Raw genomic sequence first — 69,521 nt, 5'->3', positions numbered from 1 at the left:
GGAATAGGCATTCCCGGCAGAAGCAAAGGACACAGCACAGACACAAGAGGAACTGACAGGGGCAGGTGGGGGTGCAGAGCCAGGAAGAGGGAAGAAGCCAGGATATAAATGAGGCAATGGGGAGTAGGGCTGGATCCGCAGGGCTTCCCTAGGTATACTCAAGAGGTTCTCCTTTTACACTAGTGCTCTGACAGTGACCCCAGTCCTGGAGAATGGTTTACATTTTTTTACCTGGGGCAGGGAGAGGCTGAGGAATGTGTTATGTGCCACATTATGCTTACGGAAGTCAGAGAACAACTTTTTGTTTCCTTGTTTGTTTGTTTGATTGGTTGGTTCGTTTGGTTTGGTATTTGTTTTTTGTTCAAGACAGGGTTTCTCTGTGTAACAGTTTTGGTTGTCTGGGAACTTGCTTTGTAGACCAGGCTGCCCTCAAATTTGAGAGCTGGGATGACAGGCATGCACCACCATCTCCCAGTTTAGAGGACAACTTTCGGGAGTTGACTCTCTCCATCCACTGTGCTGGCTGCAGGGGTTGAATTCCAGTGTCAGTCTTGGCAACAGTTGTTCTTATTGTCTAAGCCACTTTACCCATCCATGGGTAACAGGATTAAAAGAAAGCTGTGATACCACTTTTAATTCAAACATCTCATTGGTTTATATGGAAAACCAAAGTGTATGAGGAAAAACTCATTAAGAGGAGCTTGGAGTAACTGGATATCAATGTGGAAGATTGAAAATAGATCCATGCACAAAATTCAAGTCCAAATGGATCAAAGACCTCAGCATAAAACCAACCACCTCATAGAAGAGAAAAAGGGATGTAGGCTTGAATGCATTGGCACAGGAGACCACTTCCTAAATTCAACTCCAGTAGCACAGACACTGAGAGCAACAATCAATAAATGGGACCTCCTGAAACTAAAAAGCCTTTGTAAGGCAAAGGACACAGTCAACAAGACAAAACGACAGCCTACAAAATGGGAAAAGATCTTCACCAACTTCACATCTGACAGAGGGCTGACCTCCAAAATATAAAAAGAACTCAAGAAACTAGACATCACAATACCAAATAATTCAATTTAAAAAATGGGATTCAGATCTAAACAGAGGATTCTCAACGGAAGAATCTCAAGTGGCCAACAGCCTTTTAAGGAATTGCTCAACATCTAATTATCAGGGAAATGTAAATCAAAACGCCTTTGAGATACTATCTTACACCTGTCAGAATGGCTATGATCAAAAATACTGAGGGTGGCTTATGTTGGAGAGAACATGGAGTAAGGGGAACACTCCCCCACTGCTGGTGAAAGTGCAAACTTTTACAGCCACTCTGGAAATCAATATGGTGACTTCATAGAAAATTGGGAATCAATCTACCTCAAGACCCAGTGATACCACTCTTGGGCATATACCCAAAGGATGCTCAATCGTACCTTAAGGACACTTGCTCAACAATGTTCATGGAGGCATTATTCGTAATATCCAGAACCTGGAAACAACCTAGATGCCCCTCAACCGAAGAATGGATAAAGAAAATGTGGTACATTTATACAATGGAGTATTACCCAGCTGTAGGAAACAATGACATCATGAAATTTGCAGACAAATGGTTGGAACTAGAAAAAATCATCCTGAGTGAAGTAACCTGGACTCAGAAAGACAAACATGTATGTACTCACTCATAAGTGGATACTAGATGTAAAGCAAAGGATAACCAGCCTACAATCCATACATCAGACAAGTTAGGTAACAAGGAGGACCCTAAGAGGGACACATGGATTGCCCTGGGAAGGGGAATTAAATGAGATCTCCTGGGTAAACTGAGGGAGGGGATCAGTAATGAGAACATGAGGGAACAGGATGGTTGAGTTGGGGGAGGGTCAGAGTGGGAGAGCAATGAAAGAGATATGTTGATAGAGGAGGCCATTATGGCGTTTGGGAGAAACCTGGTGCTAGGGAAATTCCCAGGAACCCACAAGGATGATCTCAGCTAAGACTCCCAGCAATAGTGGAGAGGGAGCCTGAAGTGGCCTTACCCTGTAATCAGATTGGTGATTACCCTAACTGTCATCATAGAACCTTCATCCAGTAACTGATGGAAGCAGATGCAGAGATCCACAGCCAAGCACCAGGCCAAGCTCCAGGAATCCAATCGAAGAGAGGGAGAAGGGATTAAATGAGCAAGGGGAGGACAAGACCATGATGGAGAACTCTATGGAGACAGCTGAACCAAACTCGTGGGAACTCATAAACTATAGATCAACAGCTGTGGAGCCTGCATGGCACCTAGCTAGGCCCTCTGCATGGAGACAGCTGTGTATCTTAGCCTATTTGAGGGGCCCCAGCAGTGGGACCAGGATCTGAGAATCTGTGCTAGCTTATTGGAGCCCATTCCCTGAGGTGCGAGGCCATGCTCAGCTTTGATGCAGGGGAGGGGGTCTTGGTCTGGTCTCAACTTAATGTGCCAGGCTTTGTTGACTACCTATGGGAGGCCTTACCCTTTTTGAGGAGTGGATGTGGGTTGGGCTTGAGGGGAGGCAAGGGGGGCAGGAGGAGGGGAGGGAGAACTGTGGTTGGAATGTAAAATGAATATAAATAAATAGGAGCTTGGAGAACCCCATGCAAGCAGTGATGGATGCTAGTGACCTTGGGAAGAGACAGCCAGAGACAGAAACAAGAAACGTGCAGGACATGGCTCAACAGGATGGCCATGTAGGTTCAGAAAAGTTTGTACCTTTACCTCCCAGTTGTATGACTGTCCTGGATCCTGCATGGGTACCTAGAAGTGACAGGGCTGGACCACTCATGGCAGCTCAAGAAAGCGCCTCATAAGGGAGGTTGCTGGTCATTAAGACGCGACAGGCAAGTGGCTCTAGGACTCTAAGACACCACTTTTCCGGATGCTAGAGTACCTGGCCCAGAAACCAGAGGATGGAATTAGGATCTTTTTCCTCTCCTTGCATTTTCAGGTGCCTACCTACAGAACTTCAGCTCCTCATCCCCAGATTCAAGGCTCTGCTCATTGAGATGAAATTTATGATCAACCTGCGACCTGATTTTCTAAAAAAAAAAAAAAAAAAAAAATAGTAAATGAACAATCAATATGTCTAATGGATTCAGATGCCCAGCTGACATGTGGTCTCGTGTGTTTGGCTGCACACTTCCTCCTGCTGGTTCAAAGGAATCTGACTAACATCAACATTTGCTTTTGGGACTCTTTGAAAATTTATCTCTGTCGTTATTTGCTCTTAAGCCCTTGCCCTGTGTGAGAACCACAGCACGCAGGGCCTGGACTCTAATGGCTTCTGCATCTGTGGGATCTCACGCACCTGTGTTCCCTCACGCCCGTCTTATCTCATGTGGACTAGCACGCCTTCGAGTTCCAGGTGAAGAAGCCAATGATATTATTGTTTAAGTGGTTGCTGGTCACCTCACCTGCTCCCCTGGGAAGGTGGTCTCCTTCCCTATAGGTGGAAGGCTCTCATTGGAGGGCAAGGGCCTTGGACAGTTCCCATTTCCTGCTCTCCTTATCGACTCCAGGGCTCAATATATTCTGTCTTTGATCGGTGGGCTTTATCAGCCTGTTGTTGACACAAATACTCAATTGGAAGTTCTGCCTCACGTCATGCCCCCTCAGCCCCCAGGACTCAAGTGAAAACACTTCCACCGAGGGGTAACTGTGTGGTGAAATGTGTATGTTCTCAGAAATTCAAAATCTGAGCAAATCTTCCTGGGCATGGATTGTCTACACCAGAGAAGGCATGCCTGTTGTCCTTCCCCTGAGCTCAGTGTTTGTCGTCTCTGCTCCCTGACCTGCCTCTGGCCAGAAAAAGCAAGAGGGAACGATTGGGTCTGAAACTCGGGTCTCCTACATCCACACTCATGCTTTCGACTCCCGTCCAGAGTCAAGGTTGTCCCCGCTGACTTTCGAGCTTCCTCACAGAAAAGGAAACAATCGGCCAAGTGAAGAGGTAGGCTGCAGCAAGGGAAGTGATCTGTCAGCTGACAGCAGACAGGACACAAATACCCAGCTGCAGAAAGAGCTGCAAGAATCGATCATCAGAAAACCAAACCAACCAACAAATGGATTAGTGAGTTAATAGGCATCCCTCAAAATGTTGTCTATTCAAAAGAAATACACTGGCCAAAAAAATATTCAGAAAAAAATGTTTAATATCCTTATCCATTAGAAAATTCAAACAACCCTGAGATTCCATCCCACGCTTGTCAGAATGGTTGTCACCAAGAAAACCAACGCTGGAGAGGATGTAGGAAAAGAGGAACTCTTCTTTGTATGTTGTTTGCTTTTTGAGACAGGGTCTCTCAATGTGGTCCTGAGAGTCTTGGAACTCAGATCACCTGACTCTGCTTTTGTAGTGGTGCAGTGACTATAGGGGTTCATTTTTTAAAATCCTGAAAAACAAAACTACTATATGACCCGTTTATAGCACTCCTTAGGTATAGAGCTGAAGGGCTTTGAGTCAATAGACACCAGTCACTTGCGCATTGTGTCTTTAACTGCATATTCATAACGACCAGGGAATGGACCTAGCCTAGTTGTCCATCATTTGGTAAACAGATAATGTGGTAAATATACACAGTGGAATCTATATTGTATAAAGAAAATGAAACTGAACATTTACAGGAACATGGGTAGAAACCAAAACCCTGCTAAGAGAAATAAGGTAGACCCAGAGGGACAAAACCCACGTGTTTTCTATCATATGTGGAACTTATATTTAAAATTGTGTGTGTGTTAGTTTGGTTTCTATTCCTGTGGTGAAGCACCATGACCAAAAGCAGCTTGTGGAGGAAAGGGTTTATGTGGCTAATTCACCCATATGGTAGCCATCACTGGGAGAAGGCACAAACCTGGAGGCAGGAACTGGAACAGACACCATGGAGGAATGCTGCTTACTGATGGCTGCTTTCTTATAGCAGCCAGGACCAGGGGTGGTACCACCCCCAGGGGGCTGGGCTACTCCACGCCCATCTATCAAGAAAATACCTCAGGCCAGCAGTGGTGGTGCGCACCTTTAATTCCAGCACTCGGGAGGCAGAGGCAGGTGGATCTCTGGGAGTTCGAGACCAGCCTGGTCTACAGAGTGAGTTCCAGAACAGTCAGAGCTATACAGAGAAACCCTGTCTCAAAAACCAAACTTCCCCTGCCCTGGGGAATCTGATAAAGACATTTTCTCAACTGAGACTACTCTTCCTGGATAACTTTGTCAGCCTGTGTCAAGCTGACAAAGCACTAAGCAGAACAGTATGTAAATACACACGTGTTCTTAACGGTGTATGGATAGGTCATGAAAGTAGAAAGACGATCGTGTGAAGGATGGGAAGAGAGCCTGCAGAGGTGGGAAACAGAGAGGCAATAGCGTATCTGTGATAAGAGAGCAGAAAGGGAGGGAAAAGAACCAGGCTGGGGATTCAGGTGCAGGCAATGGGGCGGGGTGGGGGAATAAATGAGAACAAGGTATAACAACACACATATGTGAGGATGTGACGACATACTTTCCATAGCAACAAGGCTGGCCTTGGAAAGAAAAGAAGCATTTCAATGTCTTGCCCTTTACACTGCTCCACATACTGTAGGTGGTTCTGTATTTCTTGGGAGAGGGGAGTCACAAAGTGTACCAAGTCAACTGAGAGAGATTTTCAAGAAGACTGACATGGGCCAGCACCCTGAGACGTGGGGCTTCTTGGGTCAGCATCAGCACCACCTGGAACATCTCTAAAATGTCACTTCTTGGATCCAACATCCTTCCTGCATCACTGTGCAAGCAAATCCTAGAAACCTGTTGTCTAACTTCACACGACTCTTCAAGTCAGGTCTGGTAACTGCCAGTCTAGGATAAGTGGGGGCAAACATCTGGTCTCTGTGTCCAAGCTCTCCATCCACACTCAGTGTGGCGTCATTGATGGCTTGTGACTGCCCTGACTGCCCTGAGTCCTGCTCAGCCCAGCACAGGGACAATCATCCCCACTACAGTCCACAGGGAGGCAGCAGAGAGTCAGGTGAAAGCCCACAGGGAGCGAGACTAACCTGCCTGGATTCAATCACCCTGTTCACAACTTGTGCTATTTCTGAAATGGTGCTCAAAACCCGAACCCTGTACAGGGATTTGATGATTCTCCATGGGATCCAGGGGCCCATCCCAAGATAGCAAAATTATGGAATGAGCAAACCTAGAGGGCAACTTGGATTGACAGCAAAACTTGGGAATGGTCAGGGGACTTGGTGAGGCTCCGACCTCATGAAGCTGTTGTCCTATCCATTACAACAAAACGTTCCGGTAGGGACTGGGGAGCTGGCTCAGTAAATAAAATGTTGACCACACAGCCATGAGGACCTGACTCAATCCCCACCCTCACATAAGAAGAAAACTGAATGAATGAATGGCCATGGGCACATGTCTACGATCTCAGCACTGGGGAGACAGAGTAAAGAGGAATCCCTGGGACTAGCTGGCCGGACAGTGTGGAGGAGCAGGCAAGCTCCAGGTTCAATGAGAGATCCTGTCTCAAAAACATTAGGTGGAGTGTTAACAAGGAAGACAGGCAGTATCGACCTCTGGCCTCCGCACACACGTACACAGGCATACAAATTAGCACGTCGGGATAAGGAAGCAACGGATTTCGGACCTGTACCAGCCTAGGTCTGCATTGCATCTACGCTGCGTTATGGTCCCACTGCATCTATGCCGCAGCGTCTGCCAGGAAGTACTCAAGGCAGCACTTTTCCCTGTGCAGAGAAGTACCAGCTCCTGCTTCTGGTGCTGCTCGGGAGGCTGACAAGGGCAGCATCAGAGCTCTCACCAGTGCCTGATGCTCAGGACATGGGCGACACACTGTCACTCCAGGTGAGTCCTGTGCTCGTCACTCAAACCAGGATCAGGGAAAACCAAAGATTTGACTAAGGTGGATAAATTTTAATGGAGTGTAATGTTTTAACTTAACAAACATATACATTATTAAGTTCTTGATCTTTTTATACTGGGCCAAGGCCTTTCCTTTGAGACTGTGTCCACTAATTAAAGTTTTCTGTCATTTTTCTTGCAAAAATGTCACCCCAAATCTCTGACTTTGGGCTTTGCTTAAAATGTACTTTTCCCAGTCACTTGTGAAACTAAAGGGTCAAAGAGACATGGAGAGGTGAGGGATGAGGCACACACAGAGCTGCCAACAAAGGTCAAAGGTTAAATGAGGGCGACAAAGGCTCTATTTGAGCCAACCCTTACCCAAGCCCTCAGCTGTCTTCTCCTCCAGACCTCCCATTGGCCTACACAGAGCTGAGCAAACAGTAGCAGTTCCTGGCCACTCAAAGCCACAGCCTTGGGATGACCTTCCTCCCATGGAGTGCCTGCTTGAGCAAACTCAAGGCCAGGGAAAGAATCTGCTGTTTGTTCCGACACCTGAGACGGGGGTCCCCATCTCCCCCACCCATCTTCCCGTGACATTTCTGAGTCTCAGGCCAACTTGACTTCCCAAGTTTGCTCCAGCTTAGTCACTTAAGGGTCTCATCTGCCAGTTTCAGCATGTGCCTTTAGAGCTGGGCCTCCTTTCCACAAGCTGCCTGGTCTATTGGTGCACAGGAACTCCAGCACAAAGCAGTCTCTTAGCTTAGCAACCTCAGCATCTTCCCACCCACAACTGGAAACCCTAGTCTCCCACAGAAACTAGTCAGCCCCTGGAGGCTCATTCAGCCCATTTCTCTCACCTGCCCTGGTGAACCCCAAGGTGACTGAAGGATAGAGGAATGAGTGACCCTCTATCCTTTACAAGATGATTTCAAGTGACCAGGGCTTTAAAAAAAATACAGTATCACATGCAAAAACCAACATTATCATTCTTTTTGAGGGAAAAAGCAACAGACATCTGCCCTGCACTCTAGAGTCACACTAGCCTAGAAGACCTAGGTCAAACAGAATCTTAAACCTAGCAGCCAGAGCACAGGCCGGAACAGAGCAGTCTCCATTGCCATCCACCTCCATGAGACAAATTCTAGGAGAGAGACTCATCTAAACTTCATATGCTAGATGAATGGTAGAAAATCCATAATGGTAGATTGGTAGGGTTTTGTTTTCATTTTCCTAAGGCCACCTCCAGTTAATACCCGTTTTCTGATGACGACCTGCTATTTTCACCAGAGAACAGAGATGTGCTGAGATGTTGGGGACCACTCCATGTGTGTGCCATATGTATTTATGTGTAAGACCTGAAGAGAGGCCAGAGCATCAAACGCGAGCAGCACTGCTAAAAGGCAGTTTTGAATCTGCCACAACAGGAGCACACTTCAGCTTCTTTAGGCCAGTGTTCTTCACAGTGAGTGCGAAGGCTCAAACTCAACAGTCCATCTCCATAAAGACACCACAACTCTCCACACCACCATCTGGAGTCACCCCCGGGTCCCTGGCTCTGACAATTACGGTGGAAAAAATCTAGTGTGATGCTTTGGAGGGTATCTCTGGAAGATCTTCATGCAATTGTGACACCCAGCTAACTTAAATCTGACCTTGAGAAAACTAACAGTTCCCAGCTGGTCTCCTCTCTAAAACAGGCATTCTGGCTCAAGTTGGTTAGGAAAGTAACTTCCCAGTTTATAAGTGGCAATGAATGTGACTTGCCCTGCCACTTTCCCCATTGTCCTGGAGCATGCCAGGCATCAAGCACACTAGGGAAGCATTCTACTACTCAACAGTATCTCCACTCTTCTCCATAAAGCCTGCCTCTCTCCTTGTCCCTTTGGCCCACGTTTATACACTATCTTAACTCAACTAGGGTTTAAAGAGGCAGACAGATAACTTATCATCTAAATAGCTAAATAAAAGTGTGTATCTGGAGGCAAGAGTCTTCAGGGAGAAACTATGGTTAACAAGGCCCTATGGATGGAGCTTATGACTGTTCTCTCTCTTGGTGTAAGAACACAGTGAAACTGGCTATCTGAAAGCTTGAGAGAGACCCTCACCAGAATCCAACTGTGCTGGCTCCTTGATCTTGGACTTCCAGTTTCTAAAGCTGTAAGAACTATTCTCCAACACTGATACTTAGTCTATGGGAATCTGTCAACAGCAGCAGTACTTGGTAGAGTCATCTCCAGAAGATGACTGCACCATAGTTGAGTGGGCCTGGAATGTTATAGAACCAAGCCCTGGTTACTAAAAGATAAGTCTTAATACTAGGAGGCCAGGCATGATAGCACAAGCCAGTAATCTTAAAACATGGAACAAGCACCAGGAGTTTAAGGCCATCCTCAACATGAGACCAGTCTAGGCTATATGAGACCCCCAAACAAAAGCAAAATAAGTAAATAAGTAAATAAATAAAGATGAATACCCCTTCTGATAAGTGACTACACATTTTTTCCCTTACCCTTTCTCTGAAGCTCTTTCCAAGGATTGATGAGGGATGTCCTTCTGTATGCTGTGAATATGTGTTTCTTTTATTGGTTGATGAATAAAGCTGTTTTGGCCAATAGTTTATCAGAGTAAAGCTAGGTGGGAAATTCAAACAAATATACAGAGAGAATGTAGGTGGAAGTCAAGAACACGCCATGTAGTCACCCAAGGAGAAAGATGCCAGAACATTAATTACTGGGAAGCCACAACCTCATGGCCATACATAGATTAATACAAATGGGTTAATTTAAGATGCAAGAGCTAGCTAGAAATACACCTGAGCCATTGGCCAGAGTGTTATAACTAATATAGCTTCTGTTTTATTTGGGTCTGGGCAGCCAGGAAACAAAAGCTCAGTCTCCATTTACAAAGGATTACACTGTTTGTGCCTTTGGAACCTCTAAGCCACCAGCACACTCACAATTCATGAATTGGCACTGCTCTCTCAGGAAAATAAATACCAAGAGTGGAGCATCTATCTCTCAATGCCAATTGTCCAACTGTCCCCAAACCTCCAATTATTTCCCAAAACATTATTATGCCATTGAGAATTTGTGACAGAGGAAATCAGTTTAAAAGGCCACTGTAACAATAATCTGGTCACAGCCTTCGTGTGTGTAGGGGGTAAGCTAGACGGTATGGAACTTAAGCAAATCCTTGGAGCCCAAATCTGTCCAGCACTGGCAGGAAGCATGTCTGGATAAAGAACAATGAGCAGTGTGTGCCTGTACTAAGCAGTGGCATAGGGTATGGTAAACACTAGGCACATTCATTGAGCCAGAAAGACCTCAATGCTGCACCTACTTCCCACTCACATCTGCTTACAGAGCATCAGATTTTAACTGTCACTTCCCCAAAGTCAACACTAATTCCAACAGCTGTAAGATAACCTATTTGCATTTAGTATACATGCCACTCACACACCTTTTCTTATATTATAGCTTATCTGCAATTATTGGGTTAAGAAACCAAAACTCACCATGTTTCCTGCATCTACAGACATAGCAGCACCTTAGTCCTGATGAATACTCCTACTTCAGGAGTGTCAGTGATCCTACCCCTAACTAAGAGTCTGTACACAGGGACTCAATCAGAAAGGGTTTTGGGTTCCTTTCTCACGGTTTTCTCTTGGCCCTGTGCTCTAAGTGTTAACCCCAGGTTGGAGTGAGTCAGTCACCTCATGGGTATTAGATATGTAACAGCGTCATCTGTCTTTATCAGCTGTTTTCTATTGCTAAACATTTTTAAGGGATTCTTTTATGGTGTACAATTTGTATGTTATTTATTTTTTGAGATTTCCCTCTATGATCACTCATGTTATTGTATGTGCAATGTAACATAGCTTGCCTTCTGTACTGTTGTAATCAGGGACCATTTAGGGATCAATAGCCAAAGACACAATATATTAAAACCAATCTTTTCAAGACTGCTCAGGAAGAGATCACATACTACATACTCACAGTATGGACCACAAGCTTGTTACTCTAAATTATAAAGCAAAACAGCCCACTGACAGTCTCAACCTTTAAAGACTTCACAGTGCAAATTTCAACTAAATTACTTCTTAAGACAAACAATTATAGCAAGGTTTTTTTTTTAATCAAAATTCTTACAACTCCTTTTTTGAAGGTCAAGGAAGCACTAAACCTGAGATCAGAAATTGTATAATTTCTTCCTTTATATTTGTCTCAATAATACATAAATATATTCAGCCCTATTTTGGGGAGCCCCCAAAGGCATGAACTGCCATTATGTTTCTTTGGTGTTCTATACAAAATGACAACTCTGTACTAGAAAAGCAAGCCACTGATAAAAGCAGTCTCCAGTTTTGTTGGGGTTGGCTTGAGAGATGTGCCTTTTGAGTAACTCCCAAACACAAGAAAGAGAATCACTTTTAAAAACACTAAAAAGGAAACTAATTTAACCTAATTATTACTTCAATGTCATCTAAAAGACAAGGTAACATTCTAAGTCCACAAACTGTAATAAAGAATTTAATTTTATCATTGTGAAGTATTCTGAAATCAAAGACGATACATGCTCAGGCACATCCCACAGAAGACATTTACAACGGTTTACATTTCCTTTTTATTTATTCCTAGAAACTGCCCGTATTGCAGATTTTTCATGGATGAAATATGGAATTGAGCAGATTCTTTTTCTACAAAATTATGGTATAAACTTGCTCAATTTTCTATCTTATTGCTAATAACCCTTAAGGACTGAATGTGTAGCATGCTGCAAGGTACAAGAAATAAGCTAAAACTGAGCTTTCACATAAACCTACATCGGGACTGACACAGTACTGAACGCTGGCAAACATCACGACACAGGGAGAAATTAATAGGTGACACAGCTCAGTCCTCAATGGGTTAAGTAGAAACCCTTATATATTATTGTTTCTAACCATCCAACCCAAGTTACAGTGCTTGAAAAATAAAACAAAAGTGACACAGAAAACCACACATTTGTTCAGTACTCACCAGTAACACAGCTGCTTTGGAAAACAATGTCCATTAACCTGGTTAATAATCAGATAGCATTTTCTTTCAAATAGGAATCCCTGCCAACAGATTTTCTGATTAAATAACTAGTTGGGGTAATAAAAACCACATTAGAATTTCTTTGTGGTTGGACAGATAGACCAGTTTCTCTCAAGACAAAAGCAGTGGTGGCATCCTGCCATACCTGGCATCCCAGCACCTGGACACTAAGGCAGGAAAGTTCAAGGATGCCCTGAGGGGCATGGGTGAGATCCTTGTCTCGTGGAAAAAACAAACAAAAAAGCCTTAGCAAGTATGCTTGAGGCCCGGGATTTGACCCCAGTACCACACAAAACAGAAAGGTACAGAACCGTAAAAGATGGCAGCAAGAGTGACAGATGACTCCACTAGTCAGCTGAGCATGAGGAAGCTGCTATGGTTTAAGAACAGTCCGCAGCAAGTTCAAAATCCATTTGTGCTCCGCTCTACAATCATAAAGGGCATCCCCTATCCCATACTTTCAGTTTTTAGCCTACCTCCCAATCTCTTGACAAATTTAAGGAGCTAAAAGATATGCTGGGCCTCAGGTTCTGCACCTAACCTAGGCATGTTTGGAGAAGCTGTGCAGACTCATTCTAAACAGAACGGAAACACAAACCAACACTGCAACTGAAGAAATCCCGTTCTAAGAAGTCTTCATGAGGGCAAATACCCAGCATCTGTAACAGCATCTCTGGGAGGAAACATTCCGAGTAAATGGGGAGGGGGAGGCAAGACTCCTATACATCATGTATTAAAAATGATTTACAAATCCACAAAAATGACTTTTAATGAAAGCAGCTGACAAAAGAACTATCAATAACATGGTAAAACAGACATCAGTTCACTCTATTCTGTGGTAGGACTCTAGGAAAGATGCCTTTATTGTTACATTCTTGGACTTTGTAAAAAAAAAAAAAGAAAACCGGAAAATGACTTATAGTCTAGTTATTTCAATTCTTATCAAAATAAAACAAAATAACCAAAATAAGATATAAACATTTTAAAAAGTCAAAGTTCATTTTAATAAAGCCATGAACTTGAACAGTTACTGTAAGCTACAAACCTGGGTAAGGAATAGTTTGTTCTTCAAAAGCATCTCATCTGTTCTCAGTTAACTTAATGCTTTCTTAACTAAATCCCAAATCTAGAAGGAGAGATGTGTGACCTGGGACAGCGCAGCGATACTGAGACTGCTCAGGCTCTGAACAGTCTGAGGTGCTGCTTCCACCGCAAACGAGGAGTGGTACTTGGAGGAAAGATGAGAAGAGTTACTGCAAAGGTAGGTAAGGCCACAGTGAGCTCTGCCCTTGACCACTGAGGCAGAATGAAGGTATGAGGAAGGGAGGACACTGGCTGGAACAGATCTGAAGAGAAATGGTGAGCAGAGCACAGCCTGGGGGTGATTAAGGCTGGCAGTAACAGAAAGCCGCAGCCACAGATTTAACCAGCACATTTTACAGACGGCCTACCCCTTGAAAAACCAAGGAGGAGGCAGCTTAAAGATGTTCAGAGTGGCATTTACAGTAGCAGTCTTCAGGAAACAGTGGGTAACAAAGCAGGTGGAAAACAAGGCTCTGACAAAGGATTCTTAGCAAGACTACATGAAAACTTTCAGAAGTCCAGGGAGTCAGAAAGACACCAAAAATGCTGGAGAAGTTACAGTTTGCATCAGAAGGTACTCGTGGCTCCTGTTTTAAGGGACAGTAAAAGCTTACCACAATCTAGAGGTAGTTTTTACTCTACAAAAGAGAATGGCATCACTAGACTGTGTCCTTTAACACACACGTGTGGTTCCTGTACTAAATGTAGCCCAATGAGTCTGCTGCAATTCCCAAGAAACTGAACAAGGCATCACCAAAGTGCAGGAATGGAAGTAAAAACTGGCAATATTAGCACACAAGGCTGATACACAAGACTGAATGCAATCAAAGTTTAACAGAAAAGAAAAAAAAATTGGACAGAACATTTCTACTAGGGAAAAATAAACAAAGGGCAAAATGGGAAATAAAAATATAAGTTACATTTGTATTTTTATAAACTTACAACTATCTGTTTCTAAGGTACTGTCTTCTGGCTATTTTATTTAGTTCAGTTTATTTAGTTATCATCTAATAAAAGCCATCTTATGATCTTATATTCAGAATTATGAAGTTCTGGCCTAGGCTAAAAAAAGGAGAATGAAGTACAATAGATCATCTTGCAGAGACTTTCCTCATTTTACCCTAAGGGCACCATCTTGGCAGCAAATAATTCTCATGATATTTTTTGTCATTTGCCAACAAGGTGGGAAACACCCTGTTAAATGTAAGCACTGGGAACATTCCAAGTTAAAGATAAAATGTTTAACTTACACATAATACAAGTTATGTACAAGATTTGGGAAAGGAAGGAAACCTGAACAAACCCTGGAACACAGATAAACTGATGAACAGGCAAAGAGGCGCAAACCCTTCAAATGGTGATGTTCTGTGCCATTAACTCGGAAATGACTAAATGGTCACACTGAACTCCACGTAAATGTTAGAATCTCTTGGATTACCACTATAAATACATTTTTTTTTTAAAAAAAAAAGGAAAACAGAAATAACTACCAACAGTATCTGAGAATAGACTAAGTTAACATACATTGCATGTATTGCAGGCAAGGCAGAGGCATTTTTTTAAAGCTTTTGCACAGACTTCATATAATCTTAAAAAAAATATGCAGGCCTTTACAAAATTTGATTTGCTGAAATCAAAATAATTCCAACTTATGAAAAAGTCATAAGACTTCAGCTTAAAAAAGTTCCAGCCTTAGACCAAAAGAACCTGGAAGTGTTCGGTACTCAGATTGAACAAGCATGGTCAGGCTTGAACCTGAATGTACTTTAGAGCCAAAGCTCAAAGGGGTGGAGAGTGCAACCTACTGGTAATAAGGTATACTACATACTGTGGTATAAAAAGGCATGGTGAAAATGTACCTTTTACTAAAGCTTACGCAAGTCCCTTGGTCCATAAAAACTACGTTAAGATTTGTGTCTTCTAGCTTAACCTGTACTCCAGCCACAAATCTATTTCTTGACCATTTAATCAAAACCAATCAAAAACCAACCAAAAAGGGGGTGTGTGCGAGAGAGACAGCTGAAAACCGTGATTTCCAACAGTTTGTACATTTTGATGTTTTCCGTTTTACTGTGGCTTCTGCGTTTCACATCAGCACTTGCAGGTAATGGGGGTTTTGAATAGATCACCTGGTATGAAGTTTTCCCAAGAAACCACAAAAGATTGTTCATTTTATCCTTGCCTTTCTTTCTTTCCTTTTTTTGTTTTTTCAACTTTTTGCCACATTCAAGTCAGTTTAAGTCCTAGCAAAAAGACGTTAGTTAGGACACCACGGTTGCTGTGGACGATGTGACACTGGTAGAATTTGTGCTGGCGTTCGTGTAACTTCCCTCGCTGTTTGCGTTTGACTCGTTGGTGGGCACTTGGCTTGAGTTGGCTCTGAGGATCGCTCCTGCTGCGCTGCAGTGTGGCCTCGGCCCTGGTTCTGGCGTGTAGGTAAAGGTAAGGCTGGTAGAATAAATGATTCCATCATTACGGACCAAAGTTACTGGAACCTGGACTGGCTGCCGGACCCATCTCCAACCTTCTCGGAATGCAGAAATGTCTGGGACCACACAGAGCATGCTCTCTCCACATCTAAGGAGGAAACACACACCACTTAGAAGCATTTTCAAAGCAAAGCAGTTCTGCACTGCCCAGACCCTCCCAATCCTGGGTGATAGAACAGGCTCTAGCAGTACCTGTACATTGTTTCAGCTTCTACATCCCCAAACCATACTCGTAAATTTGGAGTAAAATTCTGTCCTGTAAGTTCAAGCATTGCTACGTCCCCGCCGCCATTCAACTGCAAATCAGAGAAACCATAACATTGAGACAGCTTTTCACTTTCCACTAAACACAACTTGGGTTATATTTGTTTTCATTTTCATGAAGGTTAATTTAAGTTCAGATTTATAAAACATTTCTGTTAAATGATACAACTTTGAAACTATTTCAAGATAACACTCAATGTGGTTTAAACTTTTTTCCATGTAAACATGCCGCTTCCATTTTTATTTCCTATCAATAGTGCAGAATCAATTTACAGAATAATCAGCATCACAACGCAGTAAGTTTATAGCAGGTTATTCTAAGAACAGCAGTAAAGGCAAAAGTCACCTTGTGACTAAGTGGGCTCACCTGAAGACTTTCTACGACAGGCACAGGAGTGACTGGGGCAAGGACAGGGCCCATTCCTTCATAGAATGTATACTCTGCCTTATCTGTGCTAATGATTGTCCAGGAAGCTCCATCATTTATCATTTCTTTATTTGGTTCTTTCGGACATGGAGTGGCCTTAAGAAAAACAAATGTCCATATATTGGTTTTATATACATAGCAGTATACGAAAATTTACCAAGTAACATTCACAGACTTCAGTTAACAATGAGAGAATTTAGGGGGGAAAAATCTGGGAACATCCTAATACACTTAATCCCCAACATTACTAAATTAATATGAAGCCCCACAGGCAGTAATTTTTGTTAGACCACAAACTCTTCAGTGAAAAATTAAGTAACGAGTCTTAGAAATCATTCAAGGGCATCCTATTCCTATAGAACTTTTCTTTTCGTTCTTTCTTTCTTTTTTGTTTTTGCTTGTTTTTCAAGACAGGGTTTCACTGTGTAGTTCTGGCTGTCCTAGAGTTCTCTCTGTGGATGAGGCTGGCCTTGAACTCCAAGATCCACCTGCTTCTGCCTCTAACCCTAACCCTAAGGATTACTGGGATTAAAGGCACGTGTAATCCCTAAGTGGTTCATTACTATATAATTTCACTAACAGATCAGTACCTGTGATGTGAAATGCAAGTGAACTCCCAAAGAAAGGGAATCATGGGAGATCCTTGAGCCCGTAGGAGCTTTGGCACTCCCAGCAGGAGTAAACAAAGTCTGAACGGGGACCCAGTACAACTGCTAGTGTGGTATGGAGCCATCCCTCTGCATCCTACTACAGCATCAATCCATGTCAGAAGTGCCCTTTTGAAAGTTTCTGAGTAAATGCAATTGAGTATTAGCACTTAATTCATGTCAGTTTTACTACTGGGGGGGCCCTACTGTAAAGTGGATGAAGATTTGAACCCTCTTGCTAAATGCTTTATATACACAGTGTTTGTTTCTATACATCATTTTGGAGGATTCACAATGCTCTACTATTAGATATTCTGAGGCTCTCTGAATGGCAGATTAAAAATCCTGGAACTTTTAACAAACTTCTCTAAGATACCCTAGTTTTGAGTTATTTTTGAGATAGGTCATGTGCATGCTTGAGAGTAGTGTGTTAAGGATCAATGACCTAAGATAATCATAAGAACCTATCTTCTCATAAGTGGATATTAACAGCCAATAAGAAGTATGTCTCCGTAAATGGCTAATCCAGCACTTTTTCAGCAAATTTTACAGTCATTACTGATCTGCAATGCTGGGGAATGAACACAGAGTTGGGCAGTATCCCCAGCCTTATTTGCATAGTTTGGATTTCAGTCATTGTATAACATACCTGAAATTGGATTATTCTTTCTTGAGAAAGGCACAAGTACATTCTTTCAGTATCCTTAAGGTAAAATGCACATTTGTGGAGTTGTGATACAGGGTCATCTGCATCCAGTAATGCTGTCTGCTTATCAACTTTTCTAATTATCTGTATTTCAACAATTTAAAAAAGTAAGTCATCTGCATGCAGTTTTTATTTTGTACACTGTCCATAGAAGATACTACATAATAATGTATCAGTCATTTATTTTATACCTAAATATTAAAAAAACATTTATAAGCAATAAGGTATCAATATAAACTTTATAAACATATAATGTAGAAATCACACCTTCAACATTAAGAAATAGGGCAGCCCGTTATTTTTTTGTCTAGACTAGAGCTTTTTAAACATTAATGTACACAAAAATTGTCTGGAGTCCTTGACTAAAAATGCCTAACCCACCATGACTGATTTGGGGCTCAATATTCTGCATTTCTAACAAATGAGTGTTGTGAATGTTGGTAATGGACAGAAGTATTTTCATTGTCACTTTCTGTGGAACTTTTTAATAATATACAAATTTAATGCCACAAGGAACATCTATAGTAAGCTATTGTTGAGTGTCCTAGTCAAAGGAGACAGACATATTGTGGCAGGATCAAATATTTCATATTTCAAAACAAACACACTCATGAGAAAATGGACTCAGAGAAGTAGCAAAGCCCTTAAAGTCCGCACGCATTTTAATAACTGAGAGAAGAGAGTGCGAACCCAAAGCAGGCTATCTGATCACACCTCTTTTATACTCTAGAACTTTTATAATCTAGATCATTGGCTCTCAACCTCCCAATGCTGCGACCCTTCAATACAGTTCTTCACACTGTGGTGACCTGACCCCTCCAATCATCAAATTACTTTCATTGCTATTTCATAACTGTAATTTTGCTACCACTATGCATTATAATGTAAATATTGTGTTTTCTGATGGTCTTCCACTTGACAATTCCTGGGGGTCGCACCACATAGGTTGAGAACCACCAGTCTAGATAGTCTACAGAACCCATGTGGGTACATGAAAGACTGTGTTCTAGCAAGCGTTACATGACACAACACACAAAAGGTGGTCACTAAGTTCCATGGAGAGAAACTGCTGCCTGTTCCCAACAGCATACAAGCACATTTAGACACTTGTCTCAAAATCAACAGTAAGTCTCATCCATCTTCCTTCCCTCTTCCTAAGGCTTTTTCTCAGTTCTTGAGAAAGAAAGATATTGTCCTCACAGGCCAGTCTTCTGAAGCCTCTAAAACAGTGGTTCTCAACCTTCCTAATGCTGAAGCCCTTTAATATAGTTCCTCATGTTATGGTGACCCCAACCATAAAATCATTTCATTGTTACTTCATAACTAATTTGCTAGTTATGAATTATAATGTAAATATCTGATATACAACCCCCACAAGGCCACCACACAGATTAAGAACCACTGCCTTATAACCTTTTGCCTCGAAGTTTTCCATTTCCAAGGCCACCACCAGACCAAGAACCTCCAGAGAGGTGACCCTCATACATTTCTTCGCCACAGTACTTCACAACCTCTGAAGCACCTGACTTGGACATTTTTCCAAGAGCTACATCTGGTCTATCAGATTTTTTACAGTGACATTACGTGTCACACCTAGTCAACATTTCCATTTATGATATTTAATATGCATCTTAAACTTACTGTTCTAGAAAGCAGAATTTTGGAATTTTTCAAATTAGGGGAAAAATAATATCTTTACAGTTTTACAACCTAATGAAGAAAAAAGGTACAAATCTTGTGCATTGTTCCTAAAACAAGATATATCAACTCTACCTAATTTTAAACAAATGTATTAGTCAAGTAGCCTAATAAAAATTATGCTTGTATTTGTAGGTTTTTGAAAACTTGGTCCTATAATCAGCTACAGCAGAAAACACAAAAAAATACAGTATAACTGCAACATTAAAGAAAAAAAATGACAGACACACACAGTTAAAAAGGAAACCAACATCAATTCATTTAAAATTGTGTATGAGACTGACATTAGCAAACTAATTAACAAACTAATTCTTCAGGAGCACTTATAAACCGAGGCAATGGCTAACATGGGATAATCAAGACACTATTATTTTCATGTTAAAAAGTACAAAAACTGAACTCCATCCTTTCTGATTTGTTTCTACATCATATTCATTGAGGTAAAGCCAAGTCTTACCAATCTTGGGAGTGCCATGCCAGTAACTGAGCACACAAGTTTGACAGTCTGTCCATAGTGGATGTAACCATCTCGGACTGTGAACTCCTCTCCTTCTGATTCATCGTCATCCACTAGAGCAGGTGCAAAAACAGACAAAAATGCAATCTTTTAAAACTTAGTACATGCTTAAGAAAACAAACAAAATGACTATTCATACATTTTATGCCCCCAAAGAGAATATTATTTTTACACTAAAAATATCATATACACATTTTTATACTCACAGAGATGAATATAAAATGCTCCCCACTGTTGTGAACTAGCATGGAAGTTTCCTCCTTCTACATGCAGGTATCTGGTACTAACTGTCTGGGATCTAAGCCGATTAAACAAAGCCACCTTTGTTCCTGAGGCAATGCACACTGCAAAGACAAGGAGATTCCTATAATATATGCCTGGGGCAGATGTTCACAAAACAAAGGACTTCTGCTTGGCAAATCATGAATATTTTTACAATAATACAAACAATGAACAGATTCTGTTGGCAAATATTTTATTTAGCTTTATAAGACAGAGGATAGCAAAAAGAAGACAAGGAAAACGAGGTTTTAATGATATAAAAAGTTTTAAATGGTTGGACTTCTTTAAAAAAAAACAAACTAGTTTCAGTCTTTTCTTGTTTGTTTTGTTGATTTTTCAAGACAGGGTTTCTCCTGTCGCCCTGGTTGTCCTAGAACTCCCTTTGTAGACCAGGTTGGCCTCAAACCCTGAGATCCACCTGCCTCTGCCCCCTGAGTATTGGTATTAGCCACCATTGCCGGCTAGCTTCATTTCTTTTTTAATTAATTTTATTTTTTAAACTTAGTTTAGGCTTTACAAAAGACAGAAGTAAAAAAAAAAATGCAAAGAACTTTTTTGTACTCTTTATTCAGCTCCTAACATTTTACTCAAGAGAGTTACACAGTACACACTTAATGTAGTGATGATTATTAGTTAAAAAAATTATTTTTAAAACAACAAATGTCTAATGTTAGACACTTGATTAAATTGACTATAACAATATTCCCCCATTTAAATTATGTACACATAAATTCTTGGAATATTACTGAATGAAAAGGCCAACTATGAGACACTCTATACACTGTGGTCGACTAAGCATCATACACATTTCTGTGTGAACGCAGGAGTGCCTCCACATGCTTTCATCCCACTCTGTAAAATATGTGTAGCAAGGTCTCTAGAAGGATGTTTACCAAAGCAAACAGCTACATTACGATTTTAAGAATTCTGCTATCTCCCAAATACCATAAAGTGTTGTATTGTATGAAAACAATACCTGTTGTATAATGTATAAAATGAGTAAAATTTAAAAAAATAAAGATGTACTTTAGATATGAAAAGCACATCTACTTAAGAAAATATTCTAAAAGTATAATATGTTCTTTGCACTAAAAACTATCAATACAAACCCTTAAAAGTTAAAAATATAAAAAAGAAAGAGAACAGCAACCCCTACCCAAACCAAAACCTCAACCCTCTGCAATCTGAACTGGAAAACTGCCTGAATACAAGATGTCACATGACCTGGAACACAAGAGCATATGGCTATCAATGAGGCCTTACCTTTCCAAAAGAAAATATCAGATGTACATTTTTATACTCACAGAGATGAATATAAAATGCTCCCCACTGTTGTGAACTAGCATGGAAGTTTCCTCTTTCTACATACAGGTATCTGGTACTAACTGTCTGGGATCTAAGCCGATTAGATCAATCTGACCATGACAAACATGCCCTGAACCAACTTCAGAGGGGCTCCTCCCAGCATTCCTTTCTATCAGTTTTCATCTTGGGGCATCATCACCACCTTCTCTAAGGCGGTAGCAAATCGGTTATGCCCTTCTCTTCCCTTGATATAAGATCACTCTGGCTATCATTAGGACTCCTATTAAGTTGCTTTAGCAAAAACTTCCTTGTCCTTGTCCCCGCCCCCTCCCCCTTTTCTCTCTTAATAATTGTTCCATCCATTGAGCCCCTCATTTTTCTCCTTGGCTGAAAACTGGAACTTCCCGTTGTTATATTGGAAGTGAACTTGACTCTATGCTAAAGTCTCTTCTCCTAAAACAGTATTAAGTGAAGTCTGCCTTTCCACTTATCACTAGTGTTGCTTCTTCTAAACAATACCAATTTATAAAACATACATTGAACTACACCCAAAGAATAACATTAAAAAATCTGAATGCAAAAATTCCTAATGCCTAAGGTTAACTGCATGGGAACATAGATTAAAGAATACCCATGTAGATGTCAATGTTGTCTATTTATTGTACTATCCAGTAAATTTGAATTTTGACTCACCTGGTTAAAAATTCAATTATTTTAGACCATTCCAAATTTAACTCTGACAGGACATTAGATGACACTAGAAGTATTTCTGCCTATGCTTGCTTTGTATGTTATTTTCTTATAATCATGGCAATATTAAAAAATAAGAAATTCTACCTTTTGTAGCCACATGATAATATTTATATATGAAGCAAATAGGTCTGAGATAACATCAAACTAAAAATGAGAGGAAAACAGACTGAGGCAAAAGAATGAATTATGATGAAATTCATAATGAAATAACACTGGCCAGAAATTAAGGTCACTATTGAAGTTAGGATTTCTGTTTGCTTTAGTGTGTCTAGAATTTCCCATATTAAATAAATGATAGGAACAAAGACTGAATGGGGTAAAATACATATAACATAAAAATACACAAGTTTATATGCTTGATTTTAGTCAAAGGATGAGAAACCATCTTTTCTTTTAAAAAAAATTCACTGGCTACTATCAAATATTATTAATCTGAAAATTAGTAAGCAATCAATTGTTTATCAAATCTCTAACAGTTGTTATGTTGAAGTTCTTCATTGAAAACCCCTTCATCTAAATATGTGGAAGCTATAGAAAAGAATTAGAAAATCAGTACTTTGTGTCCTCAATGAAGTACCAGTCACTAAAACACTGGTTTACAGGTTTCTCAGGAGCATTAGGAGTAAATTAAACTGCTGAATTTACTACAGTCTTAATGTAACAAAAAGAGAGGTAACCAGATCTCTAAGATTTCTAGGGCAGTAAGAATGACCAGGTAATTTTACAAGTCTTTCATTACCAAGCAATATAAAAACAGGAGGAAGAGGAACAAGGGACAAGTCAAGTTCAGAGTATAGAAATTCTATAGGATTTAAAATGATCCAGCTTCTTTAATAAATAACTTATATCAAAGGGGGCAGGGTGAGAAGAATAGAGAAACTATCACAGATTAAAATTTATGGGGCTTAATTTATGGGATTTGTTTGAACAGGCTAACTAAAAATGGAACAAAACATAACAACCAAACAATTATAGAAAAAAAAAGACATTGCAGAAATACTATGATTAATCTACTCATGAATATTAAATGACATTAAAGGACTGTCAACTTTGTGAGATATGTTTTAAAAAAAAGTTATGCATTAAGAGTCATGATTACAGAAACGTTAGTTGAGAGGACAGGATGTTGGAGATTTACATCATAATACTCCAGCAGTTAGAAACAGAAGAGGTGCTGTTTGTGACTGACCACAAAACAAAATGAGTGAAATTACTGAGGTTGGAGAGTAGCTGCATCATGCTACTTTCTTTCTTTTCCATAATTTCAAAGTTTATGCAACAGAATTAAGGAAAGTCAGCCAAACAATTTCAAACGTGTTGAAATGTAGACTACTCACAGACAGTACACGGCCTTGGAGTTTAACAATCTGCAATGAGATAGCAGTTCCTGCTGCAGAGGCCTTTAGACGTTTGGTTTAGTGTCTGTCTTACCTGGCTTCCCAGAGTTCACTATAATGTTTTTTGAAATGGGTACTTCTGTCATTCTGGAAGGACAGATTCTTTTGGAATGGGAACTACCTTGGGCACTGTAGGACATTTAGCATCACATGTCAGGTGTTTAACATTCATCTTCCCTCCCAGTAACTGTGATAAAACAAGAAAATAACTTCCATTTCCCTGAAACAGTAAGAAACCACTATAAGAAAATTCTAATGAAGTAACTAAGATTCTCAGAACACTAATTGAGAATGAATCACTTCATTAAGCCAGACACTACTTATTTTCCACTTAAATCTGAAACACAGAAAGGCCAAAAGAATAGTGGTAATCAATGAACTGGCTACTGACAAAACAACCTTTAAGTTCTAAAAAGTTTGCATCATTAATGTAATGTGAGAATAGGGAACAAGTAAAGAAACTCAAGCATACATACAGTCAGCATTTTTCAATGACTGCTTCTTTTTGGAAGGTTTGGAAATGACTTTTATCCGCTTGCTGAGGAACACACCAATGTCATCACTGTTGCCATAGAACATTTTTACAGACAACATGAAATGCTTTCTCTTGTCTGAATCAGATATGTACAATGTTTTAGCTGTGCAGTAGTTCTGTGAACAAAAAGAAAAATGGTGTTAATAGCAAAGCCTTGAGGTTATGCACCTTCAGCTCAGAATGGTATGGTCCATCTGACCCAGCATGAGTATCACGCTGATCAACTGCTAACATTGCTCTCTAAAGAGAAGTCTTTCAAGGAGTTTTCAAAACAAACAATGAGGAATGACAAATTCATGAAAGGTGAGCCTCCTTAGAAGATAGAGGTCAGCAAGGACAGACCAAACTTAGCTTAAGTGACAAGAACAGGAAGCTTAATCCAGAAAGTTGGACTTAAGTCCAGTGTCTACCTAGACTCTTCTGGAGCTGGACATGAATGTGAAACTGTGTTCTGCTATGGGAGCTGAATACTACAACCATTAACAAAGTTGCCCTCAGGGTGGTTAGAAAACCATTACATCTATTATTCCAGTTCCTCAAATTGAATTTTTTTAGAAAATCCAGGTCCACATAGTACAGGGAAGCAAGCATTGCCTAAATCAACTCAAAAAAGTTGCACAGAAGATAATCCAAGTATCTAGGGGCCAAGCTCTGACAGCTACGGTCAAAGAAAGCAGTGCTTGAGGACTTGGTCTTCCCAAGTGTAACTGTGAGAGAAGATCCAGAGATGGATGTGGCTGGCTCCGACAAGATCATCTGGACCAAGAAAAGCAGAACACACAACATAGGCAGACATTCACCAGCAAAGGCATTAATTTGAATACCTCAGTTTTAGTTATATACAAAAATGACTCCAACGTTTACTCTACAAAGCCAAAAAACCTATGACCCATATTTACTCTCTTTAAAGTCTTTGTTTTATATAGCTTTACGTGTTTCACAGAATCAACACTCAATTTTACAGCAATTATTTGATTTTTATACTTAAAAACTGATGATTATCTGCAACAAAAATAATAAGGCTATCATAACTTAGTAGAATTGTGTAAAAAAACTTTTGGTTGTAGTTATCAAGCTACCTCCTACAATGTTTCTCTTTATATGACTGAATGCTGTGGTAACAAGTGCTCGGCTGAAAGGGAACATTAAATATCTTACCTATCTTCAAGAATATACTAAGGAACTATTTTAAAAATAGATATACTTTATCATACCACTACCACAGGAACCAAGTTTAAAGATACAAGAGAAAACACTCAGTTGCAGAAAAGGAGCAATACTTTGAAATGCTACTGCTTCACTTGTATATAATGGTTCTAAAACTCACTCTATTCCTTTGATCACTGAGAACAGTGGGGGTCCGGGCCAAAATACTGACATCCTTTACCAAACAGGGTAAATGATGTCCAAAATTCATTTCAACTACTTCTGCTGTGTGTTCCTTTTAAAATGAGTATGACTCGCCAGAAAGTAATGAATTCTAGGTTCTTATCCTTAAAATTGACTAATTATGTACAGTTAGAAGATAAAAATACTGCAGTAGTTTATGTCTCTATAACAAAGTTACATAAGAAAATTTAAATGTGATCCTGAATATTCTAAATTTTGAAAGGTCTTGTTGTGTAAAGGGCAAAATAAGACAACAGTAAGAAAAGCAAAACACAACAGACTTTGCTGTAGCTATCTTATGTACTGAAATATAGAATCTTCAGGTTCACACATAGGCCCACCGTACTTTTTAAATACTAGCTAAAGGTCAAATCTGAAACTGTTCTGCTTTGGAACACAGGATAAAGTCAATGTACCAAAACAGTCACAGAACAAAATGAGATATGTATCTAAACAACAGGACGACATCTTAGTGGGAAAACTAAAAAAAAAGAAATTCACTTAATTTTGAGTGCAAACATAATTGGGTATAGTCTCCATCAAGCAAGAGAAGATACTGCCCAGCATCAATGAAGAGGTGAACAGAGCTGGTGAGACAGCTCTGTGAGTAAAGGCAGATCAGCTCCTGGGTCCTGCACTGTAGCAGGAGAGAGAGACAGACTCCTCTGAGTAGTCCTTTACCTCCTCATATGCACATGTGTGCTTGCATCCTACCAATGTCCAGAACTTGTATAAGATAGAACTGGGTAAAATGAGAATGAAGCTCAATCAACACAGTTACACATATGGTAACTATATCCTTGGCTTTGTATTACTGATCTACTCATTAAAGAATTGAATATCTAGGTATAGAGTGTGTTGATGTAATTCCAGGAGAATAAATCAATCCCTCTGTAAAATATTTTTAAAGCTCGACAGTCATAATTTAAAATGGCTTAACAGCTCTATTTTCTTTTACAATAAGCATTCACTATTATAATAAACGTGATACCAAACCTAATTTAAAACCCATGGTCAACATGCCTTATTAATTAAAAACTATAAAAACGTAATGACATACAAATAGCCAGATTTGAAGGTCAGCTTTATGGCTTCTTCGTAATGCAAATACTTAACTCACAACCCTCAATATTGTGGGTCATCCTATCCTAGTGTCAAATATAATAAACACCAAGCTAACCAAAAAAGAGTTATTACTAAATAAAGGAATACCTTTTAATATGCTATTTAAGAAACTAGGAAGCCGGGCGGTGGTGGCGCACACCTTTAATCCCAGCACTCGGGAGGCAGAGGCAGGCGGATCTCTGTGAGTTCGAGGCCAGCCTGGTCTACAAGAGCTAGTTCCAGGACAGGAACCAAAAGCTACAGAGAAACCCTGTCTCAAATATCAAAAAAAAAAAAAAAAAAAGGAAACTAAACTAGGTGATCTCTTGAGATCATAACCATTTTCTAAATATTAAGAAAAATAGTGAACATTAGGAAGTGTGTAATAAATGAACAAACTATCTTCCTGAATTGCGACACTTTTGTTGAGACTCAGAGATCGCTCTGTCTACTGTCAGCAAAGCCAGTAGACAGAGCGTTCTCTGAGTAACCTGTATCCTGCACCGGTGCACTGGTGCACTGGTGCACTGGTGTTGTGTTGGTTAGCAAAGGGTCACTATACCCGGGATCCATGCTCTATCTACCCTGTATCAGCAGTCACTTTTCAGCGAGACATGAAGATTGCGAGGACAGAGCAAACCAAAACTGAGGGACATATTTTCATTAATATCTGAGTAACACAGTCCTGCCAGACAGAAAATGAGGAACTTATTTCCTGAACTATTAGCTTCTAATGAAGTCTGAATTATAGCTAAGGCAGCCAAGAAGGTGGAAAAGTGTCCTGGTGCTGCCTTTAGATGCTAACACAAAAGCTCCATGAGTCACCAGGCCATACCTGTCCTGCAGGTGTACTTTTGATTCTGATAATATACATTTAAGCACCTGTTTTTAAAAATACTCAAAAAATACAATAAACACTGATACAAAAACAACTAAAAATAAATACAGCAAAAATGAGTGCAGTATGTATATTCTGAATTTACCTTCCCTTCCAAGTTCAGCTGCTGCATTTCTTGGTCACTATTTCCTATCCCAATAAATGCACAGGGTTGTGACTCTTGTTCCGAACAACCATCTCTTTCCATTTGCTCTTTTTTTTTCTTCCAACCACTGCCCATAAGATACACACAAGGAGGAGGGCAAAAAAATCTGTAAATAAAAGGGGAGGGCAGGGAAAAATTAAATTCAAGATCATACTTCATTTTTTAAAAAATATATGAATTCATATATTTCATTTATGAGTTCAAAAATCATACTTCAATGAAGTTCATTCCTAACAAAGCATCTTGGTGAAGTCACCTATAAAACAAATCATTCTGTCAAAAGGACTGAAATCAAAACTTTCTTATCTGCTCTAATAAAATCTGAGAGTTATATCTTCAGTTAGATTATTCCTGCTTTGAGCAGCTTACCTTTGAAAACTCACAGCTCAAGGCTTTGAGCTACTTTATTAGAATTTGGCAAATGCAAGACACTAAGCACAATAATCACCAGAGAATCTGTGATTACAAATTAAGTTCAAATCAAGAAAACAGCATCATTAATCTTAATGTTATTCTTAGTATATTACATTTAACCTTATTTGGCAATTCCCCTGGGAAGTAGCATTAAAACAATAGTTCATCAGAACTAAGGAAAAGATAAGTAGGTTACTTGATATGAGCTTTACAACGAGACCATGTTCTATGTATCTTCGCCCCTGAACACCTGCTATCATGACTGAGAAACATCTTGAACCAAAAGAACAAATACACTGTATTCTTTCAGCCCCTGACTACTAACAGATTTGTTCTGCTGTGTGCCAAAAATACACGTCCCCAAGTTCTCTCCATATAAAATGACTTTATCTTAACCTAACAAACAAAAAGCAGAGTTCAAACTATGAATTTATCCTTATGTAGAGCATAATGTACTTATTCAATGATATATAATATACTTTTGCCCAAGGACATGTACATACCTTAAAGTGTTTAGGTCCTGTCTCTTTAAGGGGCCTGAAAACTCAAATGACTATAGTAGCTAGGCAAATTGAATAAATGAATGAACCAGGTATATAATTAAAAGGCAGGAATATCTTTTATCCAAATAACTAGCTTTCTTGCCCTCTTCCTTAAAACAAAAGGTCCTCATGGTACTTCGAGTTTTCATAGGCAAAGATCTGTCAGATCTGTGAGTTCAAGGACAGTCTGGTCTATGTAGTGAGTTCCAGAACAGCACAGCCAAGGCTAAAACAAAACAAACAACCCCCAAAAACACACACAAAAAAATCCCCCAAAACCACTGAACAAGATTCCACCCTGAAAATTTTTCAAGCATACAATACAAGAAAAATGAAGACTCTACACTACCCTATGAGCTTGCCCTGTTTATTTTTCTATGGCCACTAGAATTATTCAAAATAACAAAAGAATAAATTCATCAGAACTGAAACATAGATTCTTTTGTAAGATCCAGATGAAATCACAGCTTTATTATTCCCCAAATTGTCACTCCTAAAAGCAAATTAACTAAAATTTTATTTCCATATAGTTTAGTAGTAATACAATAATCAGATAAAATATAAATATATATAAAAAATGAAGATAAAGGAAATTAAAGGGAGTATGGAGTAGATGCCCAAATAGTTAACCAAAGAAAAATTAAGGTGAATTTCTGTGTTTGAAACTGACTTTCAACAGCTGCTATAAAACGTATGCTGCAGAACAATGTGGCTTTTCTTCTTTCTCCTTTTTCAGCATTTCAACTGACAAGCAATGCTGTTCTCTCCCACTTGGTGGCGATATGTACACACTTAAGATTTTATTCGTTTTAAAATTTAGTCATTCATTTAGTGAATGATTTAACAATTTTTTTCTCCTCAAATCCTGAGAACACACATTGGGGGAAAAAAAACTATAGTTTCAAAATGGGATTTTATTTAACTTGATATGACAATTAAGTTTGACTAGACAAAACCCAAACTTGTCACTGACATCACCTGAACATCTATCTTGGAGCTCCTGACAGATTACTTCAGTTAACACAGTCCTTAGTGTAACTTTAGAATTAGAGTCTAAGTGTCTAGTTAGTAGTTGTCCCCAGAGCACCTCTAGTATAGCTACTTGCTCACCAGGAGACAATGCTGAATATTAATATCATAAGGCAAATTAACACAGCCTTGAGAGAATACAATCTTTCTAGAAAGTTTCATCTTTTAAGAATCATACTAACCTTTAATGAAAAAGTAAAACAGATGACAACTCTCAATGGGTGTACTAAATATGAGGCACAAATGCTAATACAAAGAATAATTTAAGCTTAGTAAATGAAATTTCCTGGCCAGATATTTTTAGCAGTAGTCACTGAAATTATTTTTTATGACAGCAACATGGCCAAAGTGTCTGTGGTCATGTCCCCAGGTTACCTCATGCCTTAGCAACTCTTTTGAAGAACTGAACCTAGATCAGCAAGAAGATAAACCTTCCTTCTTCTTTCCAGAGAGTAGAGACCAGACCCACAACCTCTTTTAACCCACAAGGGAACCCCGGCACAACTAGCCCATCACAGGAGGGTATTTGTACCTTACACGCACAACACACATACACACACACGCTGGGCCTTAGTGCCTTATACACACAATGTAAGCCAATAGGGTTCTTCCTGTATTGTAAAGTAGAACATTTAGCTTGGAAACATTAATTCACAGGATTCAAAAGATATTGGAGAGTAGTTACTATAACATCAAGGGTTTTTTTTTTTCCCATTCTTTTAATTTATATATGGGGGCGGGGGCGTCAAAAGCTAAGATTCTTTAAGTGTTTAACTGGGGTTATGGACTGACTAAGTCATGGTCAAATAAAAGGTGGTAAAAACAGGCTACTACAATAAAAGACAATCATAAAATGTTTACAATAACTTAATAAGCCACTGCAGTCCTGTGGTTCTGTAATTCTTACAGAGACTAACAAACTCTTTTATTACTTCACTAGGTCTCAGTCATCTACCATAAAATTAAATGCCACAATGATTTTTTTATAGATCCTCTTGCACTAGCACCTAAAACAATTAAAAAAAGAGTAAATGAAGAAACTAATTGGCATGATGCTTTGTCAAAATACCAGAGAATGAAAAGCAGAACCAGCACTATCCACGTTTGGAGCCATGTCATTAGCGAGTTTACCTCACACTTCAGTGAGGCCTAGTCTCGTTTCATCTACTCAATGGGAAGGATGGGATGAGACTGACTGATGTTCAAGAAGATTACACTTTTCTCAGCATCTTCAATTCCTCGATCCTGACACTGCTAACTCAGATGCTAACTTAGTAAAATGTAAGTCAGCATCAACACTGAATCCAAGTGATAACATACTCCTTTGGGATTTCTCTTAATGGGAAAATAAAAATGTGAGTTTTGTTTTTTTTTTTAAACTACAGAAGAAAAGGGGGAAAACGCCCTAGAATTAGACAAAGTTGTAGAATTCCAATTCTGGTACCAAAGAAACTAACCAATGGGAGCAAAGGCATGTTTAGAGACCCTTATCTTCATTTCCCTTAAAATTATCCATTCTATTGCCCAAGGTACCAGCTGGGGAGGGAACCTGAAATGATCCTATCCTATACTGATGAATATCTTACATATCACCTTAGAATCTGCATCTGGCGATGGATCGAGATAGAGACAGAGACTCAATTTGGAGCAACGGTCTGAGCTCTTAAGGTCCAAATGAGGAGCAGAAGGAGGGAGAACATGAGCAAGGAAGCCAGGACCACGAGGGGTGCACCCACCCACTGTGACAGTGGAACTGATTTATTGGGAGCCCACCAAGGCCAGCTGGACTGGAACTGAATAAGCATGGGTTGAAACTGGACTCTCTGAACATGGCGGACAATGAAGGCTGATGAGAAGCCAAGGACAATGGCACTAGGTTTTGATCCTAATACATGAACTGGCTTTGTGGGAGCTTAGCCTGTTTGGACGATCACCTTCCTGGACCTAGATAGAAGTGGGAGGACCTTGGTCTTCCCGCAGGGCAGGGAATTTGTACTGCTCTTCAGTATTGAGAGGGAGGGGGAATGGAGTGGGGGGAGGAGAAGAGGAGTAGGGATAGGGGGAGGGGAGTGGGGGGAGGGGGCAATGCATGGGAGGAGGGGGAGGGAAATGGGGAACGGGGACAGGTGAAAATTTTAATTAAAAAAGAATAAAAATAATTTTAAAAAAAGAAAAAAAGAAAAAAAAGAAAAGAAAGTTGGAAAAAAAATTATCCATTCTAATACTGGTAGGCTCTTCTCTGGGTCAATGGAGCTGCTAAACAAGTTCTCCATTTCCCATCAAAATGCACAACTGGCCTTGCATAGCATTCTTCAGCAGTGAGAAGCACTCCTGTTTTCCTTAGAAAACAACTGGCCAGTGTGAACTAAAGTACCCAGAAAAGGGTCACACCCATGTCACCAGGCTGCTTGACTGATTAGAATGCAAAGACTGTGGAGAGTTGGGATGTCAGTGCACATTCAGGGCCAAATTCTCTTGGGCTATCTTCAGTTTCCTCAACAGCCATTCACTGCCCACCAGTGCCTGACCTAAGAGTCCTATAACTATTATGTAACACCTGCTAGAACATTATTGTTAGATCACTAGATTTCACCAATCCAATAGCTAAGAATGTCACCAAACAGCAGTATAACCTTTCCTGTAGCCCACTAACCATGAAAAGTTTTTTTGATTTATGACTTTTTGTTATATAGCTGTAAAACTGACAAATCATATTCACACCAGAAAACAGCATTTGAGACAACCTTAATCTGTGTTCCTGAACCATGACCATTCATGTTTGGCTCTAGAATTAAGAACTCTTTTCTGTTAAACAGAACACATATACACAAAATTTCATTATTTAAAAACCTGAACCTGACAAGTTTGAGGTCAGTCTGGTCTACAGAGCTGGTTCTAAGAGAGCCAAGGCTATACAGAGAAACCTTACTTCAAATATACATACATACCTACACACATACCCAAACCTGAATTTCTAGTGCCAACTTCATGAACAAAAGGGCATTTAGCTTGAGTTTGTTATTCACATCGACTTCTGTTTAGTTACAAATCAGTGACCAAGTTTCATATGTCACTTAAAACAAAATAGGGCTGGGGTTGTAGCTCTTTAGAGAGCCTGCTTACTATGAGAAAGGCCTGGGATTCTACCCTATCACCCCACCACCCCAGTCTGCAGACACCTGGGACAGGTGAATAATAATTATAACAGGAGGATGTATGGATCCTAAATATTGTTTACACTAGTCATAATTATCAATTCAATAGCTTTACTTTCTTTTCAGCTCAGAGATCAAGGAAGAGACCTCCTGACTATCTCCTATCCTGTAAAGCACTAAAGAGGGCCTTAGTGCCCTACACACACAAAGCAAGTCAATAGGGTTCTTTCTGTATTGCAAGGTAGCACGTTTACCTTGAAAACATTAACAGAACATATGATTCAAAATATATTGGAGAGAAGTTACTATAAACATCAAGGTTTTTTTTTGGGGGGGGGTTGGTTTTTTTTTTGCGGGGTATCAAAAGCTAAGATTCTTCAAGTGTTTAACAGGGGTTATGGACTGACTACGACATAGTAAATAACAGAAGGTAAAATCAGGCTGCTGCACTAAAAAGCAGTCATTAAAATGCTTACAATAACTTGATAAGCCACAGCTGTCCGTATTTAATTATACATTTATATTTTCCTACTTTGCTCATATATCACTTCATTTGTCACACATTCTAAGATTTCTTCCACTCTTTTCAACCCAGTCTCCAAACTTTTTAATTCCTTCTGCTACAGTTAGGCATCCTCCCTAGACAATCCCACAAAGTTTGGTACCAGCTCCCAAGCATGTTATCTTTACCCATAAATGCTTCACAGAAAATGCTGTCTGAAAGACAATGCTTTAGAATTCCTGGAATCAAGTAAAACAACAGAGATGAGGTTCTGCTACAACTATGACCTGGTCTAGGCCAGGTTCTGTTCACTGCCTTGCCCCACCCTGTGATAACTGCAGTTGAGTGAGTTATGTTGAACAAGGATGTGACCAAGTGGTAGACCATGTGCACTTTATGCATGAAACCCTGGGTTTGATCTCTAACACCAAGTTAAAAAACAAAATAAAACACACAAGAAAACAAAAAATGAACTAACAAGAAATCCTTAAGCCAAACACAATGAGATATGAATTTTCATAAAAAAGACAACACAGAAATAACATTCACTAATTACCTTTACAGGTAATTTCTATAGTGGTTACTTATGTTTGAGCATGAAAGAGATTTCTATTTCTTTTTTTTATATGGACCTTGCAAGGTAGCCCAGGAATTCTTGGGCTCAAGTAACTGACTTGACTTGGCCTCTAAAGCAGGTGGGCCTATATATGCACACTGCTGCCATTTGCAGTTTATGCGGTGGGTAAACTTACTTAACTATCAGGTATAGATAGGGTTAAGTTGGGAGCTCTTTACAATGGCTCTGAAGCTCAACTTAACCTGACCTCAAGATACATTTACAGTTATAATCTTTTAGCCTTTACTTATGTATTATTATCTGTGCAACTATATGCTTGCCTGCCTGCCTACCTAACTACTACAGCAGTGGGAACTGAACTCAAGAGCCCTGTGTGTACCAGCACACCCTCTATCACTAAACTGTATCCCCAAACCTCTTAAAAAAAGATGTGTGTGTGTGCACGTGTGTGTGTAAGCCACATATGTAAGGTAGCCACAGAGGCCAGAAGAGGATGCCAGTTCCCCTGGAACTGGAGTTAGAGCCAGTGCAGACACAGGCACTGGAAACTGAACTTCGAGGTCCACTGGAAGATCAGCAAGTGTTCTTACCTGCTGAGCCATCACTCCAGCCCCAGCCCTAGACTTTTCTGAATCAGAGTCAAAGTTACTCGCACAGACACTTGCACTCACCTTGTAACCCAGAGAAGCTTTGAACTTGTCATCCTCCTGCCTCAGCAGGAGTACTTTGCTTACAAAATTACAAGATTACAGAACTGTGTCACAACTGCCTCTTTCTTTCTAAAATGGCACCGAGGGGAGATTGCAGTTGTTTATCAAATTACACATTATCCCCAAAGGAAAACTGCTTTGCAAATGAGCTAATGTGTCTCCTCAGTGGAACACAGTCCCAAAGAAAACACTTAGTTTTCTAAAATTAGGGATGTGCCCAGACAGTCTTCACTAAATGTTTCTGACTTGAACATGCCACAGCTCACCGTTTATCCCCTTTAAGAAGTCTTCTCTTCATTTTCTACAATGAAAATAAGCCCAGTAATAAATACAGCCACAGATATAAATATAAACCATACGCAAATTGTACCGTAAGTACCTATTTGCTCAAAAAATCCCCAATAATCTTACCGTTTTTCATTTCCATACGACTTCTGCGCAACTTTTGCGTGAAGAATGAGTACTGTTTGATCCCCTCGTTCTTTTAAATAATTTCGCATAGCTTCTCTGAAATCAAATATAAATATTATTATTGTTGGGATAGTATTTTTGACAAAATCTTTCACTAAATCTGTGATGAGAGGAATGTTCATGACCATTTTTTTTAAATAAGCAAACGAAACAGAAACAAAAACATGAGCTACCTTAAAGAATGCTGTGCAAAGGACAATACATGCCCACATTCACTCTGCATTTTGGTTGTTAAAATTAAAATTTACAGCTGGATGTGGTAGCGCACACCTTTAGTTCCAGCACTTTGGAGGCAGATGTAGGCAAGTAGATCTTTTTGAGTTCGAGGCCAGCCTCGAACAAAGTGAGTTCCAGGGCAGCCAAGGCTATTATTATTACACAGAAAAACTATGTGTTCTAGAAACACCCCCCCCACCCAATGAAAATTTACACTACTATAGCTTATCTTGTTCGTCTAGCTTTACACTTGAGTTACAACAAAACATCAAATCACCCAGATTGCTATTGCCTGATCCCAAGCTAACAGTCCCATGTAAGGATTTAGAAAGGCCTGTCACCTATACACAAACATATACAATTGCCCAGAGGATGTTGTTAAAAGTATCGGATTCATAGAAGCAAATTGAAATTGCTGGAAATTGTATAAAACTTTAAAAGAATTCAATATTACATCAAATTAAAACTGTAACATGCTTATTAAGCAAATGTACATTAATTCACTTAATTATCCTACCAAGCTAAGTGTCACACAGAGAAAAAAACAAAAAAAAAAAACCTCTAGGTTTAAGCAGAAGCTCAATTTTTGAATAGTTTTACACATTACAAAATTAAAAGTCGCTGGGCAGTGATGACACATATCTGGGAGGCAAAGATATCTGAGTTCTAGGTCAGGCTAGCTGTGATGGTTTGAAGAAAAGTGGCCCCCAAAAGGAGTGGCACTATTAGGAGGTGTGGCCTTATCGAAAGTGTGTCATTGTGGGGACGGACAGGTGTTTAGGTCTCCAGCACCATGTCCACCTGCATGCCACCACGTTGCACCACTGGTGTGAGATTCCCCTCTGTATGCTGTAATTACCATTAATGAATAAAGAAAACTGGGTTGGCCTGATAGGGTACAACAGAGCTAGGCAGAAAAAACTAAACTGAATGCTGGGAGGAAGAAGGAGTTAGAGAGAACCTATGTAGCCCCACTGGAGACAGATGCTGGGAATTTTACCCGGTAAGCCACAACCACGTGGCAATACATAGATTACTAGAAATGGGTTAAATTAAGATATAAGTGTTAGCCAATAAGAAGCTAGAGCTAATGGGCCAAGCAGTGTTTTAAATAATATAGTTTCTGTGTGATTATTTTGGGTCTAAAGCTGCCAGGGAGCCGGGAACAAACAAGCAGCCCTGTTACAACACACCATGATGATAATGGACTAAATCACTGAAAATGTAAGTCGTCCCCCCCCCCCCCCAATTTTCCTTTATAAGAGTTGCCGTGAGAAATCCTAACTAAGACACTGGTCTACAGAGCTAGTTCTAGGACAGACAGGGCTACAGAGAGAAACCCTGTCTCAAAAAACAAAACAAATAATCAAATATTCTTACTTAATTTTAATTATTCTACTTACATTGTAAATAAAGACAAACATTCCAAACAGATGGATATCCAAATGATAATACTAAGCTGTCAACTGTCAAAAGTTATTAAATGTAGGGAATTATATATTTGTGTCACTTGCATACTAAATTGCCTGGATAAGCCACTGAGCCTCACCCAGCTTTTATTTTCATATCTGAAAAGAGGAGCTAATACAACCCACTTAGCTCTGGGTGGCTAAAGTGGTCAAATGAGATAACCTTAATGATGTATTCTTACTGAGAAAAAAATCTTTTAGATTGCACGGCATGGCAAGTAATAGCACAGTGTAGGCAAAGAGAATGGATCTCTACCGCTGAAACATGGTGTCTACCTAGGTCAAGGAGTAGGAGAATCAAAGACCATGCACTGAAGTAAGCCCTTAAATGACCAGGAACTGGACAAGCTGGCCACAGCTTAGAGATGCTGCTATGGCAGGTGACTGATAGTTCAGAGAGTAAGATGGGGGGGGGGGGCAAAAAATAAAACAAGGGGGCTGGAAATGTGGCTCAGTGATTAAAACCTTTGCAAGAGGGTTGGATTCCCAGAATTCATTTAAATGCCAGGTAAGTATGCTGACCCACCTGTAATTCCAGCCTTGAAGGCAGAGCCAAGAGATCCTTGGAGTAAGATCAGTCATACTAGCAAGTTTGAGGTTTGATTAAAAGACCCTGGTCTAAAGGAATAAAGTGGAAGTAAGATTGAGGAAGATTCCCTAGCATACACGAAAAAAAGGCAAAAACATAAACAAATAAAACAAGATAAAAACATAAAGTCAAGAGAAAGCCAACATCTTATCAAAATTTGTACACTTGTTTCAGGCAGGAAACTTGAAAAGCAGCTATATTCTTGAAAAGTTTTGACTACAAGCCTATTTCCCAAACTATTAACTTGGAAATTCTATTAATTCTATTAATATTTACAGTCTCAGTTATATCACAATGATTATTTGCTAGTGTTTATGAGGTTGTGGTTTCCTATCTTCTCAGACAGACTATAAAAGCTTCAAATAAAAGAACTTGAGAGGTACAGATTCTTTCTACAAAGATATCATTGTTAAAAGCCTGACACTGAGCTGGGCGATAGTGGCACACACCTTTAATCCCAGCATTAGGGAGGCAGAAGCAGGTAAATCTCTATGAGTTCAAGGCCAGCCTGGTCTACAAGAACTAGTTCCAGGACAGCTAGGACTGTTACACAGAGAAAAAGACTGACACTGAGCAGTGAGGCTGCGCTAGTTTTTCTAAGCAAGTATTAATATAACCAACAACTCTGAGGATGATATATGACCAAGCACATTTTAGAAATGGGAAAAGGTTGAGTAACTTTCCTGAATTGATACAGAAGAATCAGGACTCAAAGCTGGGTAGTTTAGCTACCTCAAAGACAAAGCTGTACTACTTACAGGTAGTAAACTGGCTAAGAAATAGCGTTTTCTATGAAACAGAACAGGGTCTGCCATTTAATGAATCTGAAGTTTTTCTCCTCTGTGAAGCTGCTGGAAGAGGGGGAAACATACCTCAAAGTAAGTTAACCCCTTACTGACGAGCAATTCATATCAGCAAGTTACAGATATCAGTACTGTTTTCTTTTTTAAAAGCCATTCCAAGCTCTTAAATATACAGGCTGCAGGAGAGAATCGGAATGGGGACTTCCACAAAAGCTTTGCAGGCATATTGGATAAAGGCCTTAGGAAGTATTGTGTTACTGAGCATTTTATCAAACTCGAACAGAATTATTTCTGATAGCACACCTATCCATCTTTTCATCTAGGACGTACTAAAAGCTCCTGCATTTTAGGCGCTTGGCATTGTACAACTGTTTAGTACTAGAAGCGGCTATTAGTACCTCAGGGTGTTATGGCTGCATGAGGCAGCTTAAGTTTTTCTTTTTTCCCTTCATTGAGTACTTAGAACACAAATAGAATAGTAACTAGAGTCTAGTAGTAATCATTAGTAACAGTTGTCTGCAACAGGGATTTGCCAAACAGCTTCTCACAAAAACAACAACAACAACAACAATAATAAATGAAATATGTCAGTTACTTTCTGTCAACTTGACACAAACTTAGCCATGCCTAGAAAGAGGGGATCTCAAATTGAGGAAAGGCCTCATTAGACTGGTCTGAGGGAATGTCTGTGGGGTATTTTCTTAATCCTTCAGAGTTCAGATCATGTGGGTGGGCCAGGCTGTGTAAGAAAAGTAGCTCAGTAAGTCATGAGAAGCAAGTAAGTTCCTCCATGGTCTCTGCTTTATTTCCTGTCGCCAGGTTTCTGCCTTGAGCTCCTCCTGCCCTAACTTCCTAAAAGTGTAAGATAAAACAAATCTTTCTTTCCCAAGTTGCTTTTGTCATGTTCACCACAGCAACAGAAAAGAGTATTGAGTATTAAAATGTACTAACTGAATGTTAATCATTAATATTAATGCTATCTGGCAATTAAGGCTTAGTAACTTAATGGAGGAAGGTCATTGGTTAAAAAATAAAGAAACTGCTTGGCCCTCATAGGTTAGAACATAGGTGGGTGGAGTAAACAGAACAGAATGCTGGGAGGAAGAGGAAGTGAGTTCAGACTCGATAGCTCTCCTCTCTGGGCAGATGCGATGAAGCTCTGACCCAGGATGGACGTAGGCTAGAATCTTTCCGGTAAGCGCACCTTGGGGTGCTACACACATGAATAGAAATGGGCCAAGCAGTGTTTAAATGAATACAGTTTGTGTGTTGTTATTTTGGGACATAAGCTAAGGCTACCAGGAGCTGGGGCAGCAGGAACACAGCCCACAGCTCCCACTACAGTAACTTATTTTCTGTAACTTAAGCTATTTAAAAAGTGATGTTGTACTCCAAAGAAACACACATAGTAAAATCCACACAGAGTTCACCAAATATAGCAGGGATTCTATCTTGCACTACTGACATCCTAGATACCTCAGTTATACAGACTTAGGCCCTGTATTTAAGGATGCTTAAAGACACCACATCTGCCTTCTACTAGCAGATGCCAATAAAAGATCTCCTAATACAAAGACTGAGGTAGGGGTGGGGAATGAGGCTGTCACCTGGGTTGAAAACCACAAAAGTCAAAAATATTCCAATACAAGGTTACCTACCACCTACTGTCTTTTAGGGAGAAAAGGAAATAAAGTCAACTAATTGAAAAACTTGTTACAGGAGCTCAAGACCAGAATCAGCCTACTTATATCTAGTTCTGCTTTCTGCAATTTTACCGGTACACCTTCAATTGAGATCTCAAAATATTAGTACTCATCAACTCTTTAAGAAGATGAGAATTTCCACAGATTATTAAAACACTGTATTTGTCCCCTTTCATCTCTTACTAAGTGTGTGCACGCAGGAAAAACAGCACATGAGGATGCAGTAGTATCCTTAGGTTCAGGAATCCACTGGGGGGAAGGGGTCTTGGAATCATCCTCATGGATAAAAGGGGATGGATTATTCTTCATTTAAAAACAAACTCTGAAGTGAGTGAAGGATCTGGGAACAATCAGATAGGAAAAATGATCAAAATACATTGTATGTACGCATGAAATTCTTGAAGAATAAAAACATTTAAATGAAAGAATTATCTGCTGAAAGCCAGTACTTTACATGGTCTATGAAGCTTTCACCATGAGCACTTAAAAAAAGTTTGCTGATCTATTAAGCAATAAAACAATTAAACATTTCAAAACGGAAGTCATAAAACAATGTATGTGTATATGTGTGTATACACATACACACACACACACACACATGAGATATATACCTTAAATCAGCAAATTATATACTTGACAATAACCTTAACTTTTTTTGTTTTTTCTGTTGTTCTCAATATTGGACTTGAAGAAAGAAAAGTTAAGATTGTACTGATCCAAGATGAGTACCTCGAGCTCCATTTTGCACTCACAAAATGAAGCTCCCTATTCTTTTTCTTTAATGTATACAGTGTTCTGCTCCATGTATGCCTGCAGGCCAGAAGAGGGCAACAGATCTCCTTTGAGATGGTTGCTGGGAATTGAACTCAGGAACTCCAAAAGGAAGAACAGTCAGTGCTCTTAACTTCTGAGTGTCTCTCCCAGTCCAAAGCTCCATATTCTTATCAGAGGCTGTCATTTTTATCTTTATACTACCACACACAAGGCATTTCAAATTCAGCCTATTCAATACTAATAGTGTACGTAAACAAGCTGATGGTATTCCTAAAACAGAAACAAGGAAGTAAAGTCCTTTCTTTTCTCAGATGCTACCTAGTTTTCCACCAAAGGACTAAGAGTATTTGCTATTGGATAGCATACAAGGTCTATCTCCTCATCTTGCTGCAACCTGCTTTTCTGATGTTTCCATCAATGTGTTTTTGGTCTTTTTGATGTTGTTTGCTTTTTGATAAAACAGGGTTTCTCTGTGTAGTCTTGAACATCGTGAAACTAGCTCTGTAGTCCAGCCTAGCCTCAAACACAGAGATTCACCTATCTCTGCCTCCCAAGTGATGGTATTTAAAGGCATGTGCCACCACCAATTGACTATATCAACGTACATTTATATTCCCTTGAGTTATAACTGTCTTTGTGCTATTATCATAAAATTCCATGAAAATGAAAACGCTTCCACATTGAAACGTTGTATTTGGAAAGACCTAAATTAATGTTCTGGGTCATGGTCATTTATATTTTATCACTTTATATATTTATAAGTTTATATATTTTTTATATTTATTTATTATATATACAATATTCTGTCTGTGTGTATGTCTGCAGGCCAGAAGAGGGCACCAGACCTCATTACAGATGGTTGTGAGCCACCATGTGGTTGCCAGGAATTGAACTCAGGACCTTTGGAAGAGCAGGCAATGCTCTTAACCACTGAGCCATCTCTCCAGCCCTAAATTTACAACTTGTCTGTTACTCCTTCAAAGTGAGAGCTGTTTCATCCAACCATACATGGCATATTTATCAAGTTTATAATCACATTTGTACAAGATTGTCTTATATACTAGGAGAAAGAATGGATTAAAACAGCCTACGATGTAAAAGTATAGAAGAGTAGCATTTTACTACGTAAAAATATAGAGAAAGAAGTGAAGGAAACAGCTCAGCATGTAGAGCCTGCCTTGCAAGCCTAACAAAAGATTAACCTACTCCTGAAAGCTGTCCTCTCATCTCCAGACATGTGCCACTGATGCACGACACCCCCTTCCCAATAACAAACTAAATAGATAAAGAGAATAGGTGACTACTAAAATACTGTTCAAAACAGGTCTCGACTTAGCTTAAGTCAACAAAAATACATAGTTTGTATGTCTCACACATAGGATTTTAAAGAACAGAGCAATGTTACTGTAAGAGCAAAAGGAGATAGGCTCTCTAAAAAGTATTATTTCTAATACAAAAGATATTCTGAGCAAGAGAATAACAAAAAGTCATTCTAACAATTATATAAAATTTAAAGTCATGGCAAATCTTACAAAGGAAATCCTCTGTTAAATTCTAACAAGAATGAGTTAGCAGCTATTAGTCTGTAGTAATAGGAGGAAAAATTTAACAAAACTATCTCTGAAAGAATTGTGTAGCTTTCTATCCCTGGGACCCACCTAAGGAAGGTGAGAAGATACTCCTTTCTCAAGTTGACTTCTCACTTCCACAAGCACAGTGTAACATATGTATGCACACAGGCACACACGTATGTGCACACACACACACAGTAAATTTAATTCTTAAAAAGGCAAATTTAGTCATGCTGAATAGTGCCATAGTCCTTAACTCCATTTATTTGTGCTTTTAATTAAAAATTTAAATTTTATAGAAAGAACTCCCCCGCCCCCAATGAGAGACTCTCCCACCAAAACTGTTTACTTTGGTAAACAAAAGAATAGCCCAGCGCAGGCTTAGAAAGTTCCTTATAAGAGAAGACATGGCCCCCACATTACACTCTTTAAACCCAGTGGAGACAACTCTTTAAAATATTTTTACCCAAATAAGACACTGTTTCCCTAAAGCAGAATTACTTCAAAGGAGAAACAAAAAAATACAATTTCCAAGTATTAGATGACTCTGATTTTAGTATAGAAATAAACAACAACAAAAATCTCAATTCCAAGTTTGCACTCAATATAAACTAATTTCCACAGAATTAGTTACTGGTTTTCAATTTGCATTTGCCATTAGAGGGCTTTACTAAGTTTGTATCAGCAATGAAGATATCTGCAGTTTGTTTTTAAGAGAAATAAAGCTTAGTGGAATTCTCCCCCAGCAGATACGCTTCTCTCCCAGTATATCTTATATGTAAAAAGGTTACTAAAATGTTATAAGTTTTACTGAGATCTAATCGGCATACCTTATGATGGTGTTAGCATGAGTGTGCCACACCACCACCACCACAAAAAATTCTCAGTTCCCCAAAGCTGTCCTTCGGAGTCTGAAATCCTTTCTGCTCTTTGCCAGTTGGAAAAAACAACTCATTTGTATCCTGATAGTAAGGGCAGCCTGCATTTTCTAGAACTTTTCTAGAACTTTTTTCTTTTAAAGATTTATTTATTTATGTATACAGTGTTCTGTCTGCATCTAGAATGCAGGCCAGAATTGGGTGCCAGATCTTACTATGGATGGCTGTGAGCCACCATGTGGTTGCTGGGAATTGAACTCAGGACCTCTGGAAGAGCAGCCAGAGCTCTTACAAGACCTCTGAGCCATCTAGCCCAATGTTCATCATTCTTAAATACAATTTTCTTTCCCTTCCTCCTTTTTTCTGTTTTTCCTTCCTTCTTTCTTGAGACAGGGCCTCACTCTGCAGCCTTGGCTGGTGTGGGACTTAGGTAGATTGGCCTTGCCTTAGTTTGGCCTTGAACTCACAGAGATCTGGCTGCCTCTGCCTCCTGAGGACAATATGGAATAAAAATGTGCACCACAGTGTACAGCCCACAATTATTTTTAATAAATATTTTAATAGTAGTAATTATTTGGTAATAAATAGTCTTAACAGTTATCAATGTGAACCAGAAGGATGTGGCTAGAACTCTGAAGTCTAAGGTAACATGATACATTATGAGGTTTAAAGGATGCAGAACAATAATAAAATGGGGCCCGCCCCAGTTTAAGTTCAAAAGAAAACACACACATACACACACAAACACCTCTGTCTTAAAAGGTTAATTAGAAGGAAAAAGAAAAAAGGCCAACACTGGGTCTAAGACCACTGGGTTTCCTTATTTATCAACCCAATAAAATTTTTATGAGTTTTTAAATTAATTCTTTGAAATATATGATTGAGAAATTAACTTACATAGCTAAAACACTCTATTTATATCATGAATGTTAGTAAATCTTAGGTTTTCTTTAAAATGGGAAAAAGGAATATTCATTTCAAAAAGCATCTATGAAATCTGTCAGCTCTCCCCTTAAACATCAAAGTGTGATTGGTAAAACACAGCTACAGATGTTATTTTCACAGTCTATTACACAGGTTTCTAAAAAGACTTCACTTTTTCATTTTTAAAGTATATTCTTTTAATCCTGTTTTCCCCCCTTAGGAGAGAAGGAAGTGGAGGGGTGGGAATAAGATCAAGATGTAATTACCAATATCTGGATGATTTCTAAGAGCTATTAGCTATATTAGTGTCTAAAATGACAGAATCTCCAAACACAATCAATGTTTAAATGCTTACCTAGTGAGTCGCTTAGGTGGAGGCCGCTCACCAAACTTCCTGGAAAACAATTAGAGAAATAAAGTAAATAAGCTGTCTGATAGATACCACAGTAAGTTATAAGGCACCAGAAAGTGTCCCTTATGACTTAACAATCTCGATGAACAGTGAATAGAGAAATCCCCAACTGTCATCTGTGCCCGGAAATAACAAACATACAATACAAGGTTCTTAAAAACAATAGCAGTCAGTGGGACCAGAGAGACTGGCAAAGCAGTTAAAACTCTTGCTCCTCTTGCAGAAGACACGATTCAATACCTAGCACCTACACATCAGCTCACAATCAACAGTAAGTCCAGTTCCAGGGAGTCCGAGGTCTTCTGACCTCCTTAGCTACCAGGCATAAATGTGGTACTCATACATAGGTGCAGGCAAACACTCATACACATATAATAAATCTAAAGACAAAACAAAAAACTAATGGCACACTTTACAAATCTACTGAGTCATGATCAAATGAGGCCTACACCAAACTTTAGAAGCCTCTTACAGAAAAACACTCAGACCTATGAGGTGAAGTGGATTAAACCTGCTACCAAGCCTGATGGCCTGAGTTCAATCCCTGGAACCCACATAGTGGAAAGAGAGAACCAAGTCATAAGCTGTACATTAGAACTCCAAGATTTCGTAAATAGAATTATTTTTGTCAATTACTACTCATGAATTACAGCTACAGAGTATAAGGCAAAAATATGTTCCTGGATTCTTTTCCACAGAGGATTTTTTTAAAAACCAAAGATTGTAATCAAATGCACCACTATGTCATGTCAGTGCAATAAATGGGAGCTGATCCAGACAGAGCACGCTGCAAAAACCACGGAGTTTATATAGCTTACAGAAACAAGTGAGAAACTATCAAAGTCTACTAATACATTAAAATAGGGAATCAAATAAAATATTTTAATAACCACCACGTACCAAATCTAATATTCTAAACCAGCAAGTACTCTTCGGGATCTAACAAAAGTTAATTATTTGATAAAGTAGTAAGAGAATCATTACAATAAAAATTCAAATTCCTAGGTACAATGTAATTCTGCCCAAACTAGATTAACAAGTAAATATCAGTCAGAGAACTTAACCCACCCCTTCTACAAATATTCATTAGATCATGTCAATGACAATATCAATATAGCATGCTAATATAACATCATGCCTGCTCCCCATAGGAAATGTGAAAAAAGATCATGCAATACAATTGCCTGCTGAATAATTAGTAACTATATTCTAAATTTTATCCTTACACTCATAAGTATATACCCACAGATAAGCATATAGCATCTCTCACCATGGAGACTATCAGAAAACCACAAAACAGAAATCACAGATTGTAGGGAACCTAGTCCTGAAGGACACATCTACGTCACAGCTCCTCTATCTATGGTTCAAAGATCATTTCAGAAGACGGGGCAGAAAGATTTTTTAAGAGTCAGAAGCCTTCTGTGAAAGTCTCTCACAGAAATGGATGCATAAACAAGGCCTAAATATCAAGACATGACAACACCAAAGGGGGAAAATCTTATGGGATCACACTCCTAGAGGAGGAACCACAAGCAACTGATGACTGTTGATTGGAAGAATTAGCTTCTCCCAGGGGCTGAGACTCCTAACTGGTTGTCCAGTGCAAAGTGTCAGGCCCTGAAAACATGTATTCACAATCAACAAAAACAACTCAGCAGGTTACATTTATATACTTGCACACACACACATATATACATACATACATACATGTGTACAGATGTGTATGTATGTGTGTAAACCATAAATAATCAGGGAAATTTGAGTCTACTAATTTGAGAGTGAGGAAGGGAACAAGGAAGAAGTTGGAGGGAGGGGAACTGGGAAGGTAGGGAAGTGATATAATTATATCTTAACTAAAAATGTATTTTATGGACAGCAGTGGTTGAACACACCTTGAATCCCAGCACTCAGGAGGCAGAAGCAGGAGGATCTCTGAGCTCAAGGCCAGAGAGGAGAGAGAATTCCAGGACAGTCAAGGCTACCCAGAGAAACCCTGTTTTGAAAAAACAAACAAACGAACAAAAAAAAGGAGCCTGCTGGGCCTGGTAACATTTTACACAAAAACCACACATTATTCAACCTTGCTGTTATGCTTGGTATAAAATAAAGATCCAATCATTGTTGCATGCAACCCTGATCTTTAATGGATATGCCATTGCTGCATTTATTGGAGAGGGTGCTCACAAAATAGGTTTTCTGAAAAAAATCCAATAAAATATATAACAGTTTATATTTCTAACTCTGAAGTTCACACACACCCCCTTCTCATGTAGCCCAAGCTACATGATATACTCCAGAACACTCCACTAGAGAATACTGATTTTTCCTCTCCCAGGAGGTATCACTTACAAATAGCTTCTTGTTTAGGGACAATAAGCTTCTTCTAGATGGTAATTAACACAATGACCCACAAACTAGACAATCTGCAGCACTCAACCCTAAATGCAATGTCTTTATGAACTCCCTCCCCTCAAAGCTCAGGGATCTACGCCAAAGAGGAAGAGGAATTATTGTAAAAATATAGAAGATAACTCAAAGGAAAAAAAGTCTCTTCCACACATAAAAGAACTGATTCATATACAACCTTGCAGAGTTGACAGCAGGCATAAGATTTGTATAACTTTAAGCCACACAAAACCCACGAAGTAGAAGAGGGGGTTGGGCACGAAGTGCTAAGTTTTTCTTGTATAGCCTCCAATCCTTTAGAATTTCTAATAGAGAAGCATGTAAACCCATTCCATTTGCACGTACTTCCTTTCTGCTGAGAAAGAGAGGTAAGAAGTTTCCTCCCACACCAGATCCCCTTCTTTCTATATTTACCAATGTTTTAAGGAAATGTACAACCACAAATGTACAAAAAGGGTAAAAGTTACCAAATCTCGGCATCTTAACATCTTTTCTAGCCTAAAGATAATTCCCATTAAAAACAACAACAAAAGCAAAACCCAACCAATTCAAATATCAAAACAAGAAAGGAGAGAGAAAAAAAACAATTTAGTAATCATACCACTAAGCTAATGTTGGGCAACAGCACTATGGTTTTGGAAGAATATTAATGAATTAAAAAACAGGTGCAAAACATGGGGAAATCTCTGTCAATGGGATCCCAGGGCTTAAAGTAATTCTATTTTTATTAATTTTACCAACTGTTTGCTTCATGTTGAAATGGGATTAAAAGGAATTCAATACAACCAATACCAACAAATTACTTGCAGGAGAAAGTAGAAAATATTACAACCCAAACTTCTATAAACAGTATTAAATTATAATAAAGCACTGGGGTTTCTGAACAATGACTTAAGAGAAAGAAAGTGCTAGACAGAGATGCCTAACTCACATCTTCAAGGCATTTACCACCAACCAGTAAGAGAAACTGACTACATGATATACATCAGTATACATTCTGTGATAACAAATGGCATAAAACACAAATGAGGCCAGTACTGACTGGGAAGGTGCTCGGTAACTGATGGAAAACCACAGGTCACCAGCATCAGCACATGTAATGTTTGCACCAGATTTGTCCCTCACCAGTTATTTATTGAGCAGCTACTAGGGACCAGGTACAGGTATGCCCAAACATCTGTGAGCACAAGGTACTAAACAAACTCATGCCCTTATGGAACTTTCGCAAAAAATTAGGGCAAATGGACAGTGAGATGTTAATGTATTCATATTCATAATTCATAAAAGCAAAAGTTTCTTTGTGTATACTCTATCAAATGGCAATATCCCTGGCCTTAAAAATACATTTTAAGTAAATGTGATTTATCTTTAAAAAGTTTACTCATTTTTTTTACCTACAGGTATAGAAAACAGCCTATTAAGTCATGTATCCTTTGAGAAAGATACTCATGGAGAGCTATAGAATAGAGAGATCTCAATACCCTGGCTATCTGGTCCTAGGCTCCAACCAGAAAAGAGTGTGTTAGCCTCTTTCAAACTTACTTTGAATCAGGTCTTACCTTAAGAGTCAATTTAAAAGCAACAGTGCTAGAATTTGGCTCAGTATAACCACTGGTTCTGGGTAATATAACAAATATGATCAAGACGATCAAGGTCCTCCTGAACCATCACATTTACTAAGAACATTCCTAATAGAACAAGCATCCCTTGGGTTGATGACAAAGACAGGAACTAGACCCCAATAGATGAAGGCATGCCCCCCTTGTTATTATGCATACTGTGCAGAAACATTTAAAAGGCACTTTTTTCTTAATTTTTAAAAACTCTTCTACTTTTGCTCTTTGAATTTAAAACAACTACAAACATCTTTTAGCAACCTGCCAGCAATTTGTGTCAATGCACTGGAGTGGAAAGAGATATATGCTTGAGACCATCATCCTCAACTGCACTCTGCACCTGGCTTTTCAAGTATCTCTACAGGAGGTTGGTGAAAGTTCTTGTGGCAGGGGTGGATAAGTGGGGGCTTAAAAAAAAGTATGCCCTTACAATGAAAATCGTCAAAGTTGTAGCCTCAAAAAGAAGTATTTATCACAATCTGGGAAAACTCCTCCAATTGTATGTATCACTGAATGAAGCAGAGTAGCTCAATGGCAGGATGTGTACTTAGCATGTATGAAACCCTAGGTTCATGCCCAGAAAGCCAGCTCCCCATAAAGTAAGGAAAGAGAAAGACTGAATGAGACTGAGTTAAACACAAAAAACAAATAACAGCAACAAAAAACATGCTGAATACCACTTACAGAAAGCACTAAGAAACAGTATCATTTTTGTACTAATATGGTGAAAATGTAGAGCTTGAATCCAAACAGGAGGAACAAATTCAAATTCTGAAATAGACAAAATAAGAAACTGACCCAGTTAAAGACACAAAAACAGGAGCATGAAACATATGGTTTGCAATATATTTCAACCATAGAAGACTTTAGAAAATTAATAGTGTCTGCATATAACAGATCAAATCAATTTTAATTTTTGAATTTTGATTACTATACAGTAACCATGTAGAGGAATGTTCTCACTGGTCAATGTTTTCATTTAAAGTGTCCAGGTGTCTACTGTAATAATCTTGAGACAACTCAAAGAAACTGGTATCACAGCAGAACAAAAGGCCAGCCCAGAGAGGCAATCTCCATTTGTTTCATCAAGTTTTTGGCCTGACTCTGCTGACTGCATAATTTAATTCTGAAAACTGTCAGAAACCATTCGTGGAGATGGTACATAACAGGCTTTGTGGATAGTTTCTTGCCACAACTTTTATATTAGTAGTCCAATTACATAGTAACTGCTGTAGATACAGAGCTTAATACCCAGGCCTGGGATATATGCAGAGAAGCAAACTATCATACAGTTAAGAGTTTAAATATGGGTAATCCTTTGAAAGACACTTTGGCAGTATCTATTCTAATTCAAGATGTGTATCTTTGACCTAGTCTTTCGATGCTAAAAATTTACATCCAGGTAGTTTTATTTGGTCTATGTAAAGACATTCATAAAGATATCCAATGAAACATTATCTACATCAATAAAAGAATCTCCAAACTGCATGTATAGTGAGGAATCTACTGGTTACATAGCAGTTCCCATGTATGATTGTACACATGCACAATATGGAGCATTAATCCTGAATGAGGTACACATTTTTAAATCATTCTGTGAGTATAGACATAACACACCTGCATAAGACTTACACACAGTTATCAGTGTCAACAATAAAAATTCCATTGTGTTCTATAATGTATTGCAAAGGATGTGAGATTTTCTTTTTCTTTGTATATCTTCAGTTTGATGGAGGTATCCAGCAAGACAAAAGGTACTCTCAAACCATTCTTGAAAAAAATTTGCCAGACTACAAGAACAACATTCAAGTCCTTATTCAAGGAAAACTTGAACACTTCCATAGTAAAAATACAATACAACTTAAACATTAAAGACACAGGATCTCCATGACTTGGGGTAGCTGCCAGATATCCGAGAGGAGTTTTGGTGAGAATACAGCGATGAGACTGTTCCAGAAACCAAAGGACAGATCGGTGACTCATTGTGATGAACATGCAAATAAAGCTAACTGGAAAAGGGAATACGGTATGACACACCAAAGCTCCTAATGCCACCAGGATGAATGAAGAGGTGTTAGAGAAGATGGGAAAGATGGAGGAGAGAAGAGGTGTTGTTGTTGTTGTTGTTTTCTTTTGTTTTTTGTTTGTTTGCTTCCTTGTTCTGGTTTTTTGTTTCTTAAATTTTCAATTGGGGAGCTGTGGGGGGGGGGCATGGAGAGACTAGGAAGTGAGCAGAATTGGGGTGACTGATGTGAGATTCCCAAAAATTCAATAAAGAAATTGTTAAATTAAAAAATTAAAGAGATTCTGGTCATAAACTTGTTAATAACTTCTTCAGAAAATTTACTTCATCTTATGAACTGTTTTTTCCATGTGTCTCTAGGAATTTTGACTGTGGTCTGCTAATCTAAAAACTTGCCTTTTCCTATCCTCTCACTCTCTGGATAGAAGAAAGATAATCTCTGTGGGAGAGCAGGACAGTCAGTGTGCAGACCTGAAAGCCATCTGATGAGGTGTATAGTTGGTCATGGGAAGGGCTCTTGCTAACTCCAGTGCAAACTAGTAGCGGGACCTAGAACAAGAAAGCAACTTCAGTTCAAGGCCAACCTGGTCTAAAAAGCTCTAGGGCAGCCAAAATAAACAGAGAAACCCTGTCTCAAAAAAGAAACAAAACTGTGAGTTCGAGACCAGCCTGGTCTACAAGAGCTAGTTCCAGGACAGGCTCCAAAACCACAGAGAAACCCTGTCTCAAAAAACCAAAAAAAAAATAAAAAATAAAAAATAAAAAAAAAAAAAAAAAGAAAGCAACTACAGGTTCAGTGTTCTCAAATGAAGCCATAGAAGGAAGTACTTCTAAACAGAATTTTTTGCAAAAATTCAAATGGTTAGTACATGAAAAGAATGGACAAAAACACCCAACACTTCTACAACAGCAATTCAGTGACAAAGGCCATTACTTCTTTCTCCATTCTTTGCTGCTCTAAGATTAGATGAAATTCTCCTTGTTATCTCCTCCCACTGTTTCCTAACTTGGCCTCTTACAGCAGAGTAAACAGAAAGAAAAGCAACAGAATCTATCTTTACATGTACTTTCATTTAAGCTTCATCAACACTCCTCAAAGTTGGTAGTATTTAACTTACAAAACAGCTTTCCCCTACATCTTTTTTAAGATTATTTTTAATTTATGTGTATGAGTGTTTTGTATATGTGCATGTATGCGCACATGTATACCTGGCTCTCAAAGAGGCCAGAAGAGGGAATCAAATACCCTATCACTAGAGTTATAGGCAGTTGTGAGTTGTGGTGCTGGGAACCAAACCTGTGCATTCTCAAGAGCAACAAGTGCTCCTAACTACTGAGACATCTCTCCAGCCCAGCTATCCCCCAATTTCTACTTACACACAAATCATGCATACACAATGAGAAAGTCCCACATAAAATCTATAAGGAAGCCGTGTTCTTTGTTTCTCTTTAGTTTTTCTGCCCCAAAATGTTCTTTTTTCTCTTTGTGATAATGTTCATTTGCTTTTCCCATTGTATCAACCACCCAGTATATCTTGTTTAATCTTTTTTTTTTGGGGGGGGGGAGCTCTTCTTAACCAATAAAGCTTTTATCAGTAAATGAAAACTGTATTCCAAGGATCAATTATAGTAATTCAGTCGGAAAATATGAAGACTGGCATCTGGTTAAATAAGCTGGGGTGGGAGGGGATGATTGTGGTACTGGTTTTAATGGTTAGTCAAATACAGATTCTAAATAACTGCAAGAAGCCTAGAAACAAAAGACAATACTGTCTCCACAATAAGCCAGACATGGAACCATAGGCTATCCTTTTAAGCTGGCCAAGTTTTAAGGCAGACATATACATCGAGACAAACTGACAGTATTATAAGCTTGTCTTAGCCACATTAAACACTGACTGAAATACATATGAAATAGAATAAGACATTCCACTTGTCCTTGGTTTGGTTCTTGTACAGCTGAAGAATAAATCCTAGTAGTCAAGAACCCAAGGCCATCTGCCTTCTTCCCATTCAAACACCAGACACAAGACCTTGGAGGAGACAGGAGTCTCAGCTTCCTCTTTCTGCACTCAAGAGTTACAGAAGACACACCAAGACAGACAGGCAAAAATAAACAAACAAACAAACAAACAAATAAATAAATGGGAGATGTTCTGTCCTGGGTCAATCTTCTAGCATTAAAGATTTATGGTATTTTCCTAGCATCCTCATGACTGCCTCTTGTTGGTATACTCACTGCTCATTTGACCTGCCTGGTTCTGTGACCTCAGTCATGTTCACAGTATTCATCTACAGAAAGAATTTAGAGCAAAGTCTTTTGTTTGTTTAAATTGTAAGTAATGGGATGGGTGGGACTAGAGAGTACAAAGAGAAGATACAGGAAAGGAAACAGAGGCACTAGAGCCAAGAGAGCAACAACAAAAGACAGGAGAAAAGGACTGCTTTAGGGAGTGCCAGGGCCACTAAGTCACAGGAAGCAGAAAAGTAATGGAGAATCCAGTAGCCATAAAATGACAACTGTCCATACCAAATATGGAAATGTTTTAGTTTAGTTTTTCTTCTGTGGGATGTGAAAAAAAAGATCAGTTTCCCTATAAATAATCTCATACTTGGCTATCTTTTCACTGTGGAAAAAAAAGCTCCAGTTACTAGGTTTTGCTCTAGCAAAAACCTTGTTTTCCCAGTGTTTTTATATAATTTCAGTCTCCATTTCTGTAAAATGGGATGCTGAATCAGTGTGATGCATGGGTTAACATATGAAAAGCACATACATAGCAAGGAGCGCAGCACTTCCTGTCAGGACTGAAGACTTTCTAGCCTTCAGACCAGTGGTTCTCCATAATCCTTTAATACTCATGATGTGATGACCCCCAGCCATAAAATTATCTTCATTGTTACTTCTTAACTGCTATGAATGGCAATGCAAATGTCTATGTTTTCCAATGGCCTCAGGTGGCCTTGTGAAGGGCTGTCCGACCTCCAGGTTGAGAACTGCTGTTTCAGACCACCAGATCTAACTCATAAGAATAACACATTTGTAGAAACAAAGACTGTTTTAAAAACAAGAAACCTTTTCAAATATTGTCATTCAATCTGAAAATCAAACGTTGAGCAAGAGAATGGATTCTTACCCCATGATAAGTTAGGTGTTTATTATAAAAACTTAACCATCATTAAAAATGTACTTATTTTATAAACACTTATTCACCAAGAACGGGACCATGGGAATTAACAGAATAAGATCTGTTAATGGGTACAGAATAAGTTTGGGAACTAGGGCTAGGATTAAAAACTTTTGAAGGGGGAGCTAGTGAAATTTTCAAATGGATAGATTTACCCCCACCTTACCCTGTTATGGACGTGCTATGGATGCTGTCTGCCTCTATTCAGCCACTGGCCCCAGTGACTGTATTCTGTCACTCACCCACAGGCTTTTTCACAGGAATTTGAACATAGAAATCTTAATAAAGCTAAAGTAATACATATTTAGTTAATTTAGTTGCTCAACTGCTACCATCACCTTCATCCCCACTACCGTGATAGAAAAAGAATTCTATCTCGTCTTGCCACCCTACCGTTCTGCCCCAGGATTCCCAGCTTACAATAATCATGAGTTTAAAAAAAAAAAAAAAAAAAGTGGCAGCTGTGCTCTTCTAACGACTCTTTTCCAATGTTGCATTCTTACAGTCACAGTTTTTAAAGATTCTATATTAACAGAGTAGCAACGTCACCTGACATTGCATGGTATTTCTTTGCAGCTTCCCCATAATGGGCTCATGGCACTTTAGCCCCTCTGGCTGTAGGAGAACTTGGCTTCATCACCAATGAAAACTGTACTTGCTCATCTCAGCTAGGAGTTTGGCACTGTGAAGAACACAAGCTCGTCTACTTCCTGTTTATCTGTCCTTTCCTCATGCCCTAGCAGTTTGACAGCTCACAGAAGAGCAGTACTGTGTTGTGGCATTTCATTTTTATTTTAATAAACAAAGCTTGTCTGCAGATCAGAGAGTAAAACAGCCCCACAGATCAGCCTTACTTTACTAGTAGGCAGGGGTGACACAGACCTGTAATCCCAGTAGCCACATTACTTGACGTAGAAACCAAGTGGGGCATGACTTTAATCCCAGTGGTGCACACCTTTAATCCCAGCCCTAGTGAGGATTATAAAATGGGAGGAAACAGTTCTCAACACACAGTATCATTCTGAGATTCCTGGAGGCAGAATCACCATTTCGAACTGTGGTCAAAGTAAATGTCAGTGGCTGGCTGTTTTGTTTTTCAGATCTTCAGGTTGAACCCCGATTTCTCTCTCGAGTTTTTACTAATTGTGCTTCATCACTGAATTTTTCAAAAGTGCCAATTTTTCTTGTTCCCTCATTTCCTTCACAGAAAGTGACCTGACCCAACATATTCCACTTATCAACTGGGTTCTGTGAATAAGTCCTTTTTGAGTTATCCTACATCCAAACATCTAAAACAGTACTATTTTTAAAAGAAATTAAATTCAGCATAGTTAAAACTGTGCTTTAATGACAACATCATCACTTACTCAGAACACTTTAAAAGTTGTGTTATCTTAAAATTTCTTTTGTGGAGAGGGGTAGAAGGGAGGTAGGGAAGGAACTGGAAGGATAGGAGGGAGGGCAAACTTTGGTTGGGATGTAAAAACAAAAAATGAATAAGCAAAAAAAAATATTTTAAAGATATTTTTAGGGGCTGTAGAGATGGATTAGAGGTTAAGAGCACTGTCTGCTCTAGAGGACCTGTGTTCAATTCCCAGCACCTACATGGGAGCTCACAACTGTCTATAACTCCATTCTAGGGGATCTGGCTCACTCACATTGACATACCTGCAGGCAAAACACATAAAATGATAATTATAAAAAAAAATTTAGGCCAAGGCGGTGGTGGCACACTAGGGAGGCAGAGACAGATCTCTGTGAGATCTCTGATGGGATTAAGAGCGTGCACCACCACTGCCCAGTCAGAGTATGTTTTTTTTATCTTAAAGATGACGGAGTTCTGTTGAGTCTAGTCATCGAACCCATTAAGTTAGATCATACTTTATTGTCTTCAGCTGTGTGCCAGGAAGGACAAGCTCACTGAAATACACAAGATGATACCAAAGAGAGATATTTCTGAAGATGCAAATGCCACAGTTCCCAGTATCATGAAGCAGAACATGGTGATCTTCATGTTGAAAAGCTAAGTAATGCTACTGAAAACAGAAGAAAACGGGCATCATCTGGAGACAAGAGACAGCTAAACGATGGAGAAATTTGGAGGAAAAGAAACAAACTAAACTCTTCCAAACCCCAAACACATATGCTCTCATCATTCACTATCTCCCTACTAACAATGTTTGCACACTCCTGTGTAGACAACAGCTGTGGAGAAATTTGAACAACCATCTATTCCACCAGAAAGTCAACCAATGGTAGTCTAAAGCATGACTGTCCAATTTGTCCAAATTGGCAAACCAGTGAGTTTCTTGGACTTACTTATAAAGGATGGGCAAGCAGTGACATACAAGAATGAGGATAACCCCTAAACAGCTGTCCAATGCCAGCATGAATAACTTCTCCATAGCGGCACAGAGAGATGGTGTCTCCCCTTTAGACAATCTTCCACCTTTATACACTCTAGCTCCCAGGCTTTAAGACACATGCAGCTGGGACTGAGATAGAGGAAGGAACGGCTGGAATCCCAAGTAAGTTTCTGATGACCTCCCCTCCGTTCTTCTATTAAAAAAAAAAAAAAAAAAAAAATCAGGAAGCCCCATCTTGAGGCTTGAAAGCAGTCACAGCTGTTCTGATGAAGATGAAGGTTATGAGTGCTCAGAGGCCAGCATTCCACAACCACCACCATTAACAGGACAACTAATCCGCTGGCTGAGAAATTACTTACTCGTCTACAATTTCAAAACAGTACTCCTAAGGGTTACATCATACACAGCTCAGAGAAAAAAACCTATCTTTCAGATCAATTTCTAAGAACTTGCAGAGAAAGATGAGTTATGTTGGTTATCTCTGTCCTCTTCTGACAAAGAATCCTTCCCTTTTTTCCAATTCTCCAGTATAGAAAACAAATGCATAAATTCTACTCCTGTGAAACAACATCAAAAGTCTTCAACCTTTACTGTTTACTGCTTTCTAGGACGCATAATTTTATTTTAGATAAAAGATAAAATGTACCTACGCTGACACTTTCCTACTTTAAAGCATTATTTACTTAAAAATATTTACCAACATTCAATATGTCTATAAAGTAAGTATGTGCTTTTATGAAGCACAGGTACTTACTAATCCAAGGAAAATGTGTAAATGTTATATAAATCTTTACAGAAACAGAAATTCTAACATCTCAAACCCCTTTAACACTGACATCATTTTAAATGCTGAGCTTTACCTTTTGAATTAGAGAAACACTTGTTAAATGAACCATTCCTTTTATATCACAAGAAAAAATAAATGAGGGTTTCCTTGAAAATTTAACTCTATGTTCTATTTACATAAATGAAAGAGCAAATTATAACTAGTAAATATTACAAATGTCTTATAATGATGTACCTCTGAATATTTATTAAGGCAAACATAACAACAGACAAAATACATAAGAGCAGACAAAAGTGGAACAAGAAAACATGATCTTCTAGTTAATATCTAACTCTTTGCAGATGAGACAGTGCGTTCACTAATACCTGTATGAAATACCTGCAAGCTTTGGAGCCTGATAGCAGCTTGGCAACAAATACACAGGCTCTCATCAGCTTCCCAGCTTGACATTACTAGAACTTAGGTTTCTATAATCCAGTACCTACATATGTCCTTGAAACAAAAGTCTGACAAGAGCCAAGAGCCAGTGAGGTGGCTCAGCAGATAAAGGTGCTTGCTGTGACAAGCTTGACTTGCTGCATCTCCTGGACTCACAAGGGAAGAACTGACTCTACAAAGTTGCCCTCTGATTTCTGAATCCAAGTGTTCAAATGTTCTCTCTCTCTCTCATCTCTGCATGCAAGTTCTCTCTCTCACTCTGTGTGTGTGTGTGTGTGTGTGTGTGTGTGTGTGTGTGTGTGTGTGTGTGAGAGAGAGAGAGAGAGAGAGAGAGAGAGAGAGAGAGAGAGAGAGAGAGAGAGAGACTGGTAGGGGAGGGGGAGGAAAGAGAGAAAATGGTACCTAAGACAGCCTGGCTAACATCATCAAGAGCACTGTTGTACTGTGTTCCCATTCTCTTCTACTCCCCCCATAGACTCCTATAATGTGTGTGTACATGTGTGCGCACATACGTGCATGTGTGTAAGGGGATCCCTGCAAGCGATTTGGAGGATATAGTATACATAACAATAAAAGTCATAAGCAGACAAACATACTCTGGTCATTTCTTTTCCAGCAAAGCAAAACCAATACCACCCATAAGGACTTTGTGGCTATAAAACAGAAGAGCCAGAACAAAAGCTGGAACCAATCCTATGATGCGTTTTAGCTGTAAAATCACTGGGAAAAGTGACAATTTCAGGATAAAACAGATAACTATACCCCAAGGGTCCTAATTTAATAATTATCACTGTCACTGTCTATCTACCAATGATTCTTATTGCCAAACCCTTCATTTCAATGCAATCATTTAACTATCAAATATAAATTATACTATATAGCTTTTCTGTTTTCCATGTTATTCTTACAACCTGTCAAGATAAAGAAAAAAATATGAAACTTAAGAAAACAGACTCCAAATTTCTTAAAATAAAGTCATAACTCTTCCACCAAGAACAAAATTACCAACTTTGTCAGAGCACTAAAATCCTCTCTGGACTTCAAATTGACTAGACTAGACTTGAGAAAGTCTTGCCAGCAAAGGGGAGTTGGTTGAATTATGGTAAACCCAAAATTAAAGTAGTTTTCAAGTAATAATGACATTAACATGGCAATATGCTAGATACAAGATTACCTAGCTATATATCATGTTTTTCCAAACTGCATATTGTTTATATTAGATTATCCAGAATACAAAATTATAAATACTTTTATAAATACAAATACATTTAAGTCCCATAAAATCAAGAAGCATCTCAGTTATAGTTATTCCTGTACCTCCAGCACTAGCCAGAAAGTGTCAGAGTGGCAGTAAAAGTAGCTACAAGAATAGCCTCTCAAGAGCAGCCTAAGACTAAATCCTAGGTCTTTCACACAAGGCTGTAGTAAACTAACGAGCCTCTAGTAGTTTAGCCACCTTTTAGGTACCATACTTTCTCCTTCTGAAAACCTAGGGTGAAGGCAGTATTGACAGAGCAGCAGAGAAAAATAGGATTCGACAGACAGCATTATCCCCCTGGCACAGGATGGTAGCAGAGGGCTAGACAGAAGTCAGCCATCAGGGAAGGTTAGTGTTCTTACATACACATAGAAATGTCAGTGAGAATTAAGGGGAAAAAAGCATGAAACAGGATTTTTCAAACTCTGACTACTACAGCTCAGAAGTCCTAAGTGTGCATCACACCCCAATCTACACTATACTGATGTATGTACCTTACTCTAGCACAGCATGGACTTATTTAAATGTAGACTGTGTAAGCCAGTAAAATTAAGCTTTTTGTCCTTTGATCATATCTTTCTTTATAATGGGCAAGAAAAATTTAACCACTAATTTAAAAAAAAAAACAGAAAGAAAGAAAATTTAACCACTAAAGCAAGCAACTAAAGGCAGAAAATACTGCACCGTAACTTGCCTCTTATTTCTAAGTTTTTTTAGTCTTTCAAATTTTCTCCAATCTTCAACCACCATGAATCTCAATATAAAACATTCTTTAGAGACCATTAAAAGGTGACAGAGTTGGGCATGGTGGCACATTACTATAATCTCAGCAATACGTAAGTGATGGAGGAAGGTCATTGGTTAAATAAAGAAACTGCTTGGCCCACATAGGTTAGAACATAGGTGGGTGGAGTAAACAGAACAGAATGCTGGGAGGAAGAGGAAGTGAGCTTGGACTCCATGCCTCTGCTCTCCAGGGCAGACGCAATGAAGCAAGCTGCCAGGTCAGACACATAGAATCTTTCCCGGTAAGACTGGTGCTACACAGATTATTAGAGATGGGTTGATCGGGATATGAGAATTAGCCAGTAAGGGCTAGACCTAATGGGCCAAGCAGTATTTAAAAGAATACAGTTTGTGTGTTGTTATTTCGGAGCATAAGCTAGCCGGGCGGCAGGAATACAGCCCGCAGCTCCCACTACACATAAGCTAAAGAAAAAGGTTTTTATGTCTGAAGCCTGCCTAGGTTATATAGCAAGAATATGAACATCATCACCACCACCACCCCTGCCAAAAAGTAATACAAAAATCGTATGATAAAAATAAAAATAAGAATGCCTGTAATTTTGGGACTCAGAAGGTGAACAAGTCAATCATATAAGCTCAAAGCTAGCCTCAGCTAATTATGTTCTAGGCCAGCCTGGGCTCAGATGCTGTCTCAAAAAATCAAAACCAAATATACACATCCCCCATGCAGTGCTAATGAATGAATCTGGGGCACATTAAGCAGGTTCTCTACCAATGAGCTGTATCTCCAATCTTCTTAGAACAAAACAAAACAAAAATCAGTGTCTCAGTAATTGTTGAGTCTGGCCTTAAACTCACTCTAAAAGTGCATGTGACTTCCAGGTAGGGACAAAAGAATATCCCCTGAATTCCTCTTCTTAGGTCACCGTTTTCATTGTAAATTAAAAGAGAGACATCTGACCACCAGAGTATTAGGGTTCGAGCATTTCACAATTGGTATAGGTAACACTAACTCAGGAACAAGCCCATCTCTATCTGACATTACTCACATCACTAAGGCACTTCACCAGAAATTCTCCTCACAAGAGGATACAGGGTGAGTAAAAAATTCCAGGTCTCCCAAGTCTGGCTAACTTTACACTGCACCTCTGACCACTATGGTGTCTATAGCATGCCCATTTTAGGCCACTTTTCTTTTATTCTATTTAATTATTTATTTATTTTTGGTTTTTCAGGTCAGGGTTTCGCTGTAGCTTTGGAGCCTGTCCTGGAACTAGCTCTTGTAGACAAAGTTGGCTTCAAACTCAGATTCGCCTGCCTCTACTCCCGAGTGCTGGAATTAAAGGTGTGTGCCACCACCATCTGGATCTGTTTCTGGATTTTGTATAACCCAGGATAGCCTTCAACTCAGAGATCCATCTCCCTCACTAGTACTGGGATTAAAGGCGTGTGTGCCACCATTTCCTGGCTTCTAGTGACTTAACCTTTGCACTCTGATCTTCAAGAAAGCTTTATTTAGGCCGGGCGGTGGTGGCGCACGCCTTTAATCCCAGCACTTGGGAGGCAGAGGCAGGCGGATCTCTGTGAGTTCGAGACCAGCCTGGTCTACAAGAGCTAGTTCCAGGACAGGCTCCAAAACCACAGAGAAACCCTGTCTCGAAAAACCAAAAAAAAAAAAAAAAAAAAAGAAAGCTTTATTTATTAAAATACAAATAAAATAGCACTACATATTCCATTAGATAAAACAACTGTTAGTTTCTATAATATAACTATCATGGCAGGAAAACATCTTTTGCTTTTGTTTTATTCAGAGTTCTGCTTATTTTTTTTTTTTCTTTACATGGTGTGAATGCTTTGGTCTGAATATTTCCTCAAAATGTATTAGTGAAATCCTCACCAACAAGGCAGGGTAGTGGTAGAGGCTAACGGAGGTGCTGAAGTGGGGTAGGGAGTGGGATGTTGAGAATTCTTTAAGTCCTAAGTATAGAGCTCTCAAGAATAAATTGGTGCCCTTACAAGAGAGGTCCTAGAGCCTTTGCACTGCAGGCATGGTCTGAACTAGATACTGAACCCTCATGAGACACTGAATCTGCTAGCTCCCTGACCCTGGAATTTTCAAACATGGCAACTATGACAAGTGCCTGTTGATTTTAGAGCACTTTGTTTATGGAGTTTTGTTATGGTAGCCCCAGTAGACTGGGACAGTGTGGCAAACTCCAACTCTACTTAGAGAATATATAAAATGTCTACCATTAAGACAAATTCAGTTACTCTGAATTCAAAATAACTTGTGACCCTAATAAAGTATGAAGAACTCGCCCACTCTACTCACATACATAAGGCAGTCCTTAGCATATGCCATCTCCTAATAGAACAAGAAGAGTTAATACTAAAGTGACCTATTCATAATCTATTAAAGTCAATGGGCCTATAAGCATGTGTGTCTTATATAAACACACTACCAAAACAAGGAGCTAGTGGGAGCTGGGGCTAAGGCTGAAGCTAGCAGGTAAATTGCTTGCTGCCCAAGCACGTGAACCTCGGTGTGGATCCCAGCACTCATGTGAGAAATGGGCACAGAAACATGAGTGCTGGTAGAGGTAGAAACAGGAGGATGCTAGAAGCTCACAAGCCAGTCTAGTGGGGAAAGTGAGCTCCGAGTTCTGTGAACGACTGTCTCAAGAAGTCAGGTGCAGAGAGATAGAGGAGGACACCCTATGTCTACCTCTTGCCTTAATACACATAAATATTGGCAAACATAACCCTTCACACAAACATGAACATGTATGCACACATCACATTTGCAATAAAGAATACCAGAAGTCCCATATAGAAAGAAACATATAGTTAGTGGAGAAAGCTACAGAAAGCACAGATTTTGAAAGACTGTTGTCCAGTATTAACTGTTTCCAACATAGAGCATTTTCAAAGAAACTGACTCAAGCAATTCCCAGAGATCTAAGGTATTTTTACCATTACCATAATAATATTGGTCTTTTACTTCACAGCCCTCTAACCACTTTCCCTACCTAAGTATTGTGATTTACTGATCTACATAAATGCTAACATTTTACTTTTTAATCAACAGAATGGCAGGACACATTGTGCAAAGAAATATTTAAATAATTTACCTAAGTAACTAAAAATCAGTATATAAAACATGTTACTCCATAAAGGTTCTTTTTGTAAATTTTATTTTATGTGGATGGGTGTGTCTTAGTTTACTACTGCTATCATGAAACACCATTGCTCTGTAACTATCTTTGTACACTGTAAATACGTATTACTGTCAAGCTGTAGGCCAGTCGATTCTCTATTAAGCAATGAGAGTAAAAACCACCTTTAAGAGTATCATTAAGAAATCGTAAACACAGAAATCAGGGCTGAAGAGACAGTTCAGTAAGTATTTCGTACAAGAAACTAAAAGCTAAGCATGGTGGCACATGCTTGCAATCCTAGTGCTGGAGAAATGGAGATTGGCAGATAGATCCTTGGGGATCTCTGGCCAGCCAGTTTAGACTACTTGGCTAGTACCAGGCCAGCAAGAGACAGTTCCAAAACAAACAAACAAATTACAGATGTTACCTGAGGAGCAACACTGCATGATGGGGGGGGGGGGGGACGGGGGGGTGTCCTCTCCTTCCAATGAACACAAACCTACATCCCTTAAATCAGCCTTCAAAACAACAAGCGCTTGGTCAACTAACCCAAAACTTCTCCCAGCAGAGCCACCTCATCCTAGTAAATATAATTACCAGTGTTCCCTTGGAACACATGTAAAGCATTAAAATTTTCCTCCTTCTTGACAAAGTTTTAAGAGTTCTTTAACGAGTACTCTTAGAACTGGCCCAACTAGTTATATCAAAGAAATAAAACCTTACCATCTCTCCCCAAAATACAATTCATCTTCATATTATCTCAAAAAGTAACTGCATTGCTTTTAGGTATCACCAGGAAAGGAGTTTAACTGAACATTTCTTGCTATTTCAACTAGTCTTCAAGATTTAGAATCTTAGTAAATGACTTTTTAAAATTTATTTACTTATTTTTGGTTTTCTGAGAAAGGGTTTCTCTGTAGCTTTGGAACCTGTCCTGGAACTAGCTCCTGTAAACCAGGCTGGCCTTAAACTCCCAGAGATCTGCCTGCCTCAAGTACTGAGATTAAATGGATATCTCAAATTACAATTTTTTTTTAAAGTTTTCCCACGGGAGAAGAAAGTCAAGCACATTGAAAACTAGGTAAAGTAACCTTATTAAAGTAAAATCTCTACCAAAGCTTCCTACGAACAGAGAAGGTTTTATAATTGTGAACTTTAGTATGGCTGCATGCTGAAAGCCTTCCCACAGCACAATGAAACCTATCTTAATTCTATTGCAAGATACCCTCAGAACACTAAATAGAAGTTGTTATCTGATTAAGCAGAAAATGAAAATAGCACAATGACAGCAATAGGCCTATAATCCTAGCACTCAGGATGCTGAGGCAAGAAGATCCCAAACTCAAAGCCCACCCAAGGCTAACAAGAAGGCAGCCGAAGGGGGGAGGTTGTTGAAGAAAGTAAAGCGGTTGAACAAGATGCTGAGGAATTTATGAAAGGATGACTAGAGAGGAAGAAAGAATAAATAACCTGGGACTGAAGAAGACTGTTCATCCATCAGGTGAAGGAAGTGGCCTTCCTTCCCCTAGAGCATGATTAAATGTGCACAATTCCAACTGTGGAAGCACATATCTACATCATATTCTCTTACCAGGCATAGTCATCCCAAAGAACACTGAGTGGTATGGCTGGGAAATCTCCCAACACAAACATGAACTTGAGGAGGTATTTCTCAGAAACAGCAAAAGGAAAGTCATCTGCTTGATGGAAATAGTATTTCCACTTCCCTGGTGAGAGCAGGGAATCAACCACAACAGCACAAACTTAACTGCTTCAAAATTTTTAATTATTCACATAAACTGGCCAGGAAATTAAAGTTAAATGTTACACAAAGGAATCTCTACCCTGCTAGTATTTTCTGGCTAATTATTCTCATTTCTAGTCTACTGCCGTTGTTAAAATTCGATAATGAATGACAAGTAACTCACTGGGAATGCTTTTGTATCTAAAAGTATGGTTAACAAATACAATTCACAAAATTGTTCATTTTATAAGGAATTAAAAACCCTTCTGTAGGGGCTGGAGAGATGGCTCAGCGGTTAAGAGCACTGACTGCTCTTCCAGAGGACTCGGGTTCAATTCCCAGCACCCACATGGCAGCTCACAACTGTCTGAAAATGCAGTTCCACGAGATCTGACACCTTCACACCAATGCACATAAAATAAAGTTAAATAAATCATTAAAAACAAATTAAAAAAAAAAACAAAAAACAAAACAAAACCTTCTGTAGCCGGGCAGTGGTGACGCACACCTTTAATCCTAGCACTCCCAGGCAAAGACAGGTGGATCTTTGTGAGTTTGAGGCCAGCCTGGTCTACAAGAGCTAGTTCCAGGACAGCCAGGGCTGTTACACAGAGAAACCCTGTTTCAACTGCCCCCCCACCATAATCCTTCTGTAAACCTATTCCACACAATGTAACATAAATGTCAGTCATTGTAATTACTAGGAAAGATAAGACTAATTTTATTTATTTAAAAAGAAAAAAAGGGAGAAGGTTTTATGGTACAGTTCAATAACAGAGTGCTGCCTAGCATGTGCAACATCCTGGGTTCGAGAATAACACACCAAAAATTAAATTAAGTTAGACATTTAAGTAATTATAACCTCTATTTTCCTTTATAATCTAGTTCCAGAATATGTTCAGCACTGAGTATTTTTACAGTATGAAATCATGTTAAACTGACTTTGCATATAATCTAAGGTTTTCACAAACAGTAAACATAGGTGTGTGTGTGTGTGTGTGTGTTCTAAAGGAAGGGTGGATAAGTATGGCAGCAAAATCTTTTGATCCCAGCACTCTGAAGGCAGAAACACAGATCTTTGTAAATTCAAGGCCAGCCTGGTCTACATAGTGAGTTCCAAACCAGTCAGGACTACACAATGAGGCCCTGTCTCAAAAACAGATGAATGATTATAAATAAACAGGTAGATAATAAATATATTCTATGATTCTTTTAATTTTGGAAAATTGTATTCTATTTTGACATAAATATAAAATATATATAATAAATGTAAGTAACAGCAACTACTTTGATTAAAAAAAAAATTCATGGTGAAACTCCAATCTTTCAATCCCTGAGGTCTAGGAAGTTATATTAGCCATCACAGTGATTTTTCTTTTCAAATAGAAAAACAGCCAGTTCCAAATAACTCAATGTTTATAACTGCTTAGTGGACACAGGTAGTGTTTGTCACCCATAATGCTATATACCACACAGAGCAATTGAGTATCACCACTAGATGACAGAAAGAATACTCGCAGAATGTTTTACACATACAATGTATGTCTGGAGAGAAAAAAACAATCATTAAAATAATCAAGAAAAAATGTTCCAAATTCCTTCCAAGGCAAAGAAAGAAAAGAGCAGCATTAAGATGACCAAGGCAGAAACACTCACTTGATTAGTGTCTCCCCGCCTCCGAAACCACAGGCCCAGCATTCACTGCAGCTGTGGCTAGTTTGTAAGGAGCCTTTCACTGCTCCACAAAGGCTTATCACTACCGCGCTCAGCAGTTTTGAAGCCACATCCACAGCTGCTGTCTTATAAAAACAAAGACTTTAAAATGACATGTATAAAACAGTTTCAGATACAACTAAAATTAAAAACACTTCAGTAAGTGAGAGAATCAATGGTAGACAGGCATAGTGGCACATAAATCTGTAGCTAGCCTGAACTAACTTAAACACACACACACACACCTCTAAACAGCAAGAGGAAGTCATTAACGATACATACAGTATCAAACTATGAGAACACTGAATGACTCTTCATAGTAATACCTTTAACTTACATGCTATTCGAAGTACTTTCTATAGAAGCTCCTTAGCATGCCATATCTAATAGTTGGGCGCAGAATGTTTCTCATGACTATACACTTATGTTCTTGCCACAAAATGGCCTCTAAAACTCATACTGAAATGCAAAAATAAAAAAAATAATAATAATAAAGAGAGGTTGGAACAATGGTTCAGTGGTTAAGGGCATGCACTGCTCCTGCAAAGGACCCAAATTCAGTTCCCAGCACCCATGTCAGATTGCTAACGCTGCCTATAACTCCAGGTCCAGGAAATCCAACACCCTCTTCTGGACTCCTCGGGCATTTGCATTCACATGTACATGTGTGTATATGTGTGCATGTATCCTCTCTGCACGCACATGTACAAATGATTAAAAATAAATCTAAATAAATAAAACTAATAAAAATAAAACAACACAAAGACCCACAAATGCACAATATGCAAAAAGTCTTTGGAGCACCGGGTCCCTAAATGGGATGTCTTCATCAAACTCCTTCCCCTCAAGGCTCAGAGACCTATGAAAAAGAATAACTGGAAAGAGCCAGAAGTGATGGAGGACAAACTAGGGCTATATACGGATGAACTCAAAAAACTGAGGCAGCAGGCACAGCATCTGCACAGGTTCAAGACAGAAGGGGTCCCAGCACTGGGAAGGGGACATAGACATGGGCTCCCACACCTAACCAAGAGGCTATCTACAACTAATACCCACAGGAAAAGAAAAATGCAGTTTTCTCAAGTGGGCATTAGCTACACCTCAGGACAGGCCTCATGCTGGCCAACATAAGAACTCAATGGTATTTTTGTGGGCATTTTATTCCATGTTTGTTTTTGTTTCATTTCATTTCTTATTTTGACTTTTTTCTTATCAATGTTTTGCTCATTTTGATTTTCATTTGGGGGGGGATGTTTCTTATTTTTTTGTTTTAGATTTGCTTTAAAGAGAGAAAGCATAAAGTCGGGTAGGTAGGGATGTGGGGAGGATCTGGAAAAGACGTGGGAAGAGGAAAACACAAAAAGTATAATATGAAAAAAGTCAATAAAAAGTTTAAAAAATGAAAACAGCTACATTCAAAAATCAGGAATTTTTCATTTTATATATTACAAATTATATTATAGAATTTAGCGAGTCAAAAAAAAAAAATTTAGCGAGTCACCAGGTGATGGTGGTTGCGGTGATACACGCCTTTTAATTCCAGCACTCTGGATGCAGAGGCAGGTAGATCTCTCTGTGACTTCAAGGCCAGCCTGACCTACAGAGCAAGTTCCAGCATAGGCTCCAAAGCTACACAGAGAAACCTCGTCTCGGAAAACAAACAACAACAACAACAACAAAGATTTTAGCAGGTCAGACTAAGAATGGAGTCCTAATTTCTAAATAAAACAATAAGAATGTGTTAAATGTACAAGACACAAAAATTTTTAAAGTCTTTTAAAAAAGAAATGAAAAATAAGTAACTAAACCCCACAAGGTACAGGCAAGATAGCTCGGTGGGTGAGGGCACTTGCTATCAAATCTGAGTTCAAGCCCCAGAACCCACATGGAAGAAAGAATCTCAATTTCTCAAAAATCCATCTCTCAATATCCCTGCCCCCCAACTGACCCAAGACTCCAAGTACAAGAAATAAATTAATCCAGATCGGAGAGCATGACCGCTACTGAAGTCCCACCACGTGAAGAGAATTGGTAAACTGGTGATTTCTGAAGGAGTGGTGGGAACCAGGGAGAGGGTGGGGTGCAAAGAACAGCAGCATAAGCAGACACAGTAAAGACTATTTCAGCAAAAAGGTAAAACTGGGATGGAGAAAGCAGGAAGGAGCTGCTGAGACCAATGTCTTAGCCTAGACAAGGTGGACAAGGCTTCTAGGGCACAAAATCAACTTATCCTTGGAGCTCTCCAAGAGTCTGCAAACTGCAGCATGTATTGCCTCTTCTTGAGGATCTGCTGAAGCAGGCAGTAGACCCTCAAGTTTCTGGTACAAGAAGTATAGGGTAAAATTCAAAGTTTGCATTTCTGTCAGGTTTCTAAATGACCCTGACCTAGAAATGCTGTATACCTGATTATCCTCTTAAAAAGTTAGATCCTGGGGTGAAGAGGTGGTCTAGTGGCTCAGAGCAATTTTGCTCTTCCAGAGGACCCAGGTTCAATTCCCAGCACCCACATGGCAGCTCCAATTCCAGGGGATCCAATACCCTCACACAGATATACATTTGGGCAAACCATCAATGCATATAAAATAAAAAAGAAGCTAGCCCCTACACCCTATAATACCTATCTAAATAAACCAAACAATCAATCAATAAATGTCTCCCCAAACAGTTTAAAGGAATAGATTTCTTTAAATGTGAAAAGGCATGGGGGCGGTGAGTAAAGAATGCTTTCATAATCCTAGGATAAAGGAGATAAAACACAAAATTCCTGACTACATAAAAAAAAAAATCTTACAAAAATAAAATCAGTTAAGTAAAAAGCTAAAAGAAAGCAGTCAGGTAAAGGTACACACCTTTAATCAGGAGGCAGAGGGAGGAGGATCTGAGTTCAAAGCCAGCCTGGTCTAGAGTTCAAGGCCAGCCAAGGCAACACAGAAAAACTTTCTAGAAAAACAATTACACTTGGAAAAAGAAGAGTTCTCAAACAAATTGAGAAAAAAAAAAAGACTTCAAAAGAAATACATTTATAAATGCAATTCATAAATAAAATGTAAATGGACAGTAAATCCCTTTAAAAATATCCATGCTTTTCATTTCCATGCATGCACAGATGTATCAGTGTAAAGAAATAAAATAGCTAGAAAGTAACTCCAAGCAGCCATTAAGAATGATGGGAAGCCACACCTCCCAGGCAGCCAATAGCAACATAGAATACTGCTTAATGACCCAAGAGGAAGAACAATGTGCTGCCTAATTAATACTCTCGAATTGAAGAAACAGAAGCAAGGACCAACAGAACACATAATTTGAGAAGATAACCTATGCAAGTCAATACATGCCACAGAAGTCTAGAAAACTACTTCAAACTGTAAACAAGGGCCATCTACAGGGCAGAGATAAGGGAAACCTTCCTTGGCTCTACAATTGCCATTAATTTTTTACATATTACTTGGGGTGGGGGGAGACTTAAATTTATTTTAAATTTGAAAGGATATATATATATACATATACATTAAAATGTTACTTGTGTTTAACTTAAGATTATGAATTTTTCTTTTTATATTTTATTAGTTTTGCAGTATTATAAATACCAGATGTGTCGAATTTATTCAACACACACAAGTTTACTCAAACCTCTAAGTCAAAAAGCACTCAGACACAGTGGCTCACATTGTAATCACAGCAATGCGGAAAAATGCCAGTTCGAAACCACCCCTAGGGCAACCCATTATCTTCAGGTCAGCCTGAGCCAAAGGCTC

General features: G+C 39.1%; 1 protein-coding gene across 1 annotated transcript; it reads right to left on the bottom strand.

Moving 5' to 3' along the window:
* Positions 1-11,034: 11,034 nt before the first annotated feature.
* Rbpj (recombination signal binding protein for immunoglobulin kappa J region) lies at positions 11,035-44,304 on the bottom strand. Its single transcript, XM_057771672.1, has 10 exons — positions 44,266-44,304; positions 34,924-35,019; positions 27,524-27,689; positions 23,989-24,163; positions 19,982-20,119; positions 19,716-19,828; positions 17,504-17,644; positions 16,148-16,303; positions 15,709-15,812; positions 11,035-15,604 (listed from the first exon to the last, which is right to left on the bottom strand). Exons 2-10 carry the CDS (start codon positions 35,010-35,012, stop codon positions 15,289-15,291), a joined length of 1,398 nt encoding a protein of 465 aa, XP_057627655.1. The 5' UTR covers positions 35,013-35,019; positions 44,266-44,304; the 3' UTR covers positions 11,035-15,288.
* Between the last annotated feature and the right edge of the window lie 25,217 nt (positions 44,305-69,521).

This window comes from Chionomys nivalis, chromosome 6 (assembly GCF_950005125.1).
Source record: "Chionomys nivalis chromosome 6, mChiNiv1.1, whole genome shotgun sequence".
In the NCBI taxonomy this organism is placed as follows: Eukaryota; Metazoa; Chordata; class Mammalia; order Rodentia; family Cricetidae; genus Chionomys; species Chionomys nivalis.
The sequence above is the reverse complement of the archived record's forward strand: the minus strand, read 5'-3'. Positions and strand labels throughout refer to the sequence as shown.

Excerpts from the sequence above, each read along its gene's own strand:
- Rbpj (XM_057771672.1), bottom strand. The coding sequence starts at position 35,012 with ATGCGAAATTATTTAAAAGAACGAGGGGATCAAACAGTACTCATTCTT. Across the intron at positions 24,164-27,523 it reads AGCTGAACTTGGAAGGGAAG|AACTACTGCACAGCTAAAAC; the intron begins GTAAATTCAGAA and ends TTTTGTTCACAG. Across the intron at positions 15,605-15,708 it reads GAAGCTGAAACAATGTACAG|ATGTGGAGAGAGCATGCTCT; the intron begins GTACTGCTAGAG and ends TTTCCTCCTTAG.